At 35.4% G+C, this 72089-nt stretch overlaps 5 protein-coding genes and 1 pseudogene across 6 annotated transcripts; 4 read left to right on the top strand and 2 right to left on the bottom strand.

The window, feature by feature from the left end:
• Positions 1-21859: 21859 nt before the first annotated feature.
• LOC142607097 (uncharacterized) lies at positions 21860-29926 on the bottom strand. Its single transcript, XM_075778513.1, has 3 exons — positions 29636-29926; positions 22823-23003; positions 21860-22386 (listed from the first exon to the last, which is right to left on the bottom strand). The coding sequence occupies exons 2-3, from the start codon at positions 22979-22981 to the stop codon at positions 22219-22221; spliced, it is 327 nt and encodes a 108-aa protein (XP_075634628.1). The 5' UTR covers positions 22982-23003; positions 29636-29926; the 3' UTR covers positions 21860-22218.
• A 2214-nt stretch (positions 29927-32140) lies between these two features.
• Positions 32141-36508, top strand: LOC142607096 (uncharacterized). 2 transcript variants are annotated; one of them, XM_075778510.1, is made up of 7 exons: positions 32141-32224; positions 32321-32365; positions 33082-33283; positions 33444-33637; positions 34769-34853; positions 35882-35947; positions 36043-36508. In XM_075778510.1, the coding sequence occupies exons 3-7, from the start codon at positions 33200-33202 to the stop codon at positions 36133-36135; spliced, it is 522 nt and encodes a 173-aa protein (XP_075634625.1). In that variant the 5' UTR covers positions 32141-32224; positions 32321-32365; positions 33082-33199; the 3' UTR covers positions 36136-36508. The 2 variants fall into 2 exon arrangements, with proteins under 2 accessions (XP_075634625.1, XP_075634626.1); XM_075778511.1 differs by having other exon boundaries at positions 32142-32245.
• A 2697-nt stretch (positions 36509-39205) lies between these two features.
• Positions 39206-43951, bottom strand: LOC142607095 (NAC domain-containing protein 89-like). Its single transcript, XM_075778509.1, has 4 exons — positions 43492-43951; positions 41118-41371; positions 39906-40178; positions 39206-39805 (listed from the first exon to the last, which is right to left on the bottom strand). The coding sequence occupies exons 1-4, from the start codon at positions 43715-43717 to the stop codon at positions 39287-39289; spliced, it is 1272 nt and encodes a 423-aa protein (XP_075634624.1). The 5' UTR covers positions 43718-43951; the 3' UTR covers positions 39206-39286.
• An 11528-nt stretch (positions 43952-55479) lies between these two features.
• On the top strand, positions 55480-57384 carry LOC142606427 (uncharacterized). The gene has a single exon (XM_075777780.1). The coding sequence runs from the start codon at positions 55480-55482 to the stop codon at positions 57382-57384; it is 1905 nt and encodes a 634-aa protein (XP_075633895.1).
• A 7098-nt stretch (positions 57385-64482) lies between these two features.
• Positions 64483-69533, top strand: LOC142608129 (serine carboxypeptidase 24-like). The gene is made up of 9 exons (XM_075779839.1): positions 64483-64741; positions 66148-66255; positions 66361-66456; positions 66552-66644; positions 66783-66868; positions 66951-67354; positions 67577-67684; positions 69000-69105; positions 69242-69533. The coding sequence occupies exons 1-9, from the start codon at positions 64513-64515 to the stop codon at positions 69407-69409; spliced, it is 1398 nt and encodes a 465-aa protein (XP_075635954.1). The 5' UTR covers positions 64483-64512; the 3' UTR covers positions 69410-69533.
• A 1794-nt stretch (positions 69534-71327) lies between these two features.
• Positions 71328-72089, top strand: part of LOC142606426 (bifunctional nitrilase/nitrile hydratase NIT4B-like) — a 4310-nt pseudogene continuing 3548 nt past the window's right edge.

Genomic DNA, 72089 nt, shown 5'->3' with positions numbered 1-72089 from the left:
GCAAGTCCCAGGGCCTTTACTAGGCCTATCCGAGGAGATACTCCTCCTCGGACAACTCCTCGGACCACTATAGTGCGGACTGACCTGTGGGCCTAGAGACCCTGATTGAACAGACTTGTACCAACTAATCAGGCCTAAAGCCCAAACGTTTAGTCAAGCACTTTTACCCCCCACAATAGCCCCTCAAAACTTTATTTTTCCCTCCCATCCGAGGAGAGAAATAGAGTTTTGAACCAAACAGCGCACCCTCCACACACTTTGCAAACTGCTACACATGTAGGGGTCCTTTCGTTCCCTTAAACCGTCTCTGATGCTTCGAAACCCGAAAAGCTCGCATTTATGACTGCAAGTTACGTCTTGTCCCCCACGTTCAACGATGAGATGCGCATCCAATGGCCCAGGTTTGCTCTACAAAATTGGACGGGATAATTTTGATTCAAGGCCGCCTCCCACACGTCAAAACGCCTGGGAACCCGTATCTCCATCCATTCTTTCAGAAATCAATCACATCTAAGTGCTAATCATTACCTTTTCTCTCAAGAAGCTCGTGAAGAATCGCCTAATCAATTCCCGTAAGTTTTCAATTTTCTTTACTCATTCCTTCTCGGCTTCTATCCTCGGCCACCATCTAGATCCCTTTCCTTCTTTAAACTTTCGTTTTCATTCCCACCAAATGGGTAGATTTAAGTGTCTAGTAGATACCGACGCCGGTATGGAGGGTTTTAGGGCCAAATATGAGATTCCTCACAACGTAGGCTTGAAATGTTGCCCAGTAGAAGCCATAGGTGACGCTAGGAGAGAGGGAGAAGTTATCATTCCCATCATCGCCTTCTTAGAAGGTGGGATGACCCTCCCTATGGAAAACGTAACCAGCGAATACCTACGTAACCATAGGTTATGCCCAGACCAGTGCACACCAAACGTATTTAGGGTCTTAGGTTGTGTCGATACTTTAAACGAGCAAATGGATCTGAACCTCACATGGAACGACGTTATCTATATGTACGAGTGCCATAAACTTAAAAGTGTAGGATACTACCTTAAATCCAAGTCTAGCATCGTTAGACGGATATCCTGTCTTCCCAAGTCCAACAAAGGCATGAAAGACGACTATCTCATCGCCTCGGGAAACTGGTTTGACGGTCCTCACTGTCCAGTCGAATGGGGAGAGCCAGGTGTGACTCTAAAGGAGTTAGATTTCCTAACCCATGACTCAATCCCATTACTTTTACCGTTTTTAACTTTATTGCACATTATTGCTTTTTTTCTTGATATTTATCGCTAATCTAACCATGCTCGTCTCCTTGGATGTTTCTTTTCACAAATAAACAACACGTACGTCCGCGTCTAAGCCTTTGCAACGTCACAGACTTGAATCGCGTCCTTCGCTCCGAAGTCTTTGTCAGAGAAGACCTACAAGTGAGGGCGGCCCACCTGATACTAGGATACGATCCTTTATCAGAGGATTTTCAAGAAATTGACAATGCGATCACCGCGGGAGACAAACGACGCAGAAGGATAGACGTGTCACGACCAGGCTTCCTCTCTGACCACGAACTCCCAGACGACCCCTCCATCATACTATACTCTCGTCTTATCGCAGCGATTCCTCTTTTGGCACATTCCCAGACAACCGCCGTCCAAGAAGAGCCAGCGTCCTCACAACAATCGTTGGACAAGGAGATCGACCAGTTTCGACTCGAGGAAGCTGAGAGACCTCGAGAGGATTGACTCGTCATCCTCTCGGACGAAGAGCACGCGCCTGCTGAAACTTCGGGCATACAAGGTCTAAAAATTACACAGCCTGACTCTAGCTCCGAAGAAGACGACATGGCCACTCTACGAAAGCTGATGATGAAGAGGGGCTTGAAAGTCTCTAACAAGGGAGCGGGTGGGTCCCAGGTCCCTCCGTCCTTGCCACCACCCCCTCCTCCCTCCGATCCTAAGCTTCCCATTCCGGAGCCTAAGAAGAAGAGGAAGAATGAGGCCGATGAGGCAGATGCGGAGAGGCAGAAGAAGCTAAAACAACAGCAACAACAACAACAACAACAGAAAACTGGCAAAGGCAAGGGACGCGCCTCTTTAGTGGAAAGTGGGGAGAACCGAGACTTGGCCAAGGTACACCGTACATCGGCCAACTGGTCTCCCGAGCTGAAACTAGACGGGGCGCCAATCTCTTGCCAATCCAGCATTAGGGTGTTCCAGCAAGGTCACACTCACCACCTGGCCGAGGCTTTGGAACGTCCTCTTCTTCTGCCCAAGGACATGGACGCCCTGGACAAGATGAGCCAACCGCATCTGTTTCTCTCGCTAAAAAGGGACTTAGCTTTAGTAAGTGTCTCGGTCTTATCCTCACTTTACTACTTTCATTACACTTTAACAAAAAAAAACATTCTCATGTACTTTAAATTTGCTCTACTAATAATGCATCTATTTTAACATTTCACCACAGGCCATTCAGGAAGTCTTTGTTGCCGAGAAGTGGGTGGAAGACTCTCAGAAGAAAGCTGCAGCTGAACTGGAGGTTAGGCAGGAGACCGAGAAGTCCCTAGGCCAAGCTCTTGCGCAGAACGAGAACCTAACCACGCAGCTGGCAGAGCTGAAAAGGGAGAGGGACGGTGCCGAGGCCAGCCTGAAGACAATGAGGACCCAGGTGGAGGGGCAACACAAGTTTCTGCGTCAGAAGGACGAAGACTTATCCAAAGCTCAACAAGAAAACTCCGACCTGAAAAAGGAGCTTGCTAAGATGAGGGAAGAGGCTCGTACCTTCAAGGACACCATGGAGGCCGCGAAGAAGACCACTTACAAGGAAGGGGTGGAGGCGACAGAAAACCAATTGACTGAGGAGTTCACCAAGCTGTGCCGGGAATATTGTTAACAAGTGTGGGAGGAAGCTTTAAATGTGGCAGGGATTCCCACAACCTCCAAGTTAAGAAAGCCTGAAAACATTTGGCTCCCCTAGGACATCCAGGTGCTCGAAGAACTTCCTCCTGTCGCACCTGCCCCCGAGACGGCGTCTTCCACGCTCCCATCCATGATTCCAGAGTCCATTCCAACTCCTAAAGAACCTAAGGGTTCTAACAAAGAGAAGGAACAGGGCGACGGCGCCGAGAAGCCTACGAGCCAAAATGCTGAGCCCAATGTCCCTCTACCGGTGGCAAGAGATAAAGGGAAACAAGTCCAGACCTCATTTGAAGCAGAGCTGAAATGAAAGAGGTTGCTAGCACTTCCGAGCAGGACCCCCCTTCTAAGGCTTAAGGCTTAGGCTAGTTAGGACTTCTTCCCTTTTTCTTATGTAACAATTTTTATATCAAGGCTTTTGCTTTGAATGTACATTTTAAAAGAAATTAATGAGAAACTTTGACTGGTTTGCTCTTCATCTATCCTCCACTCTTTAATACAAAAATACTCATTCGCCTCTTTTTAGCGCAGAAAATGAACGAATGGAACAACTAACTCCACCTCCAAAATTTCAATTAGTCGTAACTTTAAACAAAAGTACATACACTTAGCGTATACTTGTAAATCATGCCTCAAGAGCATAATACATGTAACACAGCAATACACAAACAAAAATTTAACTTAGGATTCAGTTTAAGGCATAAAGCAATCCATCAAACTTACCGTGGCTCATCAACAAGTCAATACTAATGTGGTATGGTTTCTGGTCATATTCCCAAAGTAAAGGGTCCGAGGACCCGACATAACTAAATTTCTTTTTAACAAAAAATAGGATGTCAATTTCCACAAGCCACGTGGTCCGAGGACCATGCACGTCCAAGTTTCTGTTTGATAATTAGAAGTAGTAAATTGAAATGTTAATTTCCCCCAAGTAGAAGGTCTGAGGACCCGACACAACTAAGGTTCTGTTTAACAAATAATAGGATATCAATTTTCACAAGGCATGTGGTCTGAGGACCACGTATGACCAAGTTTCTGTTTGATACTTAGAAATAATAAATTGAAATGTTAATTTTCCCAAAGTAGAAGGCCTGAGGACCCGACACAACTAAGGTTCTGTTTAACAAATAATAGGATATCAATTTCCACAAGGCATGTGGTCCGAGGACCACGCATGACCAAGTTTCTGTTTGATACTTAGAAGTAGTAAATTGAAATGTTAATTTCTCCAAAGTAGAAGGTCTGAGGACCCGACATAACTAAGGTTCTGTTTAACAAACAATAGGATATCAATTTCCACAAGGCATGTGGTCTGAGGACAACGCATGACCAAGTTTCTATTTGATACTTAGAAATAGTAAATTGAAATGTTAATTTTCCAAAGTAGAAGGTCTGAGGACCCGACACAACTAAGGTTCTGTTTAACAAACAATAGGATATCAATTTCCACAAGGCATGTGATCCGAGGACCACGCATGACCAAGTTTCTATTTGATACTTAGAAGTAGTAAATTGAAATGTTAATTTCCCCAAAGTAGAAGGTCTCAGGACCCGACATAACTAAGGTTCTGTTTAACAAACAATAGGATATCAATTTCCACAAGGCATGTGGTCCGAGGACCATGCATGTCCAAGCTTCTATTTGATACTAAGAAATAATAAATTGAAATGTTAATTTCTCCAAAGTAGAAGGTCTGAGGACCTGACATAACTAAGGTTCTGTTTAACAAACAATAGGATATCAATTTCCACAAGACATGTGGTTCGAGGACCATGCATGTCCAAGTTTATATTTGATACTTAGAAGTAGTAAATTGAAATGTTAATTTCTCCAAAGTAGAAGGTCTCAAGACCCGACATAACTAAGGTTCTGTTTAACAAACAATAGGATATCAATTTTCACAAGGCATGTGGTCCGAGGACCATGCATGTCTAAGTTTCTGTTTGATACTTAGAAGTAGTAAATTGAAATGTTAATTTCTCCAAAGTAGAAGGTCTGAGGACCCGACATAACTAAAGTTCTGTTTAACAAACAATAGGATATCAATTTTCACAAGGCATGTGGTCCGAGGACCATGCATGTCCAAGCTTCTGTTTGATACTCATGAACAGCGATAAATAAACCAAACTGCATAATGATAATTTGAACAACGAACAACAAAAATACTTTTTATTAATAATAATACATTCATAGGTTGTTTACATTCCAGGGACGTTGTACAATTTTTTCATCTAGATCAGCTAAGCGATATGACCCTATACCCGCTACGGAGATGATCCGATATGGTCCTTCCCAATTTGGTGCTAGCTTTCCCCATACTGAATTTTTGGCAGTACCCACGACTTTCCTCAACACCAAATCCCCAGGCGCTAGTTGCCTCAGCTTCACATGAGCATCATATCCTCGTTTAAGCTTCTGCTGATAATAAGCCATTTAGACCATGGCAGCCTCTCGCCGTTCCTCGACCAGATCCAGGCTTTTTCCCAGGAGGCCATCATTATTCCCCGGGCTGAAGGAACTCATCCTTAATGTGGGAAACCCAGATTCTAAAGGTATCACCGCCTCGGCCTCGTAAGTCATAGAGAAGGGTGTTTCTCTCGTGGATCTTCGCGGCGTAGTCCGATATGTCCACAGAACATGTGGCAACTCCTCTATCCATCTACCCTTCGCATCATCCAGCCTCTTCTTAAGTCCATTGACTATAACTTTGTTAACGGCCTCGGCCTGCCCATTTTCCTGGGGATAAGCTGGGGTGGAGTATCTATTTGTGATGCCCAAGTCGTTACAATATTTTCTGAAAGCTTTACTATCAAATTGTACACCATTATCTAAAACAAGTGTGTGAGGTACCCCAAATCTAGTGATAATATTCTTCCATATAAATTTCTTGGAGTCGACATCCCTAATATTTGATAAAGGCTCAACTTCGACTCACTTGGTGAAGTAATCAGTTCCCACGAGCAGCCACCTTTTGTTTCCCACAGCCCTCGAAAAAGGCCCAACTATATCCAGTCCCCCATTGAGCGAATGGCCAAGGATTAGACAAAGGATTAAGGACTCCCCCAGGTTGATGAATATTGGGAGCATACCTTTGGCATTGGTCACACTTTCTTGTGTAGTCTTGAGCTTCCCTCTGTATATTGGGCCACCAATATCCCTGAGTTAGAGCCCTATGGGCTAAGGATCTCCCCCCAGTATGGCTCCCACAAATTCCCTCGTGCAATTCTTCCAAAAGTGCCTCCGTCGCTTCAGGATGTACACACAGCAAGTATGGTCCAGAAAAGGAGCGTTTATACAACTTCTGATCCTCGGACAACCAAAACCGAGGCGCTTTTCGACGAATTTTATCTACTTCAGACTTCTTCTCTGGCAGAACATCGCTTTTTAAAAAAGAAACCACGGGGTCAATCCAGTTAGGCCCGAGCCTTATCAGATGGATATGGATGGCCCCTATGGTGGTTAAAGTTGGTTTCAGCAAGTCTTCGACGAGGATAATCCTAGGCAAACACTGAGCCGAGGACGTCGCCAAAGTGGCCAACGAGTCCGCATGTGTGTTTCCACTTCTAGAAACATGTGAAAGGACGAAAGAATCGAACTCGGATTGTAAACATTTAACCTGGGTCAGGTACTCTTGCATTCTTGGATCCCTAGCCTCCATGGTCCCCGCCACTTGGCCCACAACTAATTGAGAATCCGAGGACATATGAACTGCCTTTCCCCCATTCTCTGTACCATATTCATACCAACCAAGACAGCTAATCTCAACGATTTCTCGAAGGTAATTCCCTCAGGGTATACCAAAACAAGTCCAACGCCAGACCCCTTCTGGTTTGCTGCCCCATCAACATACGCTTTCCAAATCGAAGGTCCTTTGCCCGTGATCATGCCGACTGATTTTTCATCCATGTGCGATTCCTGCACATTTTCTTCTAACGATGGTTCAGCGAATTCTGCCACTAAGTCAACGAGAACCTGGCCCTTCACCGAGGTGCAGGGCATATACTTGATATAGAAAGCTCCCAGAATAGTTCCCTACTTAGCTACCCTCCCCGAGTAGTTAGCGCTTCGTAACACTGACTTGAGAGGCAGTTGAGTCAAAACCACGACGGTGTGGGACTGGAAATAGTAAGGAAGCTTTCGTGTGGCATGGACTACAGCCAGAATTGCCTTCTCCAAAGGCAAATAATGCACCTCAACTTCATTCAGAGATTTGCTGACGTAGTAAACCGGTCTTTGTATCTCGCCGTCGTCCCTTATCAGAACTAGGCTGACTGCATGGATAGCTACAGCTAGGTATGCAAACAGGATTTCATCAACCTCCGGCAGAGACATGATGGGTGGTCGGGAAAGATATTCCTTAATTTGCTGGAAAGCTAAAGCACACTCCTCGGACCATTGGAATCATTTCCATTTATTTAACAGTTGGAAAAAAGGTCTACACCTGTCAGCGGACCGAGAGATAAACCTGCTGAGAGCAGCAGTCATCCCGGTTAATTTTTGAACTTCCTTAGGATTCCGAGGTGGTTGCAAGCCCTGAATGGCTCTAACCTGTGCCGGATTCACCTCTATTCCTTTATGAGTCACCATATAGCCGAGGAACTTTCCGGAGCCCACCCCAAAAGAACACTTCGAGGCGTTAAGGCGCAGCTTATACTTCCTAAGTATTTGAAAGGTGTCGTCCAGATCTTTCACATGCATAGGTACTGTCTTACTCTTCACTACCATATCATCCACATATACCTCAATGGTCTTTCCAAGTTGTGATTCAAACATCCTAGTCATCATCCTTTGGTAAGTAGTCCCTGAATTTTTCAAACCGAACGGCATTACTTTATAGTGATAATTCCCCGTAGGAGTAATGAAGGCAGTCTTCTCCTGATCACCCAACACCAATGGTATTTGGTGATAACCCTGGAAGGCATCTAAAAAACTCGTCTAAGGATGCCCGACCGTGGCATCCACAAGCTGATTGATGCGAGGCATCGGGAACGAGTCCTTTGGGCAGGCTTTGTTTAGGTCTGTGAAGTCCACACATACTCTCCACTTTTCGCTCTTTTTTTTTCACTACGACTGTGTGCGCCAACCATTCCAGGTAGAACACTTTAATAGCCCCAGCCCTTTTGAGCTTAATCGCCTCTTCCTTGACAGCCTCGGAATGCTCTTTTGAAGAACGCCGAGGTGGTTACCTCCTGGGAACAACGGTAAGGTTGACATTCAAATGATGGCAAATAAAGCTTGGGTCAACCCCCGGAGCCTCATAGGGATCCCAGGCAAAGACATCGCTATTGTTTTTCAAAAACTTCACCAATTCCATCTTCTCTTGGTGTGGTAGCCGTATCCCAACTTGGAAGAACCTTTCAAGGTCATCAAATATGAGAAATCTTTCCAAATCTTCACACATGGCATCCTCTGCTATCACCGCACCGAGCGCATCTAGAGTTGTTAATTGCTATAAATCTGCCACAGCCGAGGCCGAGGACTCTATCTTGACTTGATGCAATACTGCGGCGGATATGCACTACCTTGCTATTGATTGGCTACCAAGAATTTCTTCAATGAATCCCCCCAAAGGAAATTTTACTTTGACATGCAAAGTTGAGGAGACGGCACCCAAAGCATGCAGCCAAGGCCTGGCAAGGATGGCCGTGTATGGAGAATATGCGTCAACCACAATGAAATCCGCATCGACCAGTTCCGAGCTAGACTGTACGGGCAATCGAATCTGTCCCTTCGGTATAACAGCCTTCCCTTCAAAACTTATCAACGGCGAGTCATAGGGAGTGAGATCCTCCAGTATCAACTTAAGCCCTTTGAATAAGTTAGGGTACATAATATCCGCACCGCTACCTTGATCAGCCATCACCCTTTTGACGTCATAATTCCCTATCCTCAATGTGACCACCAGGGCGTCGTCATGGGGTTGAATAGTCCCAACCTTATCTTCATCAGAGAATCCTAAAATAGGCGCAAGTCCTTTGATCCTCTTCGGCCTCGAGTCGGACTCCTCGGCCTGGGAATGTGACACCGCCATCACCCTTGTAGGGCAGGAACCGGTCCTATCAAGTGCAGCGAAGATGACATTAATCATTCCTAATGGCAGCCGAGATAAGTTATTCTTCTGATTATTTGAACCTGACTGATTTCCTTGTCTGTTGGGTTGATACAGGTGCTGCATCAATTTTCCTTTGCTAACGAGCTGCTCTAAATGATTCCAAAGGGTCCGACAATTCTCGGTGGTATGACCCACATCCTGATGATACTGGCAAAAAAGGTTCTGATTCCATTTCGTAGGGTCCCCCGCCATCTTACTAGGCCACTTGAAGTAGGGTTCCTTACGGACTTTTTCCAGCAATTGGTGCACTGGTTCTTGGAATACCGTATTAACTACTTGAGGAGTGGCTGAACCAGATTGCCCCGAGAAATCTCTCCTCGGCTTATTGTTATGGTACCTGTCTAACCTGAAATCCCTTCTCTCCTGCGGGATAACCTTCGCCTTACCCTTACCTTGTTGTTGATCTTCCTCAACCCTTTTGTACTTGTCGATGCGATCCATGAGGCGACGTACATTCCGTACGGGCTTTTTGGTTCGGGATTTCCTTAAATCATGATCAGTTGGGAGGCCTACTTTGAAGGTGTTAATCGCCACTTCATCAAAATCTCCATCGATCTCGTTAAACATCTCCCAGTACATGTCGGAGTATGCTTTCAAAGTCTCACCCTCCCTCATGGCCATAGATAATAATGAGTCCAAAGGTCGAGGGACTCTGCTGCATGTAATGAATCGAGACGCGAAGGCCCTGGTAAGTTCCATGAAAGAATCGACGGATCCCGACTTTAGTCCGTTAAACCATCTCATAGCAACAGGTCCCAGGCTAGAAGGAAAGACTTTGCACATCAAGGTTTCGTTCTAAGAATGCACCGCCATCCTCTGATTTAAATGGCTCACATGTTCAACCGGATCTGCCCTGCCATTATAGCTGGTGAAGGTGGGCTGAGTGAACCGTCTAGGGAGCCTTCCCTTCTCGATCCTACATGGGAAGGGCGACTTGGAGAGTTGGTGCAACGCTCGGCTCATAGCATCGTTCCCCAAGCCCCTGAAGGGAAGCTTCCTATGCTTACGACTTGGTAGGTCATCCCTTTCATAAGAGAAGGTTTCGCTAGGGGGAGTCCTGGACCTTGGACTGTAACTGCCTCCCCGGGACCCCCCTAAGGAAGGATTGGATGGGGGTGAAGCCCGCCTTCGTCTGACACGGCGTAGCTTTTTCTTGAGGTGGTCAATCTCCCTCTGCATGGCATTGGCATCATCTTCATGGGTGGCACTGCTTCCACCACGCGAATGGCTTACGTCAGGATATACGGTATGTACGCTTCCCTCTCGATCCCTCCGACGCTCAAGACGCTCAAAAAGATCTTCGCGCTGGGATCCCTGAGATTCTGCATGATGCGAACCTAAGCCTGTCATGATGTTCTAATTCCTTTAACACTAGATTTCCCACAGACGGCGCCAATTGTAAGTGCACAATTTGTACCCGGACCCAAAAACAAGTGATGGGCTCAGGCCTAAAGAGCCTTATACAATGAAATTTGTAGAGTATGAGTTTGAAACCTAGGTTTGGGATGTTGGAAAGTTCATCAGCAGGCTAGAATGCCGCTGTCTGTGCAAATAATAGATGAACGTAACAAAAAACCCTTATCGGACGTAAGCCGAGGACAAATTGTACAGACTTTCTTTCTCTAAGCAAAAGATTACAATTTCTTAGCTTCCAAAAAGAAGGAAAAAGCCCCCCTTTTCTCTCTCCTCTCTCGTCTTCTTATATCCTTCTTCTTCTTCCCTATTTCATCCACGTGTAACACAAATCTTCCTCTCAAATATTTGTCCCATCCACTACCTTCTTAAAGTCTTCAAATAATAGCTGAAAGGTTGAATTCTACTTTTCAGAGGTCATTTCTCCATTAATACGGCCAGGGAGGTAGATGCAAGACCTTTAATGCGGTGGTAGCAGCTTTTTTCTCAGATATTTCTCACATATTCCTGCTTCTAAAGGGTGCTTGAATCACACCTTTACCCAACAGATCTTCCAGAATTCTGCCTCTAAACCGTTTAGCAAGTCCCAGGGCCTTTGCTGGGTCTGTCCGAGGAGATACTTCTCTTCAGACAACTCCTCGGACCACTATAGTGCGGATTGACCTGTGGGCCTAGAGACCCTGATTGAACAGACTTGTACCAACTAATCAGGCCCAAAGCCTAAATGTTTATTCAAGCACTTTTACCCCCCACAAAAGGTTTACAAAATATATTAATTATAATTAAAATAAAAAACTATGGGAAGAAATCGATAAGTTACTATGTAATTTTCACTAAAAAAATAGTACTAAGTTGATTGGTAACGTGAACAAGTAGCTAGGTAAATGGTACAGAAGGTAATAGTAGAGAAGAGATAAGGGTAACTTTTGAAGAACATCGTCCCTAATTATCACACTCTTTAAAAGATATTCCCCTATTCGTTGAAACTATGCAATTACTCACTTAATTTATTTATCTTAAATTGTAAATAGTCATAATGCTAAGAATCATGTAACTTAATTGGTTGTATTTTACTATTTTTAATTGAGGCATTTAAGAATCAAATTTATCCTCCTCTTTTGTAACAATCGAATTATAAATATATTAAAAAAAATGGAAATAGTCCTAACATCACTTGTTGAACATTTGAAGTGAACTATAACTGTGATTAGTGCAAATAAGAGTTTGAAATAGAATGTTAGACTCCATAGTTAGTAAAATACAATACGATTTTAATACGACAAGTATAATGACAGGTATAGTTTGGTATCTCTCAAAAAAGTATATTTCAAAATTCGGCATAAAAATGCGGAAAAAGAGAAAAAACAGTACGTAGATGTTACGAGTATGTTACGTTTGTTTTTAAAAAATTGTAACAAAAATACGTAAACATTTACCACATAATTTTTTAGATAAATATAGTCATATTTGTATCATAACTATTTAACTTCTATCGAGTGTAATTTAATCTTTAGAACATACAAATAATATTTAATTTTTTTGAAAACAATGCCATATAAATTACAAATTTTATTAAATAGGTCATATGAATTGATGTCATAATGTGTCACTAATTATAAAAAGAAATTCAAAAAATCATTATTATTTTGATAAAATGACACCAATCACATTTATTGTCTCATCAATTATTAAATTTTTGTATTAAGAGTAGTGCTATGTTCACAATATTTTTTATAAGAATTTTATAACAAATCATAGATAACAAGCTATTATTGGTGAGTGAGAAATTGATGTCAATAGTGAGTCTAAATTATAATGAGCAACAATTTACAACCTATCATTTGTTGTGAAAGTATTATTAACATTCCAATATATTGCACTAGTTTTAGAGTATTTGATATAATAATAATATTATAATCCTAAACATGATTATTTTGGCACTAGGAACAATGACACGGACTTGGGATATGTGTTTTGTTGGGTTTATATTTTAAATAGAGAAATGTTAATGAATGTCCTTAGAGTCATGGTTAACAATTCATTTAAAAAAAAATTTTATGAAAAAGAAAAAAAAGAAGCAATTATTGTTTTGACACCTTTTTACATTTCTCATAAAAGTGGTGTCAAAATTTTCCTAAAATAAATTTTTAACAATTACCCTAAAGACACTCGTTAGTATGACCCTTTTAAATATATTAAACATGACTCTAGACTCATTTAGTGTTTGACATGTATTCATTTTATTGAAGTTTTTTTTAATATCTTATACTCCTTTTCTAACGCAACAACTAACAAGTTTCAATAAAAAGTTGGTTTTTCTATTTTTTAACAATCCAAATGTAACGAGCCGATTTTTATATTATCCATAGTTAACGCTTGTAGTACGTTTAAACTTAAAAGTAACGTGTTTAGTTATGTAACTTCACAAATAGTACGCAAGAGGTAAGACCAAGTAACTTTGATTTTAACAAACGTTTGGTTGGAGACAATTTTTTTGTTCATGTACTCTATGCGTATTTGGAGCAACCACATTAGTGGTTACAAAAATGTGTAAAATGTAAAAAATTCTCAATTTTTCACATTCTAACCAAAAAAAAAATACCCACATTAGTCTTTGTAAAAATGTACAAATAAACACCATGGTTGTGCAAATGAACAGTAACCGTGCATATATGCACGGTTACTGTTTACCATGTAAATGACTTCTTTATTCTTTTTTCTCTCTGCTCTCTCTACCTCTGACTCACCTCACTCTCTTTTTCTCATTTCCTTTCTCACCTCACTCTCACCAATCAACTCTCTCTCATTTCATCAGATCAACTCTCTCAGATCAACTCTCTTGCCGACCCACGCCAATGACCCAAGCCCCATCGCCGATCTGTTGGTTGCTGGGTTTTTTTTTTTTTCCCCCATCGCTGATCTGTTGGTTGCTGGTTATTTTTGTTGTTGTGGTGGGCTATTTCTGTTGGGTTGTATGGGTTCTGATGGTGGCTGTGTGGTTGTTTGAGTTGTGTTGGGTCTGTGAGAAAGATGACAGTGTTAAAGAAATAAATATTTTATTTGAATAAATGTGTATAATAGACAAACTGATATGAGTGTCTTCTAAAAATAAACACGTAAAATATAAAAAGTAAGTTTTTTATATGTAAAATAAAAAAGGTTTTGCACATAATTAATATTTACCATCAGAGGCTGACTCCAATATATGACATCGGAATAAATTTTTTGTCATTGGAATTTGGATCCTCATTCTAGGTTGTCACTCACCCACTGGTGTTGAAAGCAATTACACAATTAATTACACCTGCCAAGCTCCTTCAATCAAATGTTATTTATGCAGCATTCAAAGTGCAGTTACATGCTGGTCACATTGTAGGAAACATATAAACAAATATAGTAAATGGTCGTCAAAATATTTATTTTCAATATGAAAAAAAAATTCAAAATTAAAAAATGGCAGCGGCGCCCCTTGGAACGTAGATGCTTTCTTTATATCTAGGACGATGAGCTCTAACGTCAAATTTAGGGTAAAACAAAACTACTGTTAATTTATTTATTTTTGTTTTATAAAAAATTATTTATTTATTATTAACAATATATGTGTCTAGACCTCACTAATATGTATTCTACAAAAAAAAAAAAAAAAAAAAATCTAATATGTATTAATGTTTTTCATGTAAATAGCTATTTTAATAAGTAGATTTTGAGCTCTAAATCTTTGCAGTAATTTTGTTAAATTTGTAGTGTGAGTGATGCATAAGTTAAGAATGAAAAGTCCACAGGCAAAGGAATATAAAGGAGGCATTAAAGTAAACCTCCCAAAAAAAGAAAGTTCTATATTTTGCCTCTCATAAATTGTATAACTTGCCCTTTTGAGAAATTATTAGGTTCATTGGAGGATTGCAAAAATTATTAAGTTCATCGAAAAAATTGTTAAAATAATTCTCTCAACTAATAAAATGATGCCACATATATAAATATGTAATTGAACTTCTTAATTAGTACTAAAAAAAAAATTATTAAATAATATCACATTTAAGTTACAGTATTTTATTGATTGGAACAATCATTTCAACTGTCCTTCAGATAAAGTTAATAATTTTTCAGCAGGGGATTTAATGCCTTGAAAAATCGAAGGACAGAGCAATAGTTTGGTACGCTATACAAAGTAAGGGAAGTTTTATGAACGCCACCAAAGCCAAGCCCCACGCACCGTCTTTAGTCCTTTTCATTTTAAATCTAGTTTAAATAATGGTACTCTCGCGCATTAATTTCAGACATTTGTACCAGAGAGCATAGAGTTCTTCGTCGACGAGTAATTGTATCTGTAAGTCGGAGGGGGCAGAGGCACGTATAAGGGTGGGGCCCAAAATTTTAAATTTTTTTAAAAAATATATACAATTATTTTTATGTTTTCAAAATTTAATCTACAAAAATAAGAGTTCGCCTCCCCCAAATATTTGAATTAGTCTAATAATACTCTTAAAAAAAATAATTAATCTAATAGTTATAGAAATATAACTTTATTTTTCGCAATTTTATTTTTTATTGTAAAATGTGTTTTTATATCTGTTAAATATTTGATAAAATTTGGTATCAAACATGTTTGAATCTATCTTTTTCAACCCGTTATATGACGATTAACAAGTCATTGATTCATTAAAAAAATTGTCACTAAAACTACACATAAAATGTGTCTTTAGTTGGCATATAATGGATTAAAGCAAGGTAGTTTTAAATATGTTTGGAGCTTAACTTATTCCTTCAAATTTTAAATCATTCATGTTTTTGAAAATTTCATTAGTTCAATTGAAAGATTTTTTACTTACTTTAGCATAAAATTTGATAATTTGTATTTAAAATGAAACTTTTTAAGAATTTGACTATGAAAATGAAAAAAAATGAATTTTATTTTATGAAAAATCGCCGTCAAAAGTAATTTTGATTGAAAATACTAAACACTTTTTTTTTTGTTGGGTGTGTGTATATATATAACTTATCAAATAAAAAAGTGTGTGTATATATATGTGTATATATAATAAAAAAGCGCGCATGTGTGTATATATGTGTGTGTGTGTGTGTGTGAAAGTTGTCTTGATAAATATATTAGCGTCGCAACTTGGCCCTCCAAACAAAAATTCCTAGTTTCGCCCCTGTAAGTAGGTATATGCATTGCATGCACAAACTATTGCTACTCGACTGAACTTATTACCATTTTTTGCATATGCATTATGTATATAGTATGGTAGTCAATAGATGAAGATTTTGGTAAAAGACAAAGTTTAGCAACAAACTTGGTTGTAGTTTAAGATTATAACTTCACTTAATATTTTTTTATTGGATGTGAATTTTGAAAAATTTACTATTGAATTACATTTTCTTAATATATTCTCCGTGTTTACAAAATTTCAAGAAAATTATATATCAATAGGTATGGCATCAATCATATATTTAAATTTCAAGTTTTTATAATATAAAACTATATATAAAAAAAATAAGTTTATAGGTCAAATAGTAAATAGTATCGATAGACATGAAATTTGAAATGTGTGTTAAGAATATAAACAACATATAATCTAACGGTTAGATTTTCAAAACATATATAAAGTCTTTTTTTTTTTTTTAATGGAAGCTGTAGCTTTAGGCTACAACAAAGTTTGTAGCCAAACTTTGTCATTTGGAAAATTAAAGAGGTAGAAATTAATTTTTTAGATGTAAAAAAGAAAGAAATGAATTGTTATTTATATCAATTTACTAGCATGCCCTTATTATAATAAAATCATTTTTTTTTTTCATTTTTTTTATAGTATTTGAAGATTTATTATAATAATATAAATATGGAAATCATCTTTGCGTCAACAAATGAATTTAAGAAGTATGTTTCAAATATATAATGGGCTGGTAATTGCCTTCTAAATCCAACTGAACCTTTTCTCATTTAAAAGTTTTTAAAAAAAATTTGTTGATGTATGCATATAATTAAACTATCCTAATCTTCCTAGATATTTTATTAAAAAAATTATTTATTAGTAAGTCAATAATGTTATTGTATATATAATCATAAAGCTCAAAACATGTTATATCTTATATATGTTATATTTGCTTCAATATTTAGCCAAAACACAAAAAGTATGCTTCAAGGAAATGTTACAACTCATTCACACATTAGTTAAAAACGTTGAGTGCCATTTTTTTTTTTTTTTTGAGTGAATATGAAAACATTTTTGTTATTGCATTTTTGCTTTACTACTTGATTTGGCTTGTTTTGGTTTTACAGTTACATTTGTAATTTGATTGTTGTAGCAAGAAGGTTCCTATGTTGGTTTCTTCCCTTCTATGGTTTTGGGGTTTATCATAGGTATTATGTTTTATTTCAATGAATATAAACTAAATTACCCAACAAACAAACAAAAACACTTTTGTTAATTAGTTAAAAAATGATTATGTGCTGCTAAGTTGTTTGTTATTAATTATTATACTATTTTCAATTGAAAAAACGAAGTATAAAGTTTTGAGTTCAGTCATTGCCCTTTCACCCAATCATCTTTCTATATTTTTCCTCTTCAAGTTATTATAATATATAATTATCCACTCACTCTGGTCTCATTATTCCATTTAAGATCATTTCATGGTAATTTTATATACTAATTAAAAGTTTTTTATTTTATTTTCTTTAAATGCATCACATGGACTTGTTTTTCCTGAAATATCCAAAAGACACACAAAAAATATATATTTTGTTTAAAAGTTCGACCATGAGAATTTAATGGATTTCTGACGCAAACCTATAAATTTATATGCTGACTAGTACTGTTAACAGGCATTAACGATTTTGCCTACTATAACAGACACCCAAATAACCTGCACCATTATAATTATAAGAAATGCCAAAAAAATATTTTTACAGTAATTAAGTCGACAAGCAAGGAATGTATCAATTAGTTCAGGTTGGAGTATTTTTTCAATCAAATCCAAGCTTGTAGGGTTGAAAAATTTTCAGCCTAAACTACCGTAAAATAAATGTAGAAACCACCCCAACCCTTTACACATGGATCGGGTTAAATTGAGGTCAATGGGTGCACTTGCATATCCCTTTTCCTTCCCATTTTTTTTTTTTTTTTAATATTATAGTTACAGGGAAAGAGATATTTGAACTAGGCATCTTTGCTAGAAATATTAGGAGGTGTTAGTTTAAATATTAGACTTTTAGTGTGCTTACATGTTTTATGCTTTGTAAATAAATTGGACTTTTATTAATTATTTAATTGTTTTTTTAATAAATTATTACAATCACATAATAAGCCTAAATTATATTGCAAATTTCTAAATTAATTGAAATAATTTCTTAAAATACCAAAATAATTCGAACTAAAAAAAAATAAAGGTAATAAAATGATTTTATATATATATATATATGTAAGGACGTGAACCCAAATGGCTTAGGCAATGGCCTAATAAACCCAAACCAATGAATTTGTTAGAGAGTGGACCTGATATTGAACGTTCAATGAGTTAGAAAATAGGCTAGTTAGTGTTAGGATAAACAAGACAAACAGTTTGAAAAAGAAAAATGCTCCTCGGTTAGGTTTGAGGAAGGTGTGTCTTATATATTTCTTTTAGACTTATCTCAATGTTCAAAGTTCTTGGTTACACCGTGGTTCTTCCTTTTTCTCCTTTTTCTGATCCCCCTTTTATAGTTTTTTCCCTTCTTTCATCTCAGCCTTCCACGTGTAGGTCAGATTGCTAATTTCCTTGATATTTGTCCCATCAGCACATTTCTAAAGTCTTTGTAAGTAGCTGTGAGGCTAAAAGTTACTATTCAGGTATCACTTCTACATTAATGTGGCCAGGGGGTTAGATGCAGAGCATTTAATGCAATGGTACCAGCTTTCTTTCCAGATATTTCTCAATTCTTTGTTGACTTATCTTTCTCTAATGCTTATCCTTCCAAAAATGGTTGTCTGCTGCCCAGTACTTGGTAGGTGGTCGGACTTTAGGCCTCCACTCTATTGGCCGAAGAGGTATCGCTCCTCGGACAATGTCACTTGTTCATTGTGATCTGGCCTCTTCCCTAGCCCAATAATCTATCTATCTTCACTAGTACTTATTTGTCATCAGGAGATTTGACGTCCTCGGGCGCGGCCCATGGCCCAATATCCATATCTGGCCCTTCATCCCTACGATATATATATATATATATATATATATATATATATATATATATATATATATATATATATTAGTTTTTATCTATATCTTCTGCTTCTGATAATAGTTCTTTATTATCAAATCAAAATACTAATCGGTTTTTGGTGTAAGTTTGAATCTCAAATCTCTTATTCAACCATTAGAAATTTTATTAATTGAATTAACTGAAACCCACTCCCTTCCAAGATATATTTGTACGAAAAAGTGACGTGGTTATAAATGAATCGTGGGTGACTCATGGCTTGTGGTTAATCGTCGGTGGTCACTCCACAAGTCTAAGTGTTTGTGGGGTGTGGGGGGGCAAGGGCCGTGGTTTAAGTCTCCAGGAAGGAGTTTCACACACATATACACTTAGATTAGGCTAGAATTTCTATCTTGTATTAAAAAAAAAAAAATTTAAGTCATCCTCCAGAGCAATAAACCCACCACCTCATTACTCCTATGGGCCATGGTGTAAGTTGGTCACTTTAATTTCTTGAGAACTTCTTTTGTCTTTCCTCTTATTGGGTTTTTGTGCAGTGGCTTGGATTTTAGGTTTTTTTTTTTTGTGGTAGGTGGGGGGAAATGGCCTTGAACGACGGATTATCAGTTAGTCAAAGTTACAGGGGAAGATCCTAGTATTTCTAATGTCACTTAGGGGTGTCAATGTTCGACCCAACCCGCGAACACGACACGAACTCGACACGGGTTTTTGCGGGTTAGGGTTGGGCCTTAATGGGTTTGGGTCATAAATGAGTCGACCCAAAATCGACACGATAAGAAACGTGTCATAAGCAGGTCAACCTGCGTAATCCGCAATAGACACGTTTGACACGCTAATTTATTTATGTCAACCTGAAATAACCTACTTAACACAACCCATTTAACTCGTATTACAAATAAATATTCATTTTATTTAGATTTTTCAAATACCTATCCAACATATATTTTTTAAAAAGAAAAGTAAGTAATCACAAAAACTTATAAGGGATATAATTGAAAATTGAAACTTTACAAATCCTTACATATATATTTTTGGCATAAATGAAACTGCATGAGCTTGTGGAAGATGTTATGAATTTGGACATCAATAAAGAATCTATATGATAATCGTAGTCATAGTCAAGATTAGTCTACTGTTTGTTCCAATTCTTTCAATATTGATATTTAGCATTTGGCGAGTTCTAAGGATATAATATTTTTGTTGAACTATGTTATTTCATTTTTGTTAAACTATGTTATTTTGAATTTGGGTTGAAGCGTATGCACTTCTTTTAGAGTGTAAAGAACTTATTTCTAGATGAATGTTATATTTTTGTTGAACTATATTATTTTGAATGTGGGTTGAAGACTTGAAATGTATGCACTGCTTTTGGGATGTAAAAAAAATATTATTTCTAGATGGATGTTATATTTAATATTATGTAGGTTGAAATGATTTGCGTTACATTTGTGTCAACCCAACACAACTTGATTATTAAGTGTGTCAAATGGGTTGGGTCAGATCAACCCGCCTTATTAACAGATCGGGTTAGGGTTGAAGGATCATGACACGATTATTAAATGGGTCGGGTTAGGGTTGAGCCATTTAGTCGAATACTCCTACCTCGACACGACACGAACCCGACACGCTAACCCGAATTGACACCCCTAGTCACTCCCATGTTTTGTAACTATTAAATTATATATAAAATATTGTTATGTAATTTAAAAATCTAACTATTAAATTGCATGTTTTTTACGCTTTTAACATACATGTCAAATTTTGTGCCAATCAAATGTTATTTACTATATGATCCATAAACTTATCTTTATGTGTAATTGTAAAGTACAAAAACTTGCAATTTAAACAATTGATTAATAACATAACTATTGATCTTTGATTTCCTAAAAATTTTGTAAATATGAAGAATTTAAGAAGAAAATATAATCTAAGGACCAAGTTTGTAGCCAAAGACTATATATATATATATATATATATATATATATAAAGGGTTGAGTTCAAGTTACACTCTAAGTAATATTAGACCACTTAATAACTTGTTATTAGATTCATATTTTGAAAATCTCACTGTTAGATAATATGTTCTATAGTTTTTAACATACATGTCTATTTTCATGCCAATTAGATATTATTTATCATTCAATCCATAAACTCATCTTTTATGTACTATTTTAAACTATAAAAATTTGAATTCATACAATTAATTGATAGCATGATTATTGATCTTTGATCGTCTTAAAATTTTGCTAGCATTAAAATATACAAAAATAAAGTAATCCAAACGGTAATTTATCAAAAAATCTCTTCCACTTAAAATTTTTTGGATAATATAATGTTGTTTAAAGTTACACCAGATGTAATTTGAACTTAACCCATAAAAGAAAGGCTACACGCACAACAATCAAGGATGGAACTAGGATTCAAACTTAGGAGGGCCAAAGTTCTTTATTCAAGAATTTTAAAAAGTTAACATATTAATACTAAAGTTTACAACAATGCATTATTAGCATTAATTTTTTTATTTTTTTGTATTTTTTTCTTTTCTTTTAAATCAATAATAGATATTATAATCAAGAATAAATTAATGCTAATAATGCATAATTAAAGAAAATTTTTAAAAGACACCAATTGATCCAAGTGAGCAATAGATCTTTAAAAAAATAAAATTTTTTCATGAATTGAGTTAAAAACACTAACTGATTCAAGTTGCTGGTGACACTAATTGGTGTGTGGATAGAGTGATTAGCATCATAAGAGTTGTCTATGTGACTATGAGGTGGAATTACTTGAGAGGGACAAAAAACTCTCAAACTAAGAGGTAGAAATTGGGTAGAAGTTATTAAATTTTTGTGATTTGTTTTGCTAAGATTTATAATTGATTTGTTATATTTTTTTGTTAACTTAGACCGTGTCCGAAGATTTGTAAATTTTCCTTGTTGTCCGAATTTGTAAATTGTCCAAATATTTAGTTAAATGTTTTTCTTGATATTCTTAGAACAACTAAAAAATGGATGATTTGATAATCTTTTTCATTTTTGTTTCATAGGCTTGTAAATTGTTTAAGAGAGAGACCAAATATATTAATTTTAGAGCCAAAAGTATATTTTTTATACTAAAATATATACTAGGAAATTTTTTTTCAAAGGTTGGGGGGCAGGGCCCTCCTCAGCCCCGAGATAGCTCTGTTCCCGACAACAATTGATAGCCATGAACACTGAAGTTTTCAGTTCTCAAGAAAATATTGATCGCAGAATTTGCAGCTTGTTATTATTTGCAAATGAAAACTCTGCTGACAGCAGTACGGTGTACAGTCTCTACAGTATTGTTTGCATCCGTTCATAGCTTGCTCCAATAGCATTGTAGCTTTAATAACTTTACATTTAATACGGTGTACAGCTATTAATGATTTTCAATTTATGATAATAACCATTATAGTGATCCATAGTGACCCTTAATATGGCATCTTCATACGAATGAAGATTGAAGGGCAAATGGACCTTTAACATCGTGAATATGAAGATGTGGAACTTGCACCAAACTGAAACCTGGGTGAATTTTTACAATTTGAGCATTACCAACAAGAACTTGCATGTTCCCAGCCTAGTTTCCCAGAATCTGCTGTCGCTCAAGCTCAATAACATGTTCAGTCAAAGGGCTTGCATTGTCATTTGAAGTCTCATTACTGTCTCTGCACTGCTGCAATTGTTCTCGGAGACTACGTACAAGTTCATTAAGTCTCTGAATGCTCTTCTCTTGTGATAAAATGATCTGCAGCAAGTTTGACACATCAGAAAATAAGTATCAGAGAGCTTGACACAATACACCGACATACTCAGATTAAGCTAGAGTTGAATTTTTATTTTGTATCAAAAAATAAATAAAAAAAAGTATCAGAGGGCTTGATTAACATGGCACAATAGAAATTGACAAGCGAATTTATAAGCTTGCAACTGCTAAATTAGGAGGTAGAAACTTGTTAACTAAGTAACCAAATTCATAAAAGAAATATGCTCAAGAACCAGCAATGGTATTGATTGTGTAGCATGTGTAGAAAAACATGCATTTCGAAGAATTTCAACTGCCTACCGATAAACTGAAAGCATCTTAAGATTCAAAAGCATTTTGCACAACCACCATCTTCACTCACTAACCAAATTAAAGGGGTACGCATGACAATAAATAAGGTTGGCTGTTAAGTTTTAACCTTCTCTTTTACAACTTCTTCCCGTTTTGAAATTTGGTGCTGCTTCTGTGAGATGCTTGGTGTTGAGTCAAGGTCAATCACAAGCTGTTGTTTCCATTCAAACTGAGAAGTGATTATGAGTACAAGCAACAGGAAAACAAGCAACATGGGTCTTGACATCCTTACACGCAGCTCACAAAACCTGTTCAACATTTAGAGGTGCAAGAAATATCATTGTCCACTCTTGCCATTCAATTAAATCTCCCACAAAAAACCCTCATTTTGACACAAAGAAAACCAGGGAAAAGAAAAATAAAAATAGAGTATAAAAAGAGTTATATATGTCATATACTAATGTTTTAATTAGCATATACTGAATATCTCCTCAATTCAACCTCATAGCCATATGGGGTACCCTTTAGAGTATGTGACTTTCCAACAATGCATCCCCCAAATTTCAAAATTCTAAAATGAATTCAAGTCATTCCTTTCCATAGCAACCAAATAACGTTAACATTAACAGGAAGTCATGTTGTAAACACAAGCCCAGCAGGGGGCTGAACTATTGTGTTAGCTGGGCTGGACAATCAATTAAAGGCCCAAGCCCCTAAAACCCATGGCATGTATAGGTGAGAGACTCAGAGCTGGAGTTATAAACCGGGCTAGTTGATAAACTTGGCAAGATGAGTAAAGAAGAGTTCAGAAGGGTGTGGGCAGTTCAATTAACTGGGGAAAGGAATTTGACCAACCGTTAAGCGTGTTCATAATAGCTTCCGAGGTGATTGGAACACAGATACAGTGGGATCAAGTTGGATCAACAAAATTTCTTGACTCTCAATTGTGCATTCACACTGACCATGTGCCGTAGGCTTCCATAATGATTTCAGCAGCAAGACAAAGCATAACAGTAATTCATAATGAAGGAAGAGAAGATAAAAGTGATGAAATCAGTGGTAGTGATGGGCTCAGTTGGCCAAAGCTATTTTGCAAGATGGAAGTGTTGACGAGAATGGCTTCACAGGTTTGAAAGTGGCACTATATGAAGGTCCCATGGAACTTCAACCATTAGTGACCTACCCACAAAAAGAATTGAGACAGAAGATGACAACCAAGATGTAGATCTCTCTAAATGGGTGATGCTATGAATAAAGAGCTTTAGCAAATTTTTGGGAACATAATTTACAGGATTTTAAGGCAAGATTGTGAGGTTGTTCTCTAAAATTGAATAATATAATAAAGCAAGGTTGCTTAACAGCGTCCAAGAAATGTGGCTAAGGAGGTGTGGGAACCGAAAATTATGGCTTGTTCCCTTAATTACAACACAAAGGAGAGTGAAATGGAGCAGTATCAAGAAAGACAAGAGTCTTTCTATCATAATCATCATGCAACTGAAAACTTTATCCTAGATGTTTGGGGGTTGAATGATGGAGTGAAAAGAACAAGAATTAACAATTGACTGCAGCACTAGAAAACAGTTGTATGCTTTTTCAAGAAACGAAGATGGGGCAAATGATAGAAGTATGGTTAAAAGCATTTGGGGGGATAATTTCATAGATTGGAATCATTTAGACTCATTGTGAGCTTCAAGAAGTATTCTGCTGATATGAGATAAAAGAGTTGTAGAGAAGCTTGAAGATGCAGTTAGGCTGTTAAGGATTATTCTGTTTCATGTAGATTTCAAAGTGTGGATGATGATTTTAAATGTTTTTTTTTTTTTTTTTTGGAGTTTATGGTACTATTGCTAATGCAAATAGAAGGCGGCTTTGGACAGAGTTGGCAGGTATCCAGAGTTGGTGAAGGGTGCTCTGGCGTATAAGGGGGATTTTAACATAATTTGCTTCCCAAGTGAAAGGAGGGGACATTAAGAATAATGACAGGGATTTGGGATTTTTCAGAGGTTATCCACTTACATGGCTTCATAGACTTACCAATAGAGGGAGGTCTTTATTCATGGTCGAATAACCATGATCCACCCTCAATAACCAGATTTGACAGGTTTTTGGCCTCACCCTATTGGGCCGAGCATTTAACAACTAGAGTCAGAGGTTACTTCAAAGACCAATATCAGATCATTTTCCTATTTTACTTGATAACAATGGCGTCAAGAGGTGAGAATTATTTTAATTTTCTGAAATTGATGGGGGAGCTATCATAACCAGGGGTCTCCTGGTTATATACTAGCTCATAAAGTCAAATCCTTGAAAGTGATTTGAAATTTTGGAATAGGGATACTCTTGGAGATGTTGCAGTAAGGAAGGAAAACCTTTTACAGGAAATTAGGAAGCTGCATGGTGTCAAAGATATTATGGCCCAAGAGATCAAACCTAATGTAAGCCCATGTACTTGTAGAGTAAGCAAACTAACCCTAGGGTTAGTCTACAGTTCTCTACTATGTAAACCCTACATTGTGCCATTGTAATAAACACTTCAATAGCTATCAAAGGTTTTCCGCTATGGGTGTAAGGCCCAACCACATTAAATCCTTGCTTTGCTTCCACTTTTCTCTTTTCTCTCCCGCAATCACTCAACAACTATAACATGGTATCGGAGCTAGGCTGATCCATTCCCTTTGAGTTTCCCAATTTCAAAAAGAAAAAAAGAAAAAAAGAAGATCCATAACCATCACAGATAGGCTGCAAGGTGGTGCACAACATCACAAATCTGGACAGCATTGCCACCCACATCCTGCACAAGTAGCAAATATCACCCAGTTGGTCAAGAACCCAACCAAGTCCTTCAATCTTTCTTCTTCTTTTTTTTGTAACCCCAACTCTTTTCTCTTTGTCATGGCCTTGTCAAAGGGCATTGGTTATGAACGCATGCTACAGTCATAAAACACAACAAAATCTCCCATCACCAAACTTGATTCAAGTACCCAAACCCATCCCAAGTTTCTGTCAAAACCCAAATGAAGCCCAAGGCCACCATCACCTTGGCCAAAACCCTAGTGTTGCCACCAAAACTGCTTTAGATCCACCATTCATGGTGCCATTAATGCCACAGCAACCTAGCTTATCAAAACCTTTGCAAGCTTGTCTTTGTTGATGCCAAGCCCAACAAGATATGCTGCGTGGTGCATGATCTCCAACATGTCCACCATGTGTGCTTTGCCTCCAGCAACAACGAAACTGATCATCAATCTTGGATCCTCTGAGCATGGACACCACCAAATCTACTTCCAATAAGCCAATAGTCTTTACATACCTAACTTGACTATACATGTACTGGTGCCAGAACCAGGGCCAAAATAGCTGGCTCCTGAAAGGCTGCTGCTCATGTGTGTGGTTGTTTCAATGTTTCATTATGGGTTGGATACGAGTAGCCCATTCAGAATTCCATTTCTTCAAGAATTGGTGTACTTTGACATGTTGTCATCAGCACGGAAATATGGGCAGATAGTTCTGCTGCACTGAATACACTCTGAAACATGGGAATAGCATACATTAAGGTACTTCTCAAAGTTTTCTCCCCAATTACCAAAGCAATGTCACCAAATCATAGAAATACTGGAGGCTTACAAATCAATACAACTGTTTGCTTGACAAATCTGGTTCCAATCCATAGCCTTCTCCAAGCCCACTTCTTCAACTAAAACAAAGGTGGGTACCTTGCAAACAACAAATGGGCTCCATGTCGCTCCAACAAAACCATAATAATAAATAAAAGGGATGCCAGTATGCCACACATGCATGGCCACATGGCGTTATAGGGTGTTGCCACGTTAGCCCTAGCCATGTCAGTATGCCATGCTCTGCCACATTTTGACACAGGGTCCTGCTATGTCAACCAAACATCAGTGTGTCACATCACCTACCACGTCAACATGGGTGCCACATCAATTTCCATGTGTGCCACACATTTAGCATCATGCAGGCCCACAAGCCTCCAAAATCATACAGACCCACGCTCCATCATGAGACCAAATGCACCAACATCTCGTATCACCCAACATCTTTAACAGATGGATTGGAGGAAGGAAACTTGATTATTGAAGAGAAACTTATAAGGAAAGATGTAAGGTTGAATTTATTCAATCAAGTGTTGGTTTTATTCCGTGCCAAATTTGCTTGTAATTTAGCAATTAGTTACCCTGTATTTAGGTGAGAATTATGTAAGGGTAGTGTGAGAGAGAGTGTGAAGAAACCTCAAATGTGTGCACTCAAGAAGAGCCTCGCGCCAGGATCTCGTGATTGGCAAGTCGCAAAAGGTGACACACGTGTGAAGCATGCAGGGGAGCTGAAGGGTCACGATAGCTATAGCACTATAGGACAAAACTTCCAGCTTGGCCAGGCAGTGAGGTCGAGTCGCCAAAATGCCTTGTTTGGATGAAAACTGATGTTTCACATTCCTCATACACCTTACTATAAATACCTTTATACCCACGAAATGTAGAGAGCTTCTAGAGAGAGAAACCAAGATTGACTCATCTACAATCTTCATCCTTTGATTCTCCAAATTCCTTTACTCTCACCCTCTCCATTGACATATCCTTGAGAAGTACATTTAGCCAAATCGTTATCTCACCATACCCATATCAGTGAGGAGGTATTTTGATGCTTGGGAAGCAGTTGACCAATTCATTTGGTTGATGCAATGGGCGATTGCGGGATCTGATAAGCTAGAGAATACAAGTTTCGGCGTAACCCTATTGGAGCAAGAAGCTTGGAGGGCTTAGGTGCACTGGGTAGATTAGGCTTGGAGAGTCTTCTGCTATTCATGTATCCCAACTTTATTCTCTAGTGGATTATTGACCGCTTGGAGGGCGGCGGAGAGGTTTCTCGCCGAGTGCTTCGGCTTCCTCTTCGATAACACATCGCTGTGTTATCTTTGTGTTTGCATCTCTCTTCCCTTACTCTTACATATTAATTGCTGCTGTGTTGTGATTAATTATGGTTTAGAGTGTTTATTATTTTGGGTATTGTTTGTACTTATCACTCCGCACATCTATTGTTTGAGTATAAGCTTGTGTTGATATTTTTGTAATTGGGGGCCTAAACGTTCATTGGTGTTTTATACGCTATTTGAACTTTCAAAAGACTCTAAAAAGGAGGTTCAAAAGATAATGCTCACAGAGGAGACAGGTTGGAGGTAGAACTTTAAGGGCTCTTTGGCTAAAGGGAGGGGATAAGAAGACTGGATTATTTAATCATTTGGTTGATTCTCACTAAAGGAATAATTTTATTGGAAGCCTAAAAATTGGTGATGCCACCAACCAAGATGAAATCAGGGAGCATATTGAACAATTTTACAATGATCTTTACCAGGAATAGGAAGCTTGGAGACCTAAAATGGATGGGATGTTGTCGATGCAAGAACAGCAGCCTTTTCAGAGTGACAATGAGAGGAAAAGGTTCTACAGGCCTTAAAAAAGCATGAATAGGGACAAAGCACCAAGTCCGGATGGGTTTACCATGACTTTCTTCCAAAACTACTGTAGTGTGGTAATAGAGGACATAATCAACTTCTTCATTGATTTCCATGAAAAAGGAATGGCTGAAAAAAGTCCAAAAGCTTTCTTTGTGGTTTTGATACCAAAAAAAGTGCAAGAACTTTAGGCCCATTAGCCTTGTGGAGTACTTACAAAATTTTGGCCAAACTACTAGCAAATAGATTGAAGGGGGTTTTGTAAGAGATATTGGAATCAATTACTTTCTTGAGAGCTTCATGATCGAGAGCTAGAATAGATGAAACAGTTTTTGGATGACCCCATTGAGATCTGTGGAGAGGAGATAGAAAATTTGGTGATGATGCCATTGAAAAACTATTGTTTTCAAGCAAAGAGTTCCTACAAGGCACTGAGAGAAAGAAGGGGGAATTTTTTCCTTAGCAAAGCATATGGGAAGTTCATGTACCACAGAAGACCTTTTTCTCATGGTGTGTTGCAGTGTGGAAATTTTTTTAAACATATAACCTGAGGAAGTGAACAATAAATATTATGGATTGGAGTTATATGTTTAAAAATCATGAAGAGTCAATGGATCATCTCTTTCTCCATTGTACAGTGGCTTGAGAAACATGGTCTCTAGTATTTTCTTTGTTTGATGTTTCATGGGTAATGCCTAGTCCCATGATAGACTTATTATCTTGTTGGAAAGGACAATTTGGCAAAAGAAAAGAAGCAATGGGGAGACTTTGAAAGTTATTCCATTGTGCTTAATGTGGTGTATTTGAAGATAAATCCTTGTTTTGAAGGGATCGAGTTATATTCAATGAAGCTGAAGTTTTTTTTTTTACTTTAATTTTATTGGCAAGACTTTATACGAGTGGAATTTGGCATCTGTTGTGTTTTCTAGCTCAAACTTACTAGAGTTCTTGGATAGTTTGGGTTTTAGTTAGTTTATTTACTGTATCCCCATATACTAAAGTAACTCAAGGTAATTAAAATATCATTTCAGAATCTAAAGTACCTCTCACAATAATTATACCGAAGATTAGCCAAAACATATAAACAAACAAACAAACAAGTAAGAGATTAATTCTAATCAATAAATAATAAAAGCAAGCAATTAATACTGAAACGAAAGTAATTCAACCATAGAACAGAACAACAGTTACAAAAAATAAAATGCAGAATTTCTGCTTTATCACTTTGAGTCGTGTTAAAATTGGGTTCAGTTCAACTAATTAAATACTTAAGTTTTTTCATTTACTTTAAGCAATTAAAACAAAAAAGAAAAAAAAAATCCCATAAAATTACGGTCCCAACTATATTAAAAACACTAAATTTAATTTTGTTTCGAGCCTGTTTTTCTCAGCTACCAAACAGAAAACAAAACTCATGATCAACAAGCAATACAAAATGGAATGCTAAAAAGAAAGAAAAAAAAAACTCACAAATCAATGTCAGCAAGAAATCCCCAAATTCATGATAGAATTCGTCTGGACTCCTGCTAGTTCTTTGAACTTCTTTTCTGAGTAGCAGAAACGCTATGTGATTGGGTTTGCTTTTTTCTTTTTTCTTTTTTTGGGGTTTTCTTTTTCCTCGGTACTTAAGAAAAAGTCTTTGTGTTTAGGCTGATTGAGTTAAATAAGAGTTTACAGAGGTACTAGGTTTTTGGTTTGTTTGTTTGTTTTTTTTTTTTTTTTTTTTTGGGTGAAGTTAACAGAGGTACTAGTTTGATGTTCGAAGCAAAGGTTTATCTATGAAGTTTCTGTTTTTAGTACTAAGCAAACGGTGACGGTTATTATATTTGAAAATTTCTTTATTAATCTAATTCTTTCCTTATACATATCTATCCCTAGATACTTTTTGTCTTAGACTTGGACACGTCAAAAGACAGATTCAATTTGTTTTGTAGAGTGAAAGACGCCGTTTATAAATTGACAGAAGAAAATGGTTAAGGTGGAGTTTCAACTGTATTATATATTGTTCCCCTAACCCAAGAGATTTGCATAAGTTATCATTTAATTTAATTACAGCTTCTTCTTCTTTTTTTGAGAAAACCTCATATTAACTTAATTACTCTGAGCTTATTATCAGTTCCTTGAAGAGTCAGCATCCTTCTCTTTTGGCCTATAGTCGTTTGATCAAAGAGGCAAAAGACATTGCTAGTTCTTTACTCATTGTAGTTTTTCATGTACTAAAAGACAAACGAATTCTGTCATTCGTTATATTGCTAGACATGTTAGCAATTTTTCGGTGTGAACGAAGAATATTCATCTACATCTTAGTGTTGTATTGGTTGCCAATTTTGACTAATTTTATTAATGAAGATACAACATTTTCTTTAAAAAAAAAAACTTAATTACTAAATAAATAAAATTACAACAAGGCTTAGAAATAAAAATTATATAGCTTTGATGTTAGGTACAATCTAATAAAATAAAGTACAAGATCATTTCTTAGTTACAATCTACTAATCTTTCTTCTTTTTCTTCTTTTATTTTTTGCTGAGAATTTCTTAGTTACAGTCTACTAATCTAGTACAGAAGATCATAAATAAATAAATAAAACAATGCATAAATGATACCTATTATAAGTTCCTTAGACTTATGCTATTTTTGGAACTTTTGATAAAGAGGAGAGTAGAGGGGAGTAGAGGGAAGGAGAGTAGTGGAGATGAGAGTAAAGGGGAATGGTTATTCTCCACCTTATTTAGATGTTTTTAAAATTAAGTAAGGGGAGGAGAATAATTAGTTTTTTCATTTGTAATTTTGTTAATATGGTAAGGGTAAATTTGATAATTCATTTGATCAAGTATTTTTATACTTTACTCTCCCTCCAAATTTCTTCAATTTGGGAGAATTAAAAATGAGAGGTTAGAAGTAGTTCAAACCCCTCTAAATCCCTTCCCCTCCTTCCTTAAAAAACATTCAAACAAGGTAATTAAATTACTCTCTCTCCCTCTACTCTACTCCCCCTCCTTCTCCCAACATCCAAACATAGCATAAGTTAAAATGCTAAGTTGTGGAATAGAAAGGTGTTAAGCTAAGTCACAACAAGGATACTAACAATGGAGGTTGAGGTCAACAAGGCACGGTTCGTGCCTTGGTCCCAATGTGTGACTTGAAATGGGAAAGATGATATTTTTTGTACTTTCGATGGAGTTCCATAAGTGACTATGAAGGAAAATTTGGGGGCTTTTGGCTAAGTTGAGTTGAAGTGACCATGAAGGGAATGTTGAAGGATGGTGAAAGAAGAGGGAAAACGAAAATGACAAAATGATTGAGCAATAGTAAAAAAAAAAAAAAAAGATAATAAATTAAAAAATAATTCAATAGCTGGAAAAGAGAGGATTTGAACTATTAATCTTTTTATTTTTTGGAAATATTAGATGATATCAATTGAGTTACAAAGTTCTTAGTTAAAAAGAAAGTTGAATACATAGTACATATGAAAGTAGAATGTAGGTTAAAAAATAGTTTTAAAAAACCTGTTAAGTTAAAATTTAACTAAATTTGTTAGCTAGGTCAATGCTAAGGCTCTTAAACCTTAGTAAAATAAAACAAAATCCCTAAGCACTAGCATTAGACAAACCAATTGGCTGGTCCAATTAACATGCCTAGCTATACCAATAAAATGATCTATATTGGCTCAGCAACACAATAACAAATCACATTTCGGATATCATGTTTATCCATCCAAAATTAACTAGCAACAAAATAAAATAAATGAATAATCCGTTTAAGTAAATGTATATTTTTTTGTGTGGCATGTAAAACAAAATAAATGAATAATCCGTTTAAGTAAATGTCAATTTTGCCCAAAAAAATGACCATTTTTGACCCGGTCTCAAATAAAAACCGAAAACAATCCGATCAAATCCAAACCCGTTTGACTTTGACCCGACCCATTTGGCAGGAATAATTTTGACGACGACAAGTAGACAAACGCCAGCCAACCCGATGCTCTAATCTCAAATCTCCGGTCTTCCTCACGCTGAGCCCCCTCTCTCACTCTCTCTTCTCGCCGATCTGCTTCCGGCAAGCTCTTTGGTCTTTGCTGTTTTTGTCTTTCATCGCTCTCTCTCTCTCTCTGTTTGTCTCATGTTTGTTTTGCTCTCTATCTCTCTTTGTCAGGTTTCTCGCTTCACTCTCAAATCTATCTCTCTCTGGCTATCAGAGGTAAGTTCTTTCTTTGTCAGATTATTATTATGTATTGGGTTTGTTCGGTAAAATTTACTCATTTACTTTGGGTTTCGATGACTTTGGAGATGCATATATATTAATATCAAGTTCATTAGTTTCATTTTGAATATGGAAAAAGAGCTGAGAACATGTAAATGAGAGAAATTGTATGATTATCCAGCTCCTTCGTATGATTATTTTGTTTATTTTCTGGTTTTTTTGTTTGGGGTTTGTGGGTTTTTTATTTTTGTTATCGTTTGGTTTTGGATATTGAATGTTGGGTCTGTTTGGTCATTGAGAAAATGCGGGAGAGGAAAAGATTATATGGGGATATCTGGATGATAAGATGAGGCAATATAGAAATGGAGAGTGATTTCTAGAAAACTCTATCACCGAATCCGAACACACTGCTAGATGTAGTCATATGGAGTACAAAAATGTTTTATACCTTAGGTACAGTACGTTAGGTTGCCCTGTTAAATTCAAACACATAGCTGCATTGAATTTAATTGTCAATGTAACCAGGTGTTTGAATTTAATTACAAACCTACTGTATTGTACATAAATTATTGTACCTAAGTATTGTATAAATAATTTCAAAATTTTTTTTTTTATAGACAATTCTAATACCAATGGTCTTTTGTTTTTCAATGAAAACTAGGATTTTAGGATCTTCTATCAAACCATTAAGTCCCTCTGCTGATTTTGTGTAGGATCCCGATCATAATAATCTTGCACAAGGCTCTGCTACTAAATAAGTTGGGTCTCTGCTAGGGTTGCACACAGGTTAGAATTGGGCATCTTTGAACTCAGAGGCAAACACTCAGAGGTATGGCGAATCAAGGAGCAAAGAAGCGTAAGGAAGAGAATGCTCGACATATGAAGAATCTCCAGCGCCTCATCATCGCCTGCAATGTATGCCTTCTCATGCTATTATTTCCTTATTTACTACTACGATCAATCACTCAGCTAGCATTGTTCTGTGGGATAGTTTATTGGTTAACCTTGAATATTTGCATCATGATGTTTATTTTGCTAATGCATTACGTTGATGGTCTAATTTGTGCTTATCTAGGTTATCTTTATCTTGGTAAGGATGCTGATCTTCCATTCAACTTTCACCTGGAAGCATTGGATTGGTCTGGTTCTCACATCTGTGGCTTATGCGATTCCCTATCAACAAATTGCCAATATGGCTCAACCTAGTTATGATGATAATGGGGAGCTTCTTGATGGCGGGTTTGATATGAGTACTGGTGGAGTTTGTGGGTGTGTCTCCTTGTGACCTCCTTTGTGTGTGTGCGTGTGTAAAATGCATGCTATGGCTTCATATATATTTTTATCCAAGAGGAACTTAGTTCTTGTAAACTTGCATCACTGCAATTGGTTCTGCTTGCTAAAAATAGGAAATGCAGAGATTTTTAATCTTCAAGATGTTTGTTCCATAAGATATATATCATGATATTTCAAAATTAAAATTGAGGATCTGATAGTGACGTACTCCTCAGACCTTATAATAGAAGGTTGTTTGGTTGCTGAGGCAACTCTATGATGTGGCTCCAAATGACATTCATTTAATGATTAGATGTGTATCTGAAGTTCTGTGCAATGCTGAACTTAGATTTGATGCTAGCTGTTTGCTGACACGGCTTTTGCAAGAGGGTGCACTTAAAGGAGATTGATTTTATTATAGCCCTCAGTTATCTAGCATACTTCTAAGCTCCAGTCTCTATCTAATCAGATATGATCATATGATACTTTTAAGACACTTTTCAATTCTTAAATGATACATGTATCTACATTTTCAAGTTTGAAATTTATAAGTTACTTCTTGGTTACTGATTGACACAATTAGATGCACCTTGAATGTTAGGAGATGATTTTTTAGGTTTAGGATAGGGAGGATACAACCTGACATTTATATAGAATAATGTATATATATATATATATATATATATATATATATATATGAACATATATCCCTGCAATAGTGTATCCTACCTTTGCAAAAAAACTCATGTTGGCTTATCCATATTGTGTAATATTTTTCCCTTAAAACTTATCTAAGCTTCTTTGGTCCTTATTCTCCTTTCTTGTTTTATTCTTAATCTTAGAATTTGACTTGACAGATATGCTAGCAATTTGATATTAGGGGATTCCTTTTGGAATGAGTTTTAAGGCATTTTTTTTTTTCACAGATTAGGTAGTCAGATGATATTTGAATGTATGGTACTGTAGTCTGTATTTTTGTTCTATCAACATTATAAATTGTAATTATGCTCAGTATATGGCCTGCAATGTTTCTTCTTCTTTGTCTACCTTACCCCCATCCCTGCTGCCCCTGTTCTAAATTTCAATTAGGAAATAAATATTTGACTCGAATTTGGTAATGTCTTGCAGCTATTTACATGATATAATTTACATTACGAGCTTTGTACAAGTCATGTCCATCATCTCTGCAAAATTTTGGTATATATACTTGGTGGTAAGATCTCTTTACTCATTTTTTTTGGTAAACATGTATTTAGAAAAATTTTCTTCTGGGTGAGTGAATGTGAATTCACATACACATGCTTGTGTTATGCTTTTGGAATGGGGAAGGGCCACCTTACACAAACATTCTTGATTTGACTCAGAATTTTCTGATATAAAAGCTTAAAAAAAAAATAATAAGAAAAAGGACAGTTGCCGTTTTGTCTTTATTGACTAGAAAAACAAAATACATTTGTGCAATTGGTCTATCTCTCCCATTTGACATGATCTGTATGTACTTGAGGTAAAACTTAATATAAACATGTCTGAGCAGATGTTGATGATTGGGTAACTGTCATATACCAGCAACTGTATTGTGAGGTTACTGTCTTACTGAGGCCCACTAAATGTTGCTGTTGTTTGATGTTGAAATAACCTCAATTTACAGAGCCAGAGTACAGCCTGATGGCACAACCTGGGACACCATGTATATCATTAGCAATTTCACTACTACCTTATGCTGGACCACTTGATATTCATTTGTATGTACATCTCTGATGATCAATCTGTGCTCATGCTGTTTATAGAAGATACAAGCTCAATCATCTCTGATCAACTTATTTTGATTAAGTCGATGTAGTGTTTGCTTGGAGACAAACTGGCTTGGGAATTTGTTTGTCCCCATTTATTGATCATTTCAGGCCTGTCTACATTATGTGATCTTATATACAGCACAAACCTCTAGGTGGAGGCTTTCTTTATGAATTGTTTGACCTGCTTTTTATGTTTGATATGATATTTTGATCAAATATACAGTACTAACTGCATTGAAAATCTTCCAACCAAAAGGACAGAACTGTATTTTTAATGTTCAGAAGACTTGAAATACATATTTAAGCATTTATAGATTGAAGTTACGCTAATAGTTACTTTTATAGAGGGAGAAAATTATTTAGTGTTATTCTGGAATACTTTTTGAATATCTTAATAGTTAAACAAGGTAGGTTTTGCAAGGACGCGGTTAATCTTCTTGTTTTCCAGATACCAGCATTTGGAGGATATAAATCTTTTGGTTTCATTAGAGGATTCTTGTCGCAAGGATCAGAGGTACCATTTCTTCCCTAGATTTTGTTTTATATTTTAAAAGCAGTAGATAACATTATGTACTCGGTAAATTTATTCTATCCTTGTGTCTGAAATAGGGAGACACGGAGGATGAAAAGACTCGCAAGAAGAGGGAAAAGATGGAGAAAAGGGCGTCTAGGGCCAAGTTTGTCAAGACAAGAACTAGGTAGTCTACTTTTGACAAATATAATTAGTTACGGGGTAGCCAATGAGCTTTAACTTAATTGGCACCTCCTCCCCTTGCAAGTTCTAGAGGTGCAGTGCGAGATCATCGGTTCAAAATCCACTGGTGTGTGTGTAACTTACCAATCAAAAGAACCAATGAATTCTGTCTTCTCTTCCTAGCAATGAGCAAGACATGGCTACACTTAAAATTTATAATACTGGGTAGAAGTTGGACTTTCTGGTCCCAATTTGAATTATATTACTCTGTTTTTTTCTTTTTCTTGTACTATATAACTGCTTTGTGATCTTTTCGCGTGAAGTAATCTTTTTTAATTAATATTTTCTTACTCTTAGTAGAAATTCTCTAAGAGAAAACCATCTACATGCTCAAATTCTCCTCAATACCATCTATGTATTTTTTTCCTAAATATTGCAGTTTTTAGTTAGCTAACAGTTACACATGCAATTTGGGTATGACTGCTGAAAATAATATTTATACTGGAAGTTTTTGGCTAAGTCAGCTAGATGCAACTCTTTTATGCATAGATAATAAATAATCTTGGATTGATTGAAATTTAGGGCAGTTACATCATGCAACTCTTCTTCTTTATTATGACAAATTTACTTTTCAAAAAGAAGTAATTATAACTTTTTCAACTGAGGGATTAAAATTGGACACACCATATAATAGAGGGATTGAGGGGCGAAAATTGTAATGTACGCAGCGTTTAGGAATTATTTTAAAAAGTTTTGCTTTTTTAAAAAAAAAAAATTTGGCTTTTAGCTTTTTCAAAATTAACTAGTTTTTAACTCTTTTTTTTTTTTTTTTACTTATCAAAAAAAAAAAAAAAACTAGTTTTTAACTTTTTGTTACACATTTAGCATAAAAGTTACCGAAAACTGTATCTTTTGATAAATGTTTTGCAAATAGATGATCGAAAAATAAGCTATTCCCAAATTAGAGTATTTCATATTTGCCGCAATCTAGTTTTAATTAAATTTGGTCTAAAGATCTCATTTTGTTAGTTTTGCAAATTTACATTAGACGTAATGTTTATTTTTCTACTTTCTTTAAATATATTTTTTCTCACCCTTCTCTTTCACTTGTTACTCTTCTTCTTCCCACAATTTCTTGGCACCATTACTCGCACAAACCACCTAATCAAGATCGTTGCTCATGATGAGGGAGAGTCATACGTGAGAAAAGAAATAAAAAATGTTTTTTATTTGATGTGTTGGTGAACATGAATAGTGTCTTGATAAGTGGATTACAAGATTGTTCATTTGTATATTTTTTGGACAAATTGTTGAACCTAATGTAAGAGGGTTAGTTGGGTTTAACTATATTTTTGTTGAGGCTGGTTGACATTTAGTCAGCTCACAAATGGTATAGTACTCAGGCCCAAAATCTTACCAATCAATTAAAGATATGCCTCACAATATTCAGGCATGGAAATGTTGTGTTAGAACTTAGAACTTGGCCCGGAGAATTAGTCGGAGAGTTATAATCTGCACTAAGTTTTTAGATCTATAACTCAATTTTCATCGCCCAAAACCCAAAAAATGTGGTGCCCATAAAAAATGGAGTTGTTTGTACTAATTTTTTAATTGAGTTTCCATAACTCAAAATTTTGAGTATGAGTCAAGGAAACTAAAAACACAATTCGTCTATTTTTGAGTTTTGAGTTGAGTGTTTCAATGACACTCTTGTAAATAGAAAAGATATGCAACCAAGATATGAAACCAATTAAGTTATTTTTGGAGCGAGTGAAAAAATAGAGTTAGAGAAATGAGTTATAGGAATTGAGTTTGAGTTATAGTTATGAGATTTGAGTTATAGGAATTGAGATATGGGTGATGAAGGCCAAATTTTTAAGACTTTGAACTATAAAGCGAGTTAGTTGATCGTTACTCGTATGCTGTACATGAGAATGAGACAGAGAGGTATTCATACTTCAGTTAGAAAGCTGGCAGAAAATAAACTCAAAGTGTGAGTAATGTTGAAGTCATATCAGCAAATTTCCACTCCCAAATCTTTTGGAAGGGCGCTGTTCCCACAGTACAAGAAAGCTTTAGTTACATTTCTGGCCTTTAGAGCATCCTAATCCCAAAATCCTGTCATGTCCTATTTTACCATCTCAAAAAACTATTTTATTAATTTTACCATATTATTTTACAATATACTCGATATTCCAACTTTTATTTTACCATATTACACATTAAAATAATATATTTACATAATAAAATAATATATCTACATAATATAATAATATATTCTGAAGAGAGAGAAAATGAGACAGTGGAGAGAAGATATGAGACCGTGCAAAAGTGTTACAGTACTACAATACTGTTATAGTACTGCTATAGATCGTGCAAATGAGATCGTGGAGGGAGTAAAATAATAATTTTTGGATTTGCAATACTGCTACGACGATGGTACTGTAGCAATATTGCAATTTTTTTTAACTTTACCATGCCAGCTGTCACCAGTTGTTGACCTTTTTGTGTGCTGAGATGGTAAATCTTGGTAAGATATGGCATATACCATGCCCAGCTGCGAATACTCTTATTGTGCATTGATTTATGAGTGCAAATCATTGATCCAATCTTTTAAGGAGGCTCATCTTCACAATTTGCATAACGAATGAAACTTTTGTGTAGATCTTTTGGCAAAAAAAAGGAAATAGTTCTACAAAACCTTTTGTATTGTATTTTAATCCTCCTCGTATTGCAAGTAAGCAAATTACTGGCAGACATTTGGGGAGTTGTGTACCCTAAACTTTGTGCCACTTTAGTTTTCTTAGTTGAATTTCCATTTTCCGCCAAGGAAAATAAAAAAGGTAAGATGATACGTGCCTATATGTTGGTCATAAGAGGATTGTTATTGTAAGAAGAACAAGAAAAAAAGTGTTCTTAAGGTGGTTCAAGTTCAACCTTAAATTGCAACTTAAGTTCAGGGCGCACATCTCCAGAAAATCACATAAGAAATCACTATGCCCAGCCACAACTCTCTCTCAACAAGTGGCGTGGCGTCAATACCAAAAGATTGGCAAAACCACTAGGCAAAGACCAAAATTTTAAAACACCATGCTCTTTTGACTATTTAAACCTTCATTTACAATCAACATTAGTTATGAAAAAGACCCAGTCTGAATTTTACATCCGCAGCCAAAAGTGCTCATATAAAGCGGCATATGTTATCCTTTTGACTTGCTTGGATCCTCCCAACAAAGACACAAACAAAGCTAGCAAAAAAGCCAAAATAACAAAAACTACAGATACTCGCCAATGATTGGTTGTTTTAGGAGAAAGTATATCTAACAGACATTTTGGTTGCTTGTCTTGGTTTGGACAATTATCTCTCACTACGACGTAGTTGTCATTGCCAGTTTCCAATGGACAATTATCTTTCGCTACGACGTAGTTGTCATTGCCAGTTTCCAATGATTCCGATACCTCTGCAGCAGAGGTCATTGTTTCTAGCAATCTTAATTGGATTCTCCGATTTGCTGTGCCCTGTATAGGAACCACCCGGGAAACAATTGCTTGCACTGGTTCTTGATCTTTTCTCTCAACCTCAGACTTACCCGTAACCAGTGACAGGGAAGATTCATCAAGCTTAATAATGTCATCGTTCAGTATATCAGCAAACCAGTCTTCTTCAAAGTCAGTTTCCTACAATGTGACAATAAGACAGAGCAGCGTTTTATAGTTAGACAAGTTGTTGGCTACCATGTGGAGATCAAAAATGCAATTAACCAACGACGCGACCTACCTTCTGCAGGCTAGAAGTTTTTGTCAGAGTAACCTCAGTTGACAGTTTCGGTTCAGACTCAGATGTTGAATCAATTTGGTCAATGGAATGAGAATCAGAAAAACTACCAGCTGCCCTGTCTCCCTCCGACAATCCAGTCTGGTCAATACCAACTTCAGAGACTGCACCATTACTAGTAGGAAAAGTTATCCTTTGGCTTGGAGAAGCTCGGTTTGAAGAATCATTTAGACGGAACTCACTGTTCTTCCGGAGGCGACAAATAACCAAAGAATCCTGCACAAATACGAGGGAAGAATTAAACTAATGAACTTTCTCCAGGATGAATACAACAAAGTTAAACAAGATCAAACATCTTACAATTATTAAATGCTAGTACACTGAAAATGCACATTTCAATAAAACCATTCCCATAAAAATCACATCAGCAGCAAGGAAAATAATCCCTAAACTTTTTCAGAAAGGATAAGAATAAGAAATAGATATGTAACAGAACATTCTCAATCCCATTGTTCACAAAATAAATTAGGAAATATTATGATACAAGCCCGATCTCAACAAGGATAAATAGAACAGAAGGGCAATAGGAAGGGAAAGACATGTAATGCAAGGGGGAACTATTTCTTTTTGGTGTTTTATTGTTAAGAAATGAAAGGAACAAAAGATGGAGGATTTTGGGGTGTTAAACAAGAGACATGGTAAATCACTGTCCTTACTACACATGCACTCTATCTTATATAATATTTTATTTTTTATTAATTTATTTTTATATTGAACAATATAAATACATAAAATTAGTAAAAAATGTATATACATTGAAAAGAAATTAAAAAGAAATTCATAAAATTATTTATATAAAAGTTATTTCCCCCCAAAATTATGAAAACATATTTAGTATAAACATAAAGGATACCTGGGGTGGGGCAAGGAAGGGAGAGAGTAATCCCCTCTCTGCCTCAACCCCACTTTGAGAAACATGAACTTCCATATCCGTCCTCGTTTAATGCAGGAAATCACTCTCTCTATTGGGCAGGGCAGGATAGGGCAGGAATGTACTGGACATCCCTGTTAAACGGGCCTAACCGCCTAAGTGGCCAACCCAAGGGTAAGGTGGTAGGTGCATAAATTGTATATACCTAGCAAACAAAGAATTTTTTTTCCTATATAATTCAAATACTTAGCAGAAGAATTACATTCTTAATAATAACAAGTCACCTGAGAAACCCCAGTCATGCAATATTCGTGCATAATCCATTCCGTCCTTTCCCCTTTTGGAGCACGACCTGTATGGAACACTAAAGTCCTCTTCGTACCTATCGCATTGGTACCTGACTTTACAGTTCGTTCTTTTCCTGTAGCTTTCCAGTAACCCATTTCAGTTGCCCTCCTACTTTGTGAGCCATTTGGATACTTTCTTCCACGAGGAGAAAAGAAGAACCACTCATTATCTGATTGCATGATTGATTTGGCTGGTTACAAATACAACAGCAATAATTAGTAACCAAGCCCAAGTAAAAACAACTTTCTCAAGAGAATTGCACCACCATGCATGCATGAATGTGTAACATATTTCAGCACTGCATATTTATATAACAGATGATCAATATGGCCCTGCTTATTTAAAGACCTAAAAGTATTTATACATGTTTACATGTTTCAGCAATCCAGACTTTAATGAACAATTTTTTCTTTGAAGTTCTGTGGCTTCTAGATTCTATCAAGATTCAAAAGTTCCACAGTATCAAGCAAACTCGAAACAAGAGGATAAAACCTCTGGTAATAGTTCAACCTAGAAAAGAATTAAATATCAGAAGAGAACATCAACAAATATTTCAGTAACTAAAAGTATGCTGGACTAATTGCCAGTATGAAACCCCATGACTCCATGTGCAAAAAAAGGTTAAAATCTTCATGTTACAAGGGCAATTTTTGAGCTCCAAATATATTCTAACAAAGACAGAAGGGACAACAAAAGCTCCAGTTTTATAAATCATTGAAAGTATTTTGCTTATACTAACTATGAACAATTATAAAGTCGAAAGAATGAAATGAAATCATATTTTTAAAAAATATATAAAAATCAATTTATTAAAAGAAACTTCTAAAATTCATTAACATAAAACAACATATCACTCACTAGGGATCTGAAACAAAATTGAATGAACCGAAATAAAATCTACAGAACATTCATAAACTGGCAATAAAAGCCTGATGATGGTATTGATCCCATTGGATAGCTCATGCCAAAAAAAGTGCAGTGATGACTTCGTCACTCTGTGCTATAAACTTCAAAAAGTTTAGAATCATTCAAATTTAAATGATCTTGGTACTATTTTAGCTCAACATACCACGTTAAGCACTTATGTCACTACATTCCACACCAGCTAGAGTAATGACTGCCTTAAAGATTTTTAATTTCCCATCCTCTTCAGGTCAAAGTCTTTCAGTGTCTATCCCATATCGAATGACTGCTTAAACTCTCAAAATATAGAAATATGCAAAATTTGCAATATTTTTATCTAAAGCAACCTAACCTGCATAAATTCAGATAAGATATCTAATGTTTTCTGAAAAATTATATCTTGGCTAATGAATTTTAGGCGTATCACACCTGACAAATTTTGAGCCTTGTTAACCATAAAATTGTGTTCAAATGAGACCACCAAATAACTCCCTGCTCAAACAGGACTTGTTCGATGACTGTGTAACAAACAAACAAACAAACAAACAAAAAATGGCAACACCATAGTGTAGAACAAAGTAGAGATCCAATTTCAACTAAACCAAACATTTAAAGACGCTCTACTGGACATGTTGTCAGAAGCTGTTTAAAAAGAAAATTTCTTGAAAACATGTTTTCAGAATAAAACAAATTGTGTGTTCTGAAACTATTTTTAAGGAAAAACCAATGAAACAAGGATCAAGAAAGTCTTCATTTGGCTCAAAATGGAGATGGTTCATTTCATGGTTCAGATTTAGTTTTCATGAATCTAAGGGTAAACATGGTAACACGTTATTTAAAATTTCATTTCAACATATAAAATGAATGACAACTGATATCAAATAACTAAGGGTGTACATTGTGAAACCTTAACAAGATAATAAATGAGTCCAAAGAATAATATCCTAAAGCTTAGCTTACAAAAAAAAAATGATTCTCAAGAAATAAAATATACTGTACTACAAAAAGCTTAGCTTACTACGCACGACAACATGACAACAACCCTGATTGGTGTCACCTCAATAAGATAATAAATGACCGTTTGAATTACATTTTTCAAAAAATAGAAATTTTTGCACAAGATACGGTAAATTTTGCAATATCCTATCATTACTCTCCACGAAAATAGGACTGGCAGGCGATTTTAAACCCAACTTTCTCTTCAAAAACGGTCTGTTATATGTTTTTTGATTATTATTTTTTGGTTAAATTCAACAAACACAACACGTACCGTACATGTGTAACAAGAACACAAAATCTAAATTAGCAAAAAGAACACACAGACAGAGTCACAGAGAGAGATAGAGTAACATGGAAAATATTGGTTTCATGGTTTGCGAGGGCGTAACTAAGAACAGAACAACTAACCTGGTAAGTCCCAAGGCTCGTGTCTACACATCTCAACCTCTGAAATCACTTCCACGCATTGCTCATAACCTTCCAACTTCTTCTTCAGGTAATACGAAATCAATTCCTCGTCTGTCGGAGAAAACCTGAACCCAGGAAACATCGTCGACGCAGCTATCGAGACCTGTACTTCTCTCGATACCCCACCAATCATCAGTGCCTCTCCAGAACTCGAAGTTCCTTCCATATATCTCTCTCTCTCTCTGGGTTATCTTTTCTCTATGTCTGTGTGTTTGTGTTTGTTTGGCAAATGGGGATTATGAAATGAGAGGGAAATAGAATTTAATGGAATCAGCGGAAACTGAAAAGAATGGGAATTCGAAACCCCACTTCTTCGTGTATCCTTTGTTGGCTTTTTATTCGTTTCTTTCTTTCTTTGTTTCTTTCGGTTGCTTTGCTTCTTCGAGTGCTCGATCTCTTGAATTGTCGAGTGGACATGTTGAGTTGTGTTGTGCTGTCGAAGATTGTCTGGGCGCGTGTAATCTTGCGCGCGTGGATTAGAGCTACTTTGCTGAAGGATAGGCATGTTGGATACTTGGTACATATCGTGATTGTCACATGGTGGGTCGACGTGGCTGTCATATGGCTAGACCACGTGGTCTTGCATTTTGACTAGAGGAAACGTAGGATTTACTACTTTTTAATGTTGTCAATTTTTTTTTTTTTAATTTATCGAAATGATAAGGAGGAGAAAAAATGTTTATTTCTAAATTGGTTTGGAGGAAAAATTTCTACAAATTTTAGAGTTTATAAAATGACAAAAATTTAATTATAAAATTGGTTGTAATCTTAAACTATAAACTCACTTAATAAAATAAATATTACTGAATATTTTTAAAATCTAATCGTTGAATTGCATTTTTTTTTTACATTCTTAATATATATGTCAAATTTTGTGTCAATCAAATATTATTTATTATATAATCTATAAACTTATATTTTATGTATAATTTTAAATTAAAAAACTTGCAATTTAAAATTTTATTGATGACATAACTATTGATCTTTAATTTTCTAAAATTTTGCAAATATGGAGTATATAAGAAGAAAATGTAATCTAATAATGAATTTATCAAAATTCACTTCCAATAAAAAGATATTGAGTGAGTTTGTAACCTAAAGTTACAATTAATTTTTTAACTAAATTTTGTCCTTTATAAAATTATTTTACTTTTATAAACCTTGCAACTTAGATGGATTGTTTTTCATCGGGTTTTTTTTTAATCTTTTTTATATTTTTATTTGGCTAACCATGTATTTATAACCATGCAACTCACATTACAAGAGTTATTGGTTGAGCCAATAACCTTAAACTTTCTTCATATTTAATGAATCAAATTTGCCAAATGTGACTTATTTAAAAAATAAGTGTTGATAATTTTATAAATCGTAATGTAATAGATTGGAAGAGATTCCCCAAATCAATTTGGAAGAAAGGTTAAAAAATAAATACAAATTAGAAATAGGCCCGGTGCGTTGCACGCTTTTTCAAAAAAGATTTTTAAAAAAAATTAGTATTATTATTGTGATGTATGAAAACTCAAAAGTATTGCTATTTAAAATATTCGGTAAAAGTAGCAATTTAACAATAACATAATCATAATCCTAGGGAAAAAATTGTTGTTTTTGCTTCCAATCATTGCTAATCAATAGACATTATCAGTAGAACTACAAATAAAATTACATTTCTATTATTTGAGTTAATAATATTACATTAAATTACATTAAAATCTCTTAATATATTAATATTTTTTTTATATAACACTTAGAAAGATTTTTATATAAAATTTGAGACTATACTAGTGTGGGGTCATGGATTTTGGGATTTGGCCAAGAGCATGTGGTTTTGGCCGAGAAGCATGGTGGTCTGAGTCCGAGGATTATTGTCTCCTCGGATAAAACTAAACGCAAATTTGGTATAGATCCTAATGATCAAGGATAACCTTTCAGGAAGTTCTAATGATAGCAACAAGCATCATGAACGTACAAGAGAGATAAGGACTCAAAAATATCTAAGGGAAAGCTACTACCACTGCATTAATAAGGAAGTGACCTCTGAACAGTATTATGGCAGTCTTACAGCCATCCCAGAAGACTTTTAGAGGGGCTAATGGGACAAGTATCAACATAAACCATCAACTGTCCACATGTAGGGTAAGGATAAAAGGGAGAGATGTAATATAAATAAGGGTAGAGATTCCAGAGAAAGGGGGGATGAAAAAAGGAGAAGAGAAAGCACTATAGCAATCTCAACAACTCCTATAACCATTGTCATCCAATATATACTAAAACAGAGCTCCTCGGACTGTGCCGATGACAAACTTTCTCGCACAAACTGGGTTCAATTCTTGTCGGCTCATCATCCACAACCATATTAACTGTTATCCATGCACTAAAACTTAGCTCTTTGACCCACTCTCTACAAATTTATTGTTCTAGGTTCACTAGACCAAGATCCTTTACATTTTGGGCTTGGTCTGAAAATCGTGTCCCTACAACTAGGATATATAAAATATTTATATTATTCTTAATGTAAAGGAAATAAAAAAAGGATAGTAAAATTTATTTGATAATGAGATACAAATTAGGGGAAAGTAAAACATCTAAAAAAAATGTTTTCCCTTAAATGTAGAGTGTTCATTTTTATCATGTATGTTAGTAGTGAGTTTTAATAAGAATATATAAAACAATATGTAACCATTTTTTAGGAATTGCATAAAAACGAAGTTAAGACTTCTGATTTGAAACATGAAAATGGAGTTAAAACTTCTTATTTGAAACATGAAAGGAAAATGTTGTATAATTTAAGGATGAATATAAACAATTCTAACCTAAATAGTAGATACAAAAATGTTGACATGACTATTAAAAACTTTCATATACAAAATAAATTTTATAATCATGAAAACACTAATAAACATTAGGATCACAATTGGACAAAAGTTGTACAAAATAACAAAGTTGAACATCACCTACTAATTGATTCTCCAAAAAAAAAAAAAAAAATCACTTACTAATCAAAACGCCAATATATATAATATCATCAAAATAATAACAACAATTTCTAAACAATAAAAATACATAAATCAATCTTTTGTCTTAAATATTGTTCAATATTTAATTCCACATACAAAAACCAATATGTAAAATGAAAAGTATTAAAGCAAAATAGAGAATAAAGTTAGAGATTAATATATTATAGACAGGTGTACATGAGAGAGAGAGAGAGAGAGAGAGAGAGAGAGAGAGAGAGAGAGAGAGAGAGAGAAGTACCTCTAATAGTGGAGAACAAAAACAAAAATGCAATTGTGAAACAAATTTTTCATCAAAATTTCTAAGCTTTTTGGTTATAGAGAATATATATATATATATATATATATATATATATATATATATATATATATATAGTTGAAAAAAGAGTGAAAAAAAAAAAGACTTATAGGCTTCTTTTCTAGTTGTGATGCTTTAATTATGGTTCCAAAATAAGTTTTTTTATTTTATTTTAAAATCTCAATATCTAATGTATCTAATTTGATTACACATTTACTTCAATAGTCTTTGGTCTGGGAATAGTTAGGAAAATAAATTGTCAAATAAAAAATTAAGAATTAGTGGTCATAAATAAGAATAAAAATGTGAACTTAAATACTATACTAAAGAAATGTATTTATTACATTCCAAATTTTAATTATATGCCACGTGTCTAGTATTATGGCAAGTATATTGACATATACAAATAATATTGGACACGTGGCATTGTTTGTTTAGTCATACCAATTAAATATAAGAAGTTGGCACTTATTATTACAGAATACTTTGAAAATGAATAAATGTTATCATAGCATGCATCCACCGGTTTTAGAATCTAACTTTTATAATATATTATAGATAGGAAACATCTTTAAAAAAAAAAAAAAATCATAAGAGCTTACCAACCGTTTTGTAGTACTTAATTTTTTTAACTTTTTGAAAATGAACTGCTTGAAAGTAGGTTAGTACTTAGAAAATGAAGTTTAAAAATACTATACCTTGAAAAGGGATGATTTCAAAACAGGATGAGATACCCAGAAACAAACCCAACAAATAGGCCCATTGCCCAAGCTACGAGCAACAAAATTAGCAGTTCAGCGATTAGCAAAAACAAAAAGAAGGGAAAAGAAGGGAAAATGAACGTTATAAGACAAAAGTTTCATAAGGTCTAGGCCCATCTCTCTTCATAGAAATTATAATGGTATAAAAAGCCCAAAATGTCATTCTTGGACATTACTACAAGTTTGTTTTGTTGGCCCATTGGGTACTGTCTTTAGTTCCATTGCACCAAGGAGCTCTATTATTGGATTTCATCTCCATTTTTATGTTCAGCACAAGAGAGGAGACCTATTGGGTTCTCTCTTTGGTTCCCTTGGGCCAATCGAGCAAATTAGGTTCTGTTGGATTTCATCTCCATTTTTGTAGGTCAGCACAAGAGATGAGATCGACCTATTGGGTTCGGCCTTTGGTTCCATTGGGCTAGTTTTGAGTTTTGACCAGAGGAAACGTAGGATAAGCAACTTTTTAATGTTTTTTGTAAAAAAAAAAAAAAAAAAAAAAAAGTAAATTACAACTTACTTACTTAAGATTTGACTGAAATTTAAATTGCTTATCTATAATTTAAAATTTGACACTTTACTCAACTAAAGTTTGATCAAAATTTAAGTTGTTTATCTGTAGTTTAAAATCCCATGATGCAAGTGTTTCGTTAGATTCTTTTTTATTTTATTTAATATTGTATTTTTTTTTTTTTGTGTTTTTGGTTTAGAGAAACATAAAAGTGAAGCAAAATCACAGTTTTAGTTATGTCTTTAATAAATGTAGGTTAAGGAAATTTAACTAAATTAATCTCAGGTGGGTAAAATGTTAAGTTTTAAATCACAGGTAGGCAACTTAAATTTTAGCCAAACTACAAGCGGGTAAATTGTAATTTTTTTTAATAGGTGTAAAATAAAGGAAGTTTTTTGAAAGGAAAAAAAGAGAAAAAAATGTTTATTTATAAATTGGTTCAGAGGAAAATTTTCTACAAATCATTTTCGAGTATTTTTATAATCTGTGCAACTTAGATGGATCGTTTTCATATAGTCGGTTGTCTTTCTTTTTAATCTTTTTATTTTATATTTGACCATGTGGTTATAACATATTGCAATCCACATCATAGAGTCATTGGTTGAACAAGTAACCTTAAATTTTCTTCATATTTATTTTATTGAACGTAGGGGTTAGGGATGTGACCTTTGGAGTGATTCCCTAAGCATCTGTAATTCGATCCAGGGTCTGGGTGTGCCCTCCTCCTCTGTTTTTTTTTTTTTTTTGATAAACCAACTGGATAAATTTCATTGCTCAAAAGAAAAGAGAATACAACAAAGCAAAGGAAATAGCTCAACACTGAACAAATTAAATACAATCTTGCTGAACAACCTGAACCACCATAGGAGGACAAACTCCCTCCTAGACATGGGATTCTTCCTTTTGCCTTGCATACTGCGCAAGCTCATGAGCTACCTTGTTGTTTTAGGAATCCTCCACCAAGTTCAGAGTTTAGAACTTTTGTTTTAACACATACTAAGTGTCCGTTTGAAAACAACTTATTTAGCTGAAACTGAAATTTTTTTACTGAAAGTACTGAAGATTAAGGTAAAAGTTAGCTGAAATAGTACAGTGAAACCTATAAACATATAGTACCAAAAAGTGTAGTGGAATTCATAAATAGTAACAAAAATAAACTAAATAATAAAATAAGCTGGCTTTTTAAGTCAATACCAAATGCAACCTAGAAGGCAAGGAATGTCCCTGCCAATTTAGTGGCTCAACATGCTGCAAATGTTGAGGACTTTAGTGTTTGGCTTGAGGAGTGTCCTAGCCAAATAATGCACACGTGTGCTCATAATGTACTTCCTTTCTCGAATTCTAATTAAAATTTAAGTCTTCTTTTATATATATATATAAAAGAGTCATATGACTTATTCAAATAATAGATGTTGATAGTTTTATAAACTTTGTCATATAATAGATTGAAAGGGATTCCCAAATCGATTTGAAGGAAAAATTTAAAAAACAAATACAAATAGGAAACATCTAAAAAAAAAAAAAAGAAAAAAGAAAAAGCTTACCAACTGTTTTCTACCATTTATATTTTTTTTCAACTTTTTGAAAATGAATGGCTTGAAAGAGGATTTGTACTTTGTTTGACCGATCGAACTTGTGAGCTTGTGTGTTCAAAACTCTTTGCCTCTCTTGATTGATGTTTGACCGATTGAAACTGGAAAATTTCAATTTTAGATTCTTGACCGATCAGTCTTTTCGTGCATCATTTGTGTTTGAATTTCACATGCATTGCATTATTTTCTTTATCTATCTTGCATTTTTGTAGTAATATCTCTCATAATTACACACAACACTCATACACTTTGTTAAATTAGGTACTCAACTTGATTTAAGAATTGATTGATTGATTTTTGAGTTCTGTACATTTTAGTATATGCTATTTTTCTTGATTTGTGAACTGTTAAATATTGGATATATATTTTTGAGATATGGTGGATAATAAATGTGCAAATATTTTTCTAATCTTAAGGTTGATTTGAGTTCAAAATATCTTGACAAAAAAAAAAACATTGCATGCTAATTTTTATATCATTGAGATCTATTTTGTACAATCTTAATTGATTGTGCTTGAAATGTTTGCATGCATCTTTTTGTGGGTCACATACTATCAAGTTTGCATATATTGAAAGAGAGAATATTTGTATTAATGTGAATCCTCAGTTTTTTTTTTTTGTTTGGTTTGTGTTTTTTTCCCACCTCCTAAATTTTCCCCAAATTTTTTTTCTCTCAAAACTTGTTTTGTTTTTACCATATTATAGAGGGAGAAAGCTGCTTTTAAAACTTGTTGCTCTTCATAGGGGGAGTTGCCTCTATTTTCTATAGAGCATGATTCTTTTGTGTTCCTTGATTCTCTATGTTCTCTTGCCCTTTGTTGTGTATGTTTTCTGTCTACCTTCTGATTGGGTTGGCTTTGTCAATACGTGACATTGTGACAAAAAAGGAGAGAAATAGATGAAATTTAGGAATCATGTTAAAAAGGTTTTTAAATGTTTTTATTTAGGGGGATATGAAATTGTTTTTGAAATGGAGAGAAAATAAAAGTTTTTATTTTTTATTTTTATGTATCTAACTTAGGAAGAGAGTTGGTTTGCATATTTGTTATTTGTTATTATTGCATATTTTTTATTTGTTATTTATCTGTCTTTATTTCCACGCATGCATTGATGTGCTCTTTTGAGTGTTTCAGGAAAGACAGGTACATTCAGATCAAGACCTTCTGTCTCTTCTTGCAACTTTTGGGTTAAAAGTATTAGATTGAAATTTGTGATGTATTTGGGCATTTTATTGTAATTAGGTTGTTCTTGTAGTTGAGCATTTCATTCTGTATGTAAGTTTTGTCACGAATTGCCAAAGGGGATGATTGTTAGGTTTTAAAAGTTTAAAACAATTGACAAACTATGAACACAAACTTGTCTAGATATAGATTCCTAAATCTATAAGTTTATTAGAAAATGCTAAAGGTGTTGCAAGTTAGAATACAAGAAAAAGGAAGCTGCAGGTTTAAGAAATTTGAAACATGTTAGGTTTGACTGATCGAGACACGAATTTGCATAATTTAATCAAAACCCAACACCTCATTAAGCCCATTAAGTGATGAGGGTTTCAGATCTAATTCTCTTAGTATTTAAAGGAAACCCTAAGACACATTTTATAATGACTTTGGAGGTGCTATTTTGAGATCTAAAAGGTACTGTGCCTTCTCCTTTCAAAATCACAACCAGAATTCCATCTACTCATTATTAAAACTGATAGATCTGAATTTGCTGCAACAAGATCATACATAGTTGATGATTTAAAGTTTTGAGTAGGATCTCAGAGTCACAAACGTGGATGTTTGTGTACAACAAATTTAGATAGAATTGTCCGTGGATTCGGAGCTGCATGTGGTCGTGTGAGTAAGTACTATAATAGATAGCTTTAGATTTAGGGTTTAAATCTGTTGTAAAACTTCCATTTTATCATAGTGAATTTGTTACCTTGAGGATAGATTAAGTCAAATCCTTAGATATTTTTACCTTGAAACTGTTGGTTTCATTGGTTTTCTTAGGTAATCATATCACTTGTCTTCTTTATTTTTCCCGCACTAGTTTATGATATGATTTTTTGTGTTGAACCTAGATCTCATAATAAACCTAAGTATCAACTTGGTTAATTAATTAGGTTAAACAATCTAAGTGTATATTGGTCTAAACAAAACAAACAAGCAATTTTGGAGAAGTCCCACAAATTTCTTGTGTTTCTAAGAAAGATGAAAGAGAAAAAGTGGAGAAGAAGTTACCAAATGAATATGAACCACTATTTATACTCAAAGAATTGAGACCGTTTAATACACACATTTTCATTCAATATGTATATTTTTTGTCAATAGACATATTTTCATTCAATAGGCATTTTTTAATTCAATAGGCTCATTTTCAGTCAATAGACACCTTTTTGGTCAATAGGCACATTTTCATTCATAGGCACATTTTCGGTCAATAAGCACCTTTAATATATATCCAATATAAAGGTTTATGACATTTCAATTGACACCTTTTGATATTTTCAATATGAGGGGTTCTGAAATTTCAAGAGACGTCTTTTGGTATATTCAATTTGAAGGGTTATGACAATTCAATAGGCACCTTTTGGAATATATATTACAACCTATCTTGTATATACCTATATATACAACACAAACTAAACTAGAGACGCAACATTCTGTCTCTAGTTCCTTCCCCAAAACGACTAATAAATAAAACATTTATTTCTTCTACTTAACTAATAAAACTTTATCCTATTTCTTTCAATATATTTTTTTAATTTCATGCATTTTTGCTTACTACTCTAACTAAAAAATAATGGTTTAAAAAAAAAAAAACATCCAGTAGCTACTCCCATGCATTACACAGATTAACAACTAGTCTAAAATAAAATTAAAACTAAAACTAAATAAAATTTGACTTGTTTACAGTCTTATGAATGAAGAGAAAAAATAGTGTAGCAAACTGATGTTTTTTAAGGCAAGAATATAGGTCAACAGTCGGTACTGTAGCCATTGGGACATAGTGCCTTGATGGCTAAGATCATAACCATTATAAGGACACCCGTTAGCATGACCCTTTATAATATTTCATTAAGTCTAAACTCTTTTCCTAAACGGAGATGAGTAATGCTACAACCACAAATTATTTTACAATATTTTTATAAAATATTGATGTGACAATTCTTATTAATTCTACTATGGGTCCACTACTAACATCACATTTATGTTTATCAATGATTATTTGAAAATTACTAAAGTCACGTCAACAATTTGTAAAAATATTATAAAATAGTTTGTGTCTGTAATATTACTCAACGGAGATATAATATCACACCCCAACTTCTTTAATTCCTCATGCAATTAATGTTGATAAAATATATGGGATGGAATGTAACATTTGAGATTCGAAGGGAAAAAAAATGTTGATTTTATTCTGTTATCCCACAATATATGAGTCACAAAGGAAGGGAGAACCCCCATCGATTGAGTCTCTGACCAAATTAAATTTAACAACTAAGCAAAGTAGCTGATGTGGTAAGAATATTTTAACGAAATTCAATTTCTTTTTTGGTGAAATGGAAATCAAGTTTGATACTATATAACTGAGGGATATATATATCTGTGTGTGTGTGTGATTCAAACACAGTCTGAGCATACGCAGAATTTTCGGGATTGATGAATATCCCAATATGACATGACATCTACTACTCCTCTCCTGGTTTTCGGGGTTGATATGAATTATATGATAAGGTAGAGCTTGATGTTCGTAATTTAACGCTTTCTATTTTCTTTGATTCATCGATAAGATTCACATTCATAATAATAAATGTTTTTATTATTATTTCTAGCTAATCTACAATTTCCTAAGACTTTACAAGTTACCTAGAGGCTACTTCTTTTAAAAGAAATTAACCCATGGCCGGCACCTTAAAGCCTTGTGCACCTATGAATCACATTATGAATAACATTATGAGCACTTATTGCTATTAAACCTTCAGGGATGCTGGCGTTAAAACCAAAAAAACAAATGGGCCTCACGACTTGAGAATTTTGCTTTAAACACTGTTGGATCTAATAAAATCAACCATTTAAAAATGTGTAAATCTTGATATATATATATATATATATATATAAATGTTAAATTGATGCCCTAAAGATATTGGTTTAGGATATATTTTTAGAAATTTTTTTTACCACTTTTTATATTTCCTATGAAATTGTGCCAAAACTTTACTAAAATTGTTTATTAACAATTTTCCTAAGGAAAATAATACATCCCTAAAATTGTTAATAAAATCTTTACTACAATCCCATTAAAAAAATCTCTAATTTGCTAAGAAAAGAAGAAAAGATTTCCAACAAAACTGATTGATATCAAGAAGGAATCCAAATCTTTTGTATCACTTTTGTATATCATTATATGTTCCACCAATCACTACTTATCATATATATGATTGCTTTCCATTTTAAATTTTAGTTATTCTATAAAGAAAGTAAAATAAAAACATGGCAAGTAGTGATTGGTGGAATATAGAGTAGTACACAAAAAGCGGTACAAAGGATCTAGACTTATATTTTGAGTATAAATCTTCTGTATCACTATATGTTCCATCAATCACTACTTACCATGTGTATGATTGCTTTCCATTTTAAACTTCAGTTATTCTATAAGGAAAGTAAAATGAAAACATGACAAGTAATGATTGATGGAACATAGAGTGGTACACAAAAAGTGGTACAGAGGATTTGGACTCATCTTGAGTCCAAATCTTTTATACCACTTTTTGTATATCACTATATGTTCCACCAATCACTACTTTACATGTATATGATTGCTTTCCATTTTGAACTTCAGTTATTCTATAAGGAAAGTAAAATGAAAACATGACAAGTAGTGATTGGTGGAACATAGAGCGGTACACAAAAAGTGGTATAGAGAATTTGGACTCATCTTGAGTCCAAATCTTCTGTACCACTTTTTGTATATCACTATATGTTCTACCAATCACTTTTTGTATACCACTTCTTCAAGATGAAGAACCAATAAAGACAATTTGCAATTATGTTCATTTGTCAAGTTCAACCAAATTGCAGGTGCATCTAATACAAGGTCATTTATTAGTAATCTGTTAATCATTTTTTTTCATTTGTCAAGTTCAATCAAATTGTATGTAATAACCAACGCTCCCGTTTGGTGCAAATGTCACTCTACAAGTATAAATGCTTGTGGGGTGTAGGCGGCAAGGGCTGGTTCAAGTCTCCAAGAGAGAGTTTCACATATATATTGTGAGGTGCCGAGGACCCAGGAACCCGAGGACCCGAGGAAGGGAAGACCGACACATAGTAAGCAAGAGGAAATAAAGGAGTAAGGAAATTTACCCGATGATACTCGAAGATGAAGTGGCATGGGCGCTGGTGACATAAAGGACATATTGCAAATATCTGAATGTGGCAGGATAACTTAGAAGATTGCATTAAATGTCCGGCACCAACCTTTCTGGCCGCATTAATTAGAAAATACCAACTTTGTCCGTTGCATTAATGTAGATATGACCTGAACAGTGCAGAACGCAAAGTTAGAACTTTGTTCTATTACCGACAGACAGGTGTTGGGGGAAAAGCTTGATAGATGGCAAGGTGTAAGGCTGAGATGAGAGGAGCCAATGATATAAATAGGAGCCGGAAGATACGGAAATGAGACTTTTGGTTGTTGAACCCTCTCTACCAAATATATTGTATTCGGACCTTTAGTCAAGGAACAAGCAGTGAGATACTTAAGCTGGTTTATGATTTTTAGGTCCTTACAATTGGCGCCGTCTGAGATAGCTTACTTACGCAAGCGCGTGGATAGTAGAAAACGGAGACGTAAGAGTCATGCTTGTTCTTCCAGTGACAGTTCGGAAGCAAACCTTGGAGGAAATGAGCCCCCAGTATTTGAGCCTACTCGAAGTGTGACCCGTGTCAGTGTATCTTCGGGCGTTAGGGCAAAGCAGCAGAAGGAGATAAGGATGCCTGGTACTGATGGGATATATCACGATGAGGGGAGTGATGCAATGGGTAAAGCCCTAAGGCAAATCGCCAAATCCCCTTTTGTGACCAGGATAAATAGGGCAAAGCTACCACGTAGGTTTTCTCAACCCATTTTTACTATGTACAACGGGAGGACTGACCCTGTAGAGCACGTCCGTCATTTTAGTCAAAAAATGACCGTTTATTCGAATAATGAGGCGCTGATGTGCAGAGTTTTTCCCTCCAGTTTGGGGCCTGTGGCCATGAGGTGGTTTGATGCTCTGGCAGAAGGTTCTCTGAGGTCTTTTGAGGAATTGACTAGAGCATTTGGAGCAAGGTTCATAACTTGTACTAGGATTCCAAAACCCTTGGATGCTCTACTGTCTATGTCTATGAGGGAAGGCGAAACACTCAAAACTTATTCCGACCGATATTGGGAAATGTATAATGAAATTGATGGAGATGTGGAGAATGTAGCCGTGAGAACTTTCAAGGTGGGCCTTCCCACGGAGCATGGGTTAAGGAAGTCCTTAACAATGAAGGTCGCGATAGATATGCGTCAACTCATGGACCGGATAGATAAGTATAAACGGGTAGAAGAAGACCAGGTACAAAGCAAAGGAAAAATGAAAGGGTATCTGGAGAGGAAAGATCTTCGGGTAGGGGGGTTTCAAGGTATTCGGCCTAAACGAGACTTTCCAAGCCACCCGAGGACCGCCGAGACTCCTTTAATTAATTCATTATTCAAGGATCCCGTGCATCACATACTGGAGAAAATTCGGCATGAACCATATTTTAGGCCACCCAACAAAATGAGTGGAGATGCATCCATGAGAAATCAAAACCTCCACTGCCATTACCATCAGGATAAGGGACACACCACGGAGGATTGCCGGACATTGCACGATCATCTGAATCAATTGATTAAGGCCGGGAAGATCAATCATTTATTGGCTAAACCGAACGGGAAAGGGGGACAGCAAGGCACTCGGAAATATTGGGGTCAGGCCCCTCAGCCATCGCTAGGCACTATTAACGTCATCTTGGCGCAGCCGAGAGGAGAATTTGGGAAACCTTCACGGGTCATGACCGTTCAAAACAGCTGTGGGAATGAGGTCATGGAGGAAAGTAATCAAGCAAATAAAAGAATGAAGTGCTCGGCGACGCCAGTATTGGGATTCTCCGATAAGGATAAAGAGGGCACGTATCAACCCCACGATGACTCCTTGGTGGTAACGGTTCGTATCGGGGGATATGATGTAAGACAAGTCTTGGTGGATGATGGAAGTGGTGCAGAAATCATGTATCTTGACCTATTTAATGGTTTAAAGTTGAGAAATGAGGATTTGGAAAAATATGATCATCCGTTGGTCGGCTTTGATGGGAAGCAGGTAATCCCACGAGGAATGATTGAGTTACCTGTGCAGGTGGAGGGTTCCAAAGTGCAGGTGAACTTCATAGTTGTTATGGCATACTCCCCGTACACGGCCATTTTGGCTAGGCCTTGGCTTCATGCAATGGAGGCAGTTTCATCTACTTTACACGTAATGGTGAAATATCCTATACGAGGAAGTGTGGGAGTACTACATGGCAGCCAAATGGTAGCTAGGCAATGTCTGACGTCTGCCACTATCCGAACAGGTCAAGGTTCATTGGCGGGGGAGGTTCTGGAGACCTCATAGCAATTAAAGGAGATTGCTCGGGAAGTCGGCGAAGCTGAGGATGGAGGCTCTGCCGAGCAGATAGACAAGGTATTTATAGGAGAAGGGTTTTTTGTTGTTGGCACATCAGACGGGTCAGAAGCAGGGAGGGGCGCAGCTGGTTCACTTGTTGGCATGGGGGGAGCAGGAGCTAAGCGTAATGCTGAAGGATAGTAAATGTTGTCTAAAGTTCGGAGTTCAGTGTCAGCGGCTACCCCGGCAGCATCTAGAGCATGCCCCCATACCTCCAAACAAAACGCTCTAGCGACCCCTTTGAGTTGGGCGGTCAAGCTGTCAACCGCCTTTTTCATCCCAGCGTCGTACGCTGCCTGCTCAGCAGCGACCTGCTCCTGCTCCTTGGTGACTAGCAATCCTTGCACTTGTTTAAGCTCAACAACAGTGAGGGCGAGCCTGTTTTGAGCTTGCTTTTGGGCCTCGAGAGCAAGATTCGCCTGCGACTCATAGCTTTGCAGGGCAGCCTCAGCGTTTTATGAGCCTTCTCTACTTCTGACAAGCGTGTGAGGGTCTCTTTTAAGTTTAGCTCGGCTTCTTTTTGGGCCCTCACAGCCGCCTCGGCATTGTGCTCAGCTTTCTGGGCAAGGTCCAGCGAGTGGTCAACCCATTCTTCAGCCATAAAGGAAGCCTGGACTGCCTATGATACATTTGAATTAACAAAGTTAGTCATAATAAAGAATTAAGGCTCATAAATGGAATGTGCAAAGACTTGGGAAATACCTTGGCTAAATCCTGTTTTAAGGACAGGAAGACTTCCCTCTTGCGGAATGACCGCAACTCAGCCATGTCTTCGGGAAGACATAGAGCCTTCTCTAAACACTTGGCCACCAGGCTCGAGCTTCCCTTCTTCGAGTCCCTCAGGTTGGCGTCATCCAAAACAGGAGTACCCGAGCTGAGGGTAAAGTTGGGTCGCCAGGCTGATGCTTTTCGTGTAGGCTCACTACTGGGGTCCTTGGACGAACCAGTAGGAGCAGACTTCTTGGAAAGGGCTTTTCCAGCCCTAGTATCTTTAGAAGAAGGGTCGAGACTCTCCCCTTCTTCGATTTCTATCACATTTTTATTACTTTGGCCCCTCTTTCATTTTTTGTCCACAACTTCCGAAGAAGGTGCACGAGTCACAGCAGGGGTAACTGGACGAGGAGGGACCGGCATCGCTGGTGAAGAATCGCTTGCGTGCGCTTGAAGTAAGGCCAATAGGTCGGGCTCTTTCTCTTAAAAACCCATTATACTGGTCGAGGGATTGGAACTGGAAGGAGCGTTTTCACGATAGAACACTTCAAAGTCCCTCTCTGTCACCTCGGGTTGAGTTGGCTCGGGAGTGGCAGCTCTTTCCTCGGGGACAAGATTGGCAGTTTGTTCCAGGGGATAAAGTAATTGGGCGGCAAGCGGGGCAGGAAGCTATGCGTCTTGAGTTCCTGCAGGCGGAGGTGTAGGCAATAAGAATCCAGGGGCCACAATGTCAATCTGAGCTAATCGAAGATCCCTTGCTCTGATTACGTTCTTCGGGCTTTGGAAACGTTTGGTGGATGGTGTGTATCCGAGGATGATGTGGGCTGCTCGGAGTTGTCCATCCTTGTGGACAAATATTTCTGACCGAAGAATCCTGTTTAGATCAGCACGGTTCACAGCAGACAAGTTCGGAGCGGTATGGTAATCGTCTGCAATAAGGAATGAAATCGTTAAAATGAATAAGTTAAGCAATACAAAACACATAAAGGGAAGTTGGTCACTCCTAAGTACTAGGTCAGTCCTCAGGAACCCTACCTGGCACCCCTTCTCGGGTAGGGCAGTGTAAGCCGTCATGCCAATTGCCCGAGATGACAAGGTAATCTTCATCCATCCCTTTACTTGAATCAGGTAAGCAAGAGATCAGCCTAACGGAGGGGAATCTACATTTCATATAATATTTAGTCCTGTCTCCTTTTTGGCAGTTGTACACCCAATTTACATCTTGCCAGGTCAAATTGGTCCCCATCTTTCGGTTAAGGGCGTCTAAACATCCTAAAATTCTAAGGACATTTGGGGAACACTGTGAGGGGGTAAGCCTATAGTTTATCAGAAAATCCCTAGTTACTCTACCCATAGAAAGTTCCATGCCCCCATCGATAAACGCAATCATTGGAATCAAAACGGATTCAGGTGGACGAGATACGAGTGGAATCTCTTCTTCCTCACAATACATAATGTCTACGTCATCAGGGATCCTATATCGGTTTTTAAAGGCGGCCTTCGCCTCATCTGTGTTAACTAGCTTAGCGTACATACCCATTAATCCCTGTGACAAGAGGAGAAAAGCAAGCAAGTAGAAAGAAGCAAAAGGAAAATGAACACACCTCTGAAGATCGCTTAAAACTGGTCCTCGGGAGCTCACTCTTCTTTTAATACTTCAAAATGCCAAAATGAACTTCATCCAGCCTGAAGGTTTGCTTTTATAGGGTGGGAAAGTAGAAATAATGAGGTAAAAGAAATAAGGGCGGTAACTTTCCCACTCATAACTAAGAGCGAAATCTGAGCCGTACATTACCCATCCAGTCGTAGAACGTGCGCGGGAAAAGAAATGCCAGACTCCATAAATGCTCCATCGTGGGATACGAGGCGACAGACGCGGGTCATGGGGCAGTGAAAAGACGTCTGTACGTGTGAAAACAAAGGGACAGGTAAGAAGCGTGTATGCGAAGTTAAAACTTGGTTATTAATTTATGGTTAATAACTCAAGTGTTAAAGGGGCTGTTGTGAGGTGCCGAGGACCCAGGAACCCGAGGACCTGAGGAAGGGAAGACCGACACGTAGTAAGCAAGAGGAAATAAATGAATAAGGAAATTTACCCGATGATACCTGAAGATGAAGTGGCATGGGCGCTGGTGACATAAGAGACATATTGCAAATATCTGAATGTGGCAGGATAACTTAGAAGATTGCATTAAATGTCCGGCACCAACTTTTCTGGCCACATTAATTAGAAAATACCAACTTTGTCCGTTGCATTAATGTAGATATGACCTGAACAGTACGGAACGCAAAGTTAGAACTTTGTTCTATTACCGACAGACAGGTGTCGGGGGAAAAGCTTAATAGATGGCAAGGTGTAAGGCTGAGATGAGAGGAGCCAATGATATAAATAGGAACCGGAAGATACGGAAAGGAGACTTTTGGTTGTTGAACCCTCTCTACCAAATATATTGTATTCGGACCTTTAGTCAAGGAACAAGCAGTGAGATACTTAAGCTGGTTTATGATTTTTAGGTCCTTACATATATATACTTAGATTAGGCTAGAGTAGAAATTTTATCTTGTATAAAAAAAAAATTGTATGTAATATATAGGTAGCACACAAATTCAAGGTCACTCATAAGTCATCTAATAAATATGCCCTTTTCTCAGCTGTAAGGAATAACTAAATCATTTTCATGATTTCAGCTAAGCCATAATTTGAAATTTGTTTTTCATTCGGAAGAACTAATAATTAAATCAATCAATCAAATTTGGTGCACTACTTTCATTATAAGCCAACATGAAAGGTATTCAATTTTTGTGGCAAGATGACCAAACTCCAAATCCGATCCTCCAGATAAACAATTTTTTCTAGGACAATCCACCACATGGGATATTAGCCAATTAATTACAGATAATTTGTTATAATAAAAGTAAATTAACAGGACAATTTTGAAAAATTAAAAGTCCAAGTGGTTTTCTTTTGTTGTTGAATTTTTTTATGATATTTTTTCCTTTGCACCATCACCATGTATTCTTTTCACTTTCCTTATAAAATAAGTAATAAGTAAATAAATAAGCACATGATATATTGCAATTGATGAAAAACAAAATAGAAAATATAAAAAGTATGATAGAGAATTTATTTTCATTCTATATTTTGGCCATAAATACAAATAATTTCATTCCATTTTTTATATTCTACTTTATACTCATCCAATTATTATTCCTGTGTCATAATTTTTTTTTTCTATTTTAAACTTTGGTTATGTTATAATGAAAAGGAAAAGGAGTATGTGGGAACTGGAAAGTTGTAATTAGTAGAGTATAAAGTGGAATACAAAAAGTGAGATATAAGACTTTTATTCATTTTCCTTGTATTCTATTTTAGGATATCCCAAAATATATACCTCTTTGAAAAACTAATAGACATAAATTGGTTACTTCTCTAAATTACCCTTTACTTTATTTAAATACCACTCTTTCACTAAAGGTTAAATTAAACAATTTAATTTTAGAAACCTACATCTTCTTTTATTTGGAAGATAATGTTTGGGTTTGTGCCTTAAAATCGAATTTATTGTCATATTTTAAGTAATAGTATTTAATTACATGAGACTATTTTGCACATGAACTAATTGGACATTATCATATAGTCTTTAAGATGCATTGTATGTAATTTTTGTGCTTTAGTTACAAAGAATATAAATCACAAGTTCCTTATAAACTAAAAAACGTAATTCATAGTCGGTGATGAAATCAGGTGTTTTATTTGTGAAGACTATAAAGCCTAGAGTGCAAGTATATTTTCACGGTGGTACTTGTTATGTAATTGATGGTAACTTTAGACTTGTCAAAAAGCTAATAGAAGCCCAAAGCCTATTGGAGTTAGAACTTTATTTGTTCCATTGGTCCCAACTCAAGCCACTTACTAATACCCAATTGCATTAGCCCAAAAAGGCAAGTCTAATTAAATAATCAATTGGTTATTTAATAAAAGTTATTTAATAAAATAAATACCTAGACAGTTAAAATATACATACGATCAAAAGGAAAGAAAACAATTTTTTCTTGTATCTCTCTTCAAACGAACTGTTCATAACACAAGAAAAAGAACTTGTTAAGGTCAGTATGAGGTTAGTTGCGTGAAACTGTTACAAATGAGTGTACTTTAGTTAGGAGGTTACTGATGTGTCAAAGCTGTGCTGATGTTTAATAGATTGAGATGTAATAATTTGTTGTAATTGAGAAAGTAGTTAGTTAGTTAGCTGGGAATAGTAGACTTGAGAAAGTAGTTAGTTCATTAGTTTAAAGTACTTACTTAGTTGGCTAGAATTGGGAATACTAGAATTGAGAAAGTAGTTAGTTCATTAGATTAAAGTACTTAGTTGCTAGAATAGGGAATACTAGAATTGGTTACAAATATCCCACAACTGAATTTAAAGTACTTAGTTGGTTAGGAATACTAGAATTAGTAGTTAGTTGTCTAGAAATACCAGAATTGTTACAAATAGCTAACAACTGAAGTGTATAAAGGGGAACAAGGATCTCAATATTGGAATCATTGAAGAATTAACCCAAACCAGTACCTAATCTCTCTAATTCCCTATCTCATCTCTTCCACACTTCTTGGAGGCCGGGTTGGCCTCAAATTCAACCCAAACTATCTTCCTTTACTACTTAATTTTTAGAAAGATCTTAATGAAAAGTACAAAGAATTGATTGAGAGACTACACATCTTGGGCGCTAAGTGGAATTTGGGTAGAGGTAAAAGGTTTCTTGAGATTGACCTTCTATTTTGTTTTTTAGGATCACTACATTAAGGTATGCTTTATATTCTTTGTTGTTGAATTAAAAATTGTATGTTATCTCTCATGAATAAATTAGATCCTTGTGTTTGCTTCCGCAATTTTGTTGTATGTGATGCAAAACTATGTTTTCCAATAGACAATGCATAACACTATTGATGACTTTGATTGGAGTGAAAATAGGGAAAATAGAAAATGGAGTAGAGAAAATAAGAGAGATTTTAGCCGGGAAGGGTGTTTGATTAGAATGATTTGGGGGGAGAGAAAATGTTGGGTTCGGTTGTTTGGGTTCGGTTGTTTTCTCTTTGAGCCTACCACTTTTTAGCCCTCCAAATCGGAGAGAAAATGGGGAGGAGAAAAGGTTGGTTGGCCCACCAATCTTTTTTTTTTTCTTTCTTTCTTTTTATGGGCTGTTTATCAAATTTTTTACTTGCTTATTTTATTCCAAAATAATAATTTTTTTTTTCATTTATAAAATATTTGTAAAAAAAAAAAATCATGTAATAGGGTCATGAGAGAGTAAATTTAGATAAACTCTATTTTCTATTCCCTGCATTTCTATCCTCTAACCAAACACAAATAAGGAGAATTAAAATCTCTTTTATCTCCCTACTTTTCCATCGTCTTCTCCATTTTCTATTCTCCCGCTTTTCCATTTCCAACCAAACAAACTATATGTTTTAAATGACATTCCTTTATAAAATCGGATTTTCTAAGCCAAACTTAAATAACTTGGTTTTCCTTAATCTCCCAATTAAATGAGTTGGAATATTCTTGGTTTGCCTTAATCTCTCAATTAAATGGTTAAGTTTTAACGGTTGAATAAGTGACCTAAGGTTAAATCATTGCCTATACAAAAAGCCGATTGATATTTGTTCTGATGATCTGATGATAAAGAGCTATCATTAGCAGATGTCATAGGTTGAAATTCTCTCTAAAAAAGAGGTTAAGCTTTGAACAAATGGGCCTATAAAATTAAATTTAAAATTTGCTCATTTTATCTTAAACTCTCAATCAAATGAGTGAGAGTAGATCCAGTGGCTTGACTTTTGACACTGAGAAATTATTAGGTCCACTTGAATGACTATTGATGTAGTCCTCATAGTCTTTCTAACCAATAAAATGCTTTTACTTATGCAAATGTGATATTACTTAGTGGGTTTTAATTTTTGTGCTGGTTAGGCATCTAACTCACATATTTGCATAAATAAAATTATTTCATTGCTTGGGAGGACTACTTTAGCAGATCTCTCAGTGGACTTAATAATTTCTTGATAAGATGTTTTTATCAACTGAAAAATCATTAGATATTCCCAAAATACAGCAACATAATATTTCCTTATTTTGGATGATTTTAATCAGTAACATCCTTAATTACGTGACAGAGAAAATACTACGGGTCACTATAGTTCTAGATAACTGGATAATTACTATTGTAACCATTAGTGAGAAGTTTCTTGTGATGCATTTATGATGCTATGCTGACTATTAACTAAGTTCTGATCCAGGTATCAGTTATTCAGTTGGCTTGCAGGAGGGTCCAATGGTGTTCCAAAGTGTAGTCCTTTTTCTCTTCATGTCCTTACTCATTTTCTCTTCAACCATCACCACTGCCATTGCTGCCTTGCCAAAACAACAAGAGCTAGATCGAATTTCAGCACTGCCTGGACAACCACCAGTAACATTTTCTCAATTTTCTGGCTACGTTACGGTCAACGAGCAAACTGGACGAGCTCTCTTCTACTGGTTGACAGAAGCCACTGCTTTTCCAGAAAAGAAACCTCTTGTTCTTTGGTTCAACGGAGGTTAGTTTAGCTTCTTTCTCACTTTTTATCTTTAATTTCCACCGACTACTCTTCTCCTGTAATTCTAGGGTGCTAGTCTAGCTCTACTAGGAATGAATTACAATGTATCCATCTTGTAGCACTCTTAACAACATTTATATAGGAGACATGAATTACATGGGTTTTTTTTTTTCTTATTTCTCTTTTGGAAAACATAAAAAGTAGAACTTCAGAAAAACATTCCATTCGAAGCAAGAACAGGAATTAATTAGAAGCCATGAATTAATAAGCATTCATAAGTCACAAATGGTGATGATGACATGTTTCTTTCATTAAAGAACAATTCAAAAAAATGAGTTTAAGAATACAACAATTTTAATCAACTTTTGCACAATTGATTTAAAATAACATATGATGTGATTGATGATGTTAATAGTGAATTCAAATGAAAGTGACATTATACTAATTATAATAATTTGACATATGTGAAAAATGACCATGAAAACTATTGCCTCCTAACATTATTTGTTATAAAAGTTGTTAATATCTACTTGTGTATAAATAGTTGAAACCGACATCAACAGCAATCAAACGTGTCACTATTTAATTGTGTTTAAATAATGGAGATCGACATCAAAATTAATATAAAAATATATAGCATAATAACAATTATTAATGAAAAGAGTTAGACTTTTTTGTAGTTGTACTCTAGTTATGTAATGTATTATAAGTCCGGTTTAAAACACTAATATTACTATTTTGTATGTGTTCTAATAAGTATTACAGTTTACTCAGAAACCAAAAAAAAAAAAAAAAAAAAAAAGAAAAGAAGGAAAGGTCATAACCTCATAGGTGAGGTGCTTCAATGTGTATTACTAAGGAGATAAATAATATATTTGTGAAAAGGTTGCACACAACTATAGATACACATAAATAATATATATTTTTTTTAAAAAGTAAATAGGTTATATAGATATTATGTAGTGAAATTCTCAACTACATACCCGGTACGTATTTTGTTATCCCTCATGTGAAATGTTAACAAATGATTGAAGGAAATTAGTTTGGACAAAGTTTGATAAGTCCACCATTGGATTACATCTTTTTCTTTGAACCTCCATACTTTGCAAAATTTCTAGAAAATTAAAGATCAATAGTTATGTCCTTAATAAATTATTTAAATTGCAAGTTTTTGTAGTTTAAAATTATGTATAAAATATAAATTTAGAAATCATATAGTAAATAATATCCAATTGATACAAAATTTGACATGTATTACAAGAGTAAAGAAAATACAGTTCAACGATTAGATTTTTAAAATATGTTGTAATTTTTATTTTATTGAGTAAGGTTGTAGCCTAAGGTTACAACCAATTTTGTAACTAAATTTTATCCAAATATTAATTATATGTTGCATAATTGTGCAGGGCCAGGTTGTTCATCGGTGGCATTTGGAGCATCAGAGGAAATTGGGCCATTTAAGATTAATAGGACTGGTTTATCACTTTATCTCAATGAGTATTCATGGAATAGAGGTAACAACCAATATTCAAATAATTAATATTCAGCAAGTTGGTGAACCTTTATCTTTGCAATTTTGTGGTTAAAATCTATCATGTGTTTACTTTTTGTGCTTACAGAGGCAAATCTTTTATTTCTTGAATCCCCGGCTGGTGTTGGTTTTTCGTACACAAATACAAGGTCCGACCTTAATAATTCCGGAGATAAACGGACTGGTACTAGATTATGATGATTTTGTTATTATTATTATTAGATTACCATAAGATTGTGTTGTAAGCGAATCCTATGCATTACCAATTTTGTGACACAGCTGAGGATGCTCTAGTATTTCTAATTAGATGGATGTCAAGATTTCCACAATACAAATATCGAGAATTCTACATTGCTGGGGAGAGTTATGCTGGTATTTATATATATATATATATATATATATATATATATATATATATATATATATGCAACAAACAACTAATAACTTATTATTACACAATTATGAGAAATTCTAAATAATCACAAGCTAATCTTTTCATTCTTTTTATAGGGCATTATGTTCCCCAGTTGGCAGAGAAAATTGTAGAATATAATAAGGCACTCTTGCAACCTATCCTCAACCTTAAAGGATTTATAGTAAGTAATACATAATTAACACAAATTTGACCACCAAGTTTGATCATAACTCTAATTAAAAATTTTCAATCAAATTATGCAGGTGGGAAATCCAGCTTTTGATAACTACTATGATGAAATTGGAACAATAGAATATTGGTGGAGCCATTCATTGATATCTGATACAAGATACCGATCAGTTCTCAAGAATTGCAATTTCAAGGTTGTAGCAAGTGAAAGACCACAACCATGTAGACAAGCAATGTACCATGTCATTACGGAGCTTGGAAACATAGATCAATACAGTATTTATACACCATCTTGCCCGACATCGCCTGATAAGACTATGAGCCCTATAAGGTTCAAAAATACTCTATTGCGTCGAAGGCTTTCTGAGTATGATCCATGTAGTGCAAATTATGCTGAGAAGTATTATAATCGGCTGGAAGTGCAAAAGGCAATGCATGCAAATGTTAATGGAATTCTTCGCAACTGGACTGTTTGCAGGTTTACTATTTAATGAGTCAATAATTTTTGTTTATGTATTTACTTTTTAATAACAATAATTGGGAAAGAGTGAATTGAACCTGAACATTTTCATTAGAAACATTAAAGAAAATATTAGTTGAGCTATAAGGCTATTAACTTTGTTTGTTTCTAAAATTGAAAACATAATCCTAGGCGTTTGATGATGCATCTAATTCCTATATATACTTTTCTATTGTGTAGTGGTGTTATCGGATTCGGAGCCGACAAAATTTGGACAGATTCTGAATTTTCTATGTTGCCAACATACAAGAAGTTGTTTACAACTGGTTTACGAATCTGGGTTTTCAGGTAAAATTATTTAAATGCTAAGGATAACAATTTTTATAATTAATTAAAGTAATATCGGTTTTATACTAACATTACTTGTATTAATACACATTACAATACTTGTACCTTAAACTTTGAAGTTTTTATAAATAGATAGGAATAAATAAATTATTAATCACAAGGCAGGATAAACTATAAAACTTAGTCACGTGGTAACTGGTAAGCAATTTTTGGCCGGTGACTTGGATTGGGCTACGTACAACTACAAGTGGCAAGACAACACTACAACAATGAACAAAAAGACTATACTTGAGAAAACCTATGTGAATAAAATTTTGACACGACCCAACAAAGAAGAAGAACAATTCTCTAACCTGCTCTTTGATTCAATAACATGCGCACTGTAAAAAGAAGCACTCTACTAGAACTTGTAGGCCTCTCAGTCTCTGAGCAATTTAGAGTCATTGATAGTGATATGGACAATATCCTTACGTAGTCCAATAGTACTTACCCTTTTGTTGAAAATCAATTTCACAATGTCTACTCAAAGAAACATCCCAATGAAAATTTAACACCATTTCTTTTCTTTTTCACCATAACATTTGGAAAAAGTTTAAGATGAGAAAATTTTTCACAACGTCTTGTCATAATTGCAATGTGGCAGAATATGAGTAAGTCTATGCGAGAGCAACAGGTTGTCAATTACAATCTGTGGTTTTTTTTATTAGATTTTAGAATTACTCTAACAGTAGTGTTGGTAGAAGTGCTTCTGTTGCAGTCAGCGACTCCTTCACTTTTAGATTTCATCTCTTGATTTGGAAAGCCTTATATTGCCTAATGAGCATAACCTTGGGCTTGCCTAGCCATCTTCCTTGTAGACTTCTTGTTGTACGAAACTTCAAATTTGTAGCCAGAGTCCTTTATTAACAATTTCTATTTTGAACAACTTGAGATTGAATGCTTTATCCTAATTACGAGAGAATTTTTTGTAAGTTATCACTCTATAGTCTATACTCAATATGTGGCTCTCACCTGTTGATGCAATTTTTTTTGTTTTAATAAAATCTTACGTGCATATTATGATCATCTGTGTTTGCCTTCCATGCATTGTTGATTACTTATTGTTTTTAGCTTAAAGCTTTTGTTTATAAACATAGTCAATTCCATATCGAAACAAACATAAGCATAGTAAAATTCTATTTTTCCAGGCAATTGCTCCTATGTTGATGAGAAGATTAATGGACAGTGTAAATGCAATTGCTTTTGATTTGAGAAGTAATAAAGAAGTATAAACAACGAGAAAGATCTAATTTTTAAGGCTTCTATGTTGATGCAGTGGGGACATAGATGCAGTAGTTCCAGTGACTGCCACAAGGCTATCCCTCAGCCATCTCAATCTCACCATTAAAACTCTGTGGTATCCATGGAACGACGATAATCAGGTAATTAAACACAATTTCTTACCAAAAATCAATCAAAACCTCCAACACACTAACAAAAATTAATTTATAGATACGTAGACAGAAATATTCACAAAGAAATGTCATAATAATCTGAAAGTTAAACTTTTTTTTATAGGTAGGAGGATGGACAGAGGTCTACGATCAGCTAACTTTTGCTACAGTGAGAGGGGCTGGCCACGAGGTTCCAGTACTTCAACCCAAGCGAGCATTCATTCTTTTCAAATCTTTTTTGGCCGGGAAGGAATTGCCAGTTTTACCTAAATATGATAATATAGATTATTGATAATGGAATTGCCAAAATTACCTGGATATTATAACTAAAGAAAATTGGTTATCTTTGAGCAATTTATTAAGTGTAATTGTTTCATGATTCTAATTGATATATTACAAATCCAAATTTAGTGCCTCTATATATGCAACAAGATCCTCTCCATTTCAAATCACAAATCCAATAAATAAATCTTAACTGTGGCATTTTTACAATGGCTTTCCTATGTTGCATGCCATTTAGAAACCAATTGAGTAACCCAATTCAATCCTTAATTAAGGACCAAAAGCATATTTTATTTTTCTTTAAAGCCATTTCACATATTATGAAAAAAACACATTACTAGCACCTGGAAAATGAATGACAATTTCAACAACAAATCTAACCAAATGAAGGAAAAGACATCCTTTACAATTTTAGGAAGACATGCACAGGTAAATTAGCTGCACACTAATTCCAAAGATCTCTACTTATCAATTAGAAAATAACATTTCTGGATTCAAGGTCATAGTACAAGCAAGTAGTCCTGCCTTGGTTTGTAATCGTATACAAAATTGTAGTGCATCTCAGATGCTAGTATGAGATGAAGAAATAATTACTTTGAACCCTCACCAATGCCTGGAGGCATTCTCAAGCTCTGAGCAAGATCACTCATCCTCTCCTTCATGGCCTAAAAAATATCAAAGCCAAGAGTTTTGGTTTTATAGCAATTGGCAAAGGTGGAAGAAGAGTTTTGAATACAAAAAACTAAAATTCTCATGACCTGGACACTTCTAATGTGCATCCTTGTTTGCCTCAGTAACTAAAAGTGAGTTTCTACACAGTATCCCACATAGTATCCCATCCATCACTGTAATCAGAACCCCAAACCAATTGGACACCTAAATTATTTCCTACGTCCTTTGAAGATTCTTCACAATTGGAAGGGTGATGGAACCGCATATTACCCAATTAAATATTTTTCTTCTTTTCTAAATATATTTTCAACATATGCACTCTATAACAATTGGATCATTACATAGGCATGTTTTTTAGCCTAAACATCAAATGGTTAAGCATCATTAGATAGTTATCGGGATTTTTTTTTAAGTGTTGCACTGAATAATTTTTACTAAAGGGAAAATCTAAAGGATATTGCCAAGCTCAAATTCCACTTTCTGCAAACCCCCACCCCAATAAAAGGAGCCCGCTATGGTGAGGGAAAGTCCAGTCGAGCTAGGCCATCAAACCAAACCAAAAATTCCCCCTAACTCTAATTCAATGACTAGAAATTTTACCAGCTAATTGGGCTAATTGGAACCCACCTGCAAGTAATTTATCAAAGATCATAAAACAAAGTAGCTCTTTTGGGTTTTTTTTTTCCTGTAATTGCATCAAGAATGCAAGTTCTGAATTGGTTGGATTCAAAGTAGTTTAGGTAAGATGCATATCTGGATATGTTATTATAACTATACGTCTGTACTATAATTGAAATGAAATCCTACCTATGATATAATGTAACGAAATTTCAACATTTTTGGATACTCAAATTCCATTATCTTTTCAACTAGGAGATCAAAGTCTGTTTTTTATGGTTTTCTTTCTGGCTGGACCTTACATCAACAAATTTTCATGCAATACAAAATCATTCCCATATTAATGTGATAGAAATGTGTGTGCACGCATGCGTGCAGGTCTGTGCCTGTAGAATTTTTCATCCCTTTTTATGAAGCTTTTTGTTGATGTATGGCAACTTCAGATCAAGTCATTTTGACCTCATGATAGTTGATATTCAGGTCTTTTGAGTGATTTAAATGAAAAACATCAAGTTGCAGCATAGAACAACAACAAAAAAGTACCTATATTTTCTTGGTCATGCCATTTGGAGGCCTAAATTAGATTTTAACGAGTCCATATAATAATAGATAAGTTTAGTTTTCATTGATTTATTTGATATAATGTAGGTCCTGAAGTTGACCGGTTAGCAGCAATGGCTTGGAAGTATAAGGTATATTTGGTAATGGGTGTGATAGACAGATAGAGAGAGATGGATATACACTCTACTGTACTGTTTTGTTCTTTGATTCTCAGGGTCGTTACCTCGGAAAGCATCGGAAGCTTGTGCCAGCAGCAATGGAGCGTAGTATCTGGGGATTTGGAAATGGATCAACAACTCTAGTCTTTAAAACTCCAATTGGAAAATTAGGTGCTGTCATTTGTTGGGAAAACAGAATGCCCCTTCTAAGGACAGCCATGTATGCTAAAGGTAAGTAATCTTTGATGCTTAATTCAACTCACATTAATAAGAACACTATCTCAACTTTTTTCAAGCTGCTTTTTAACCCTTTCTTTACCTTCCTATCAGTTGGGAACTAATATAATATTTTGATTATTTATTTATGTATTTTGTTATGACTGAATGTTGGAGAGCTAAATTGATATCAGGCCAGGAGCATGAGAATTTCAAGAAAGTTGTAGGCCACCCTGGTTGTCCAATGAGGAATAGTGCTTACTCCCCTCTCTCTCTCTCTCTCTCTCTCTCTCTCTCTCTCCTCTATTTTTGTGTTTGTGTGTTGGATTCTAACGTGGTCCTAAGTATTCAAGTTCAAGCCTTCAAATAATGAAAATTTGATTATTATAGTGAGGGCCTGACTGTGCTGGGCTTAAATTGGCAACAAGGCTTGGTTTTTCACCTTTAGAGACCAACCTCAGTTGC

The sequence above is a fragment of the Castanea sativa genome, chromosome 8, assembly GCF_040712315.1.
Source record: "Castanea sativa cultivar Marrone di Chiusa Pesio chromosome 8, ASM4071231v1".
NCBI lineage: Eukaryota > Viridiplantae > Streptophyta > Magnoliopsida > Fagales > Fagaceae > Castanea > Castanea sativa.
Note: the sequence above shows the minus strand (reverse complement) of the source record. Positions and strands in the feature narration are given on the sequence as shown.

Excerpts from the sequence above, each read along its gene's own strand:
- LOC142607096 (XM_075778510.1), top strand. The coding sequence starts at position 33,200 with ATGGCGAATCAAGGAGCAAAGAAGCGTAAGGAAGAGAATGCTCGACAT. Across the intron at positions 33,638-34,768 it reads AGTACTGGTGGAGTTTGTGG|CTATTTACATGATATAATTT; the intron begins GTGTGTCTCCTT and ends AATGTCTTGCAG. Across the intron at positions 34,854-35,881 it reads TTTGGTATATATACTTGGTG|ATACCAGCATTTGGAGGATA; the intron begins GTAAGATCTCTT and ends CTTGTTTTCCAG.
- LOC142608129 (XM_075779839.1), top strand. The coding sequence starts at position 64,513 with ATGTCCTTACTCATTTTCTCTTCAACCATCACCACTGCCATTGCTGCC. Across the intron at positions 64,742-66,147 it reads TGTTCTTTGGTTCAACGGAG|GGCCAGGTTGTTCATCGGTG; the intron begins GTTAGTTTAGCT and ends ATAATTGTGCAG. Across the intron at positions 66,457-66,551 it reads TTCCGGAGATAAACGGACTG|CTGAGGATGCTCTAGTATTT; the intron begins GTACTAGATTAT and ends TTTGTGACACAG.
- LOC142607095 (XM_075778509.1), bottom strand. The coding sequence starts at position 43,717 with ATGGAAGGAACTTCGAGTTCTGGAGAGGCACTGATGATTGGTGGGGTA. Across the intron at positions 41,372-43,491 it reads CGAGCCTTGGGACTTACCAG|CCAAATCAATCATGCAATCA; the intron begins GTTAGTTGTTCT and ends ATTTGTAACCAG. Across the intron at positions 40,179-41,117 it reads GCATGACTGGGGTTTCTCAG|GATTCTTTGGTTATTTGTCG; the intron begins GTGACTTGTTAT and ends GTATTTGTGCAG.
- LOC142606427 (XM_075777780.1), top strand. The coding sequence starts at position 55,480 with ATGATTTTTAGGTCCTTACAATTGGCGCCGTCTGAGATAGCTTACTTA.
- LOC142607097 (XM_075778513.1), bottom strand. The coding sequence starts at position 22,981 with ATGTCAAGACCCATGTTGCTTGTTTTCCTGTTGCTTGTACTCATAATC. Across the intron at positions 22,387-22,822 it reads AAGAAGTTGTAAAAGAGAAG|ATCATTTTATCACAAGAGAA; the intron begins GTTAAAACTTAA and ends AACTTGCTGCAG.